The following is a 72,089-nucleotide window of genomic DNA, read 5'->3' as shown; positions in this document are numbered from 1 at the left end:
CCTTCAGTCTACAATTAATGGGCAATGTGACTTAGAATTTGGTAGGTATTTATCCCACAAGCTTTTGGATAAGCTTGCTAGGTTGGTTACGCAGATTGTAAATGCCCCTTTTATATGAGCATGTAGGAGGTGGTGGTAGCAGTGATGATATCTCCTTTTGCAAGTCAGTCCCAGAAGATGTCAGTAAGTCATTTCCCTAAGTTTTCATATGTCTTTTACTCTCTGGTCCTTGCCTTCCAGTTCCAGATTTCTTCCATTTCCTTCCCTTATTCAGTGTGTATAAGGTACAACTGAGCAGCAAGACAACAAGATTTGGTGAGATCTCTATATGCTGTTGCCATCCCAATTTATCTTTCTTCCTCATCCAATCCAGAAGCTGCATAAGATCCCACATGGATTCTAACATGCCTAGAACTTGGATGTAAGTGAACTGGCAAACTAAATCCAGAAAATACTGAACTGATATTCTGAGCATGTGTTGTGATCTGTCAGTTTTACAATCTGAAATCAATGCATTTGACTACTTAGCTAGCCTCCAAGCCAATTCTGAAGTATTCTTAATTGCATATAAAGACCTGAACAACTCTGGACCAGTATGCTTGAAAAACCAAAATCCTCTCCATTGCATTAAGATCAGCCAGCAGTCTTGCCACAGCCTAATGATGATCAGCTTGTGGTAACAAGGAAGCAGGCTTTTTCATTGGTGGCACCAGTGTTAGGAAATGCATCCCTTACTTAAATATAGGAGGTCCCACCTGTATTGGTATTCCACTGGTTTTTGAAACATGCTTGTTTACACAAGCATTCCCTTGATCTCTCGAGAGTCTCCTATTTTAATTACTGTGGTTTTTTAATTGAATATTTTAATTGCGGATTCTTTTAACTGGATTGTTTCATTGTGTGTTTTAATTATGGATATTTCTATTTGATTGATTGCACAGTTGGTTTTCATACTTATAAACCACTAAGAATGCTCTTTTGGCATTAATCCATATAGAAACGAATGAATAACAATTTATTACTGTATTCATAATAATATAACGTTGTGATGCATTTCTTAACTCCTGTTTGCCCCCACCTTTACCTGTGAGCACTAAGATCCACTGAGAATACCCTCTTAAATATATTAGCAGGATATATCATATCTTATCTTTCATTAGCAAGGGAATATGAAAGGACCCCTCAGCGGTTACTCACAACTACAAAACTTCCCAGTATGCAGTATTTGATGGTCAAGGTAGCAAGAGAGAGAGAGAGAGAGTAATCCATTTTAAAACCTGCTGAGGCCAACCTCCCGAGGCAAATAAAGCAGTCCCACATGTCGAGCAAAACAACCGGTCCCTGGGATGAAAGGCTTAGCGAAGCAGATGTAAAACGTTAGCGCTGTCAAGTGCCAGGAACAGCGTGGATGGCAAATGCACCAAGTCCTTCGGGGCGGGGGTGCAAAATGTGTTTTTGTGTGGTGTCAAAACACTCCTGGCTCCATAGCAACCCTCCTGTTATGCGGCGGGGGGGGGGCGGGGAAGGGCTGAGCACAGAACCAGATGTGGGCAAATTAGCAGCCAAGCACCAACCCGAAGCGGGGAGGGGTGGGTGGGTGGGGAAGGGATCTTAGCGCTGCCTCTCTTCAAAATCACCCTGCCTCCCCCCCCCCACCGCCCCTTTCAGGCTGGAAAGCAGACAACTGCTGGTCCCACCACCCTCCTCAACCCCACGTCACGTGGGGCTCATCTCCCCGCCAGCATATGGGGCGGCGAACGGAGGCGTGTGGCGCCTTTTGGCTGGGGAGGAAGAGCCCTCGTCGCCCACATTTGGGCACCGGGGAGCCTCCCTGCGTCTCCTCCAGCCGCCACCGTTTCGCGCTCTCTTTCAATAGGGAGCGAGGGAGAGGGAAGGAAGGAAGGAAGGAAGTTCGCCGGGAAACGGGGAGGGTTTCAAAGCGCCCGCCTCCGGCTGAGGGGACGCTTGTGCAACTTTCTCGCCGGCAGCTCGTGCTGCTGCTGCTCCCCCCCCCCCCTTTCTCTCTCGTCAACCATATCTATCTATCTTTCTATCTATCTATCTAATCTATAACGTGCATATATGCTCAACGTCCCCCCCTCCCCCGGGGACCTGTGTAAACGAAGGCGACAAAATGGTCTCTCCCCGGAGCTGAGGAGAAAGGTGCGGGTTTCAGCCCTGCGACCCTGGAGCTCCCTCGTCAGCACCGCGGCCGAGAGCGGTAACCTCACGGACACACATACGACGCACGAGGCTGCGCCACGCGCGTCTCCCGCCACGGCGAGACGGTCCGGGGGGGAATAGTTCGGAATAAAAGCCTTGACCAAAGTCTCGCGCTCAGACATTTCCGACCGCAACACCTCCTTTTCACGTTCTTTTCAGTCCCCTCAGAGCATCTGCCACAAACAAACAAAAAACCACCTCAGAAGTCACGCTTCAGACTTCAAAACTATTTAAATACAGCTAGTTATATTTTCTGCCACCTATTTTCTGACTTGTGGGTAAAGTTATCAGACTATATATATATATATATATATATATATATATATGAACGACACACACACCCCTACAAACTCTCTAGGTTGTATCTGCAACCCGATATTTTACAAAAGGGTTCATCATATACTCCTGGAAAACAAAGCAAAGGCTACGTCTTGGGGAAATAACACAAAACTGATTTCATTTTCTGAATGGGGGGGGGGCACACACACAGCTGCCCTCCTTGCTTCACAATCAGACGACAAGGGAGCCCTGCGAGGGGAGAGAAATGCGTGTGAAATCTTCCTGTCCCGCCACCGTGATTTACTCGCTCTTTTGTTGCCCAATTTCGTCGACCGTCTCCTGCCACGGATCCCCTTCCGCTCAATGGTACCTGGATCTCGTGAATGCGGCTAAAGCCATCCTTCCAGAAAAACTCGACCAGATTGGAGAAGGTCTTAGGTCCGGGCATTTCCCTCAGGCTCCTCACTCTCTGGTGGCTGGGGTGCTGGCAGGCGTCGAGGAGGAGCCCCCGGGCTCCACGGTCCGAAGCTGCCCCCATCTCCTCGTCGTCGTCGTCGTCTTTGTCCTCCGCTCTCGCAGCTGCCTCCTTCTGCCCCTCCAGGGACGGGCTGCCTGAAAGTTTGGGCAGCTGGTGAAGCCTGCTGACAAAAGCCACGCCGCCAACGCAGCTCCTGCGAGGCTCCAGCACCTGCCTGCAGTCCCTTCTCAAGACCTTGGCGAGGAGAGACATTTTCTCTGTCTGCTGCCCTTCAGGGGCTGCCGCCTTTCATTGAGTCGCGGCTCCTCTGTGGGATTTCTCGTCCAGCAGTGCTTCTTCCCCAAACTCTTCGCTGCCTGAGCATCAGTTTACACAGACCATTATTAAAGGCTCCCTCCCCTGAGGCTGGGAAAAGGCGGAGTGGCCTGCCATGAGGGGAAGGAGGCGGCATGTATTCTGTTTCATTTAGGTCAGATGAAATGCCCCACATGAGTGTCTGATCTGAAACTGGTCAACATGCAGGTTTTTCTACTCTCCTCCCCACTGTTTTGGCAAAAAAAAAGGAGGGGAGGATTTGGCTGTGAGGCGCCTCTTTCTCTTGGTCGGCTTGGTTTCCATGTGTCAGCTAATGTTCAGCCAGATTCCTAAACTGCACAAAGAAGGGCACTCAGTGTGCAGCAGAATAACCAAAGGGGGAACCCTGAGTTATTCTGTACACAGAATGCTGAAAATGTATTCAAAACTGCATAAATGACACATCTTTGCCATGATGTCCTCCACTGATCCTGATAAGTGTGTGCATGCATGCCTTTTGCTTCTTACATATTGCTGGAGTACTATAATAGTATCTTGTAGCTGTCTAACATTTTCCAGTTCAACAGATTTGCTTTACGTCAGACCTGCCGGACATTGCATAACACTCTCGTGCAACAGTATCCATGCCTACCATTCTGGTTTTGTTTACACAGAGAATCATCTAAGTTTCAAACTATATTGTAATCTCTCTTTGAACTTTTCAAAAGTTAAAACCAATGAAAACCGATCAACATCAGTGAGCTCGCAGCTCTGAGAGAACCCGAACAGATTCTTCCCCTCACTTCTCACTGCGTAAGTTTTCTTCTGACTTGCCCAAACGTAGCGCTGTTCTTGGCTGAGTTTCTGTCTTGGCTTTTCCTCTACTCCCGCTCTGCATTGCTGCTATGTAAATTTTAACTAACAATAAAACATAATTTTCTATAGGATTATCAATATGCCAGCATCAATATTTTCTCCATAACTAGAAACAGTCCTGCTAACACATTCCACAAGGGATACTGATGTTATTTTTAGTCAACAGAGTGCAATATATGTGCTAATGTAGGACATAAAGCAATAGAAAGCCAATTTTAAATTAATTTTATTTGCTTGTCAGTGTTTGGTTTTCCACTTATGTTGCAGACCAGGAGTGGTATCTAAGTCATGCTCAGAGAAAACCCACTGAATGGAAGAAATTCAACATTTTCCTGTTATGAGTTTTCCTATCAGTGCATGCATTTCTGCTTGCCAGGTGGAACAATGTCCCCCTCTTTCCCTCACATGCTGTTCTGAGGGTTCTCCCAACTCCGCAGACCTAACTGAGGGAGTGGGAACACGCAGGCAGAAAGCCCTGGAACGCCTTGTGCTGTTTAGTTGAATCTAGCCCAATGGGTGGTATTAAAGTAAATTTTACTGAGAACAGAGTCAACAAACTGAAGCTCAATCCAGATAAGACTGAGGCATTGTTAGTGGGCCTAGATCCATCCTAGACCAGATGGAGAGGAAGTTACTTGCACTTGATGGGGTTACACTTCCTCTGAAGGTGCAAGTGCTTCTGGATCCATTGCTGTTGCTTGTGGGTGGCCTTGGTGGTGCAGAGTACCTGCCTTCAGCTTCAGCTGGTTGCCCAGCAGTGCCCCTATCTAGACAGCAGTAGCCTAACTTCTGCCATCTATGCTCTGATAACCTCTAGATAAGATTACTGCTATGCACAGGGCTGAAGATAGTTTGTAAACTTCAGGCGGTGCAGAATTCAGCAGCCAGGTTGCTCATCAGGGCAAGATGGTTTGAGCATATAACTGGCTTGACTGCACTAGCTGCCAATTAGTTTCCAGGCCCAATTCTGGAAGTGGGTTTTGACCTATAAAGCCTTAAATGGCTCAGGACTACAATACCTCAAGGACCACCTCTCCCCATATGAACCAACCTAGGCCCTGCAATCATCATTGGAGGCCCTTCTTCGTGTGCCTCCTCCATGAGAGGTCCAGAAGGTGGCAACACAAGAACAGGCCTTTTCTGCAGTGGCTCCCCATTTCTGGAATGCTCTCCTAAGGGAAGCACGCCTGGTGCCTTCATTACATATTTTAAGGCACTGTGTGAAAACATTTCTCTGTAACTATGCCTTTGGCTGATTAACATTCTATGTCCTTTTAAATAATAATAATAATAATAATAATAAAGCCTTCACTTAATGCATATGTATGCTTATATCTCACCAAATATTTTGTTCATCCAGCTCACATTTCCTTTTCTCATTCTCACACTATAACTAAAATTAACTTAGATGATGAGAAAAAGTTTAGATCAACAGCACATTTCCTGGTACTGGCGGTAGGAAACTGCCAACATCTATTGCCTGGGAGACAGAACATGATGGTTTAGCTAAGGAGGAAGAGAAAAATAGTGACACTAGGTGGAATTTTTAAGACTATTGAGAAAGGAGAAACAGCTGTTGGAACATGGTGTTGGGAAAGGCAAGGGATGAAGAAACTTGTTTATCTCAAGCCTTTTGACTGTATGTACATATCAGCTTAGGACATTTGGCCACTTTTGCAGACATGACTTTGTAAAAGTCTTCCCACCTCTTGCACTGAGCTTCAAATAGCCTCACTGAGGTTGCAACTTATAATTCTTTTCTTTTAACACAGCACAATACATTGAAAGTTACACCATACTCTATGCTATACACTGCACTTTATTACACACAATATAAATTTCAGGCACACAGTCCTACTTTTAACAATTTAAATGCCTACACCAAGTAGTTCCCATGATCTCATATTAAAATTGTGCACTTTTCTCCTTTAATTAAAAGAGAAGTCAAAGGACCAGATGTCATTTTGACTTGACTGCTGAGTTCATTTGACATCTTCTCTCTAGGTGGTGGTTGATAAATCTGTATACAGCCGATCTAATTAAACTGAAAGTTACACAGCAGTCAGAAAAAGGCACAAAGACAAACATGAAGAATGACTGTCACTATGAGTCAGGCTAACATTTTCAAGTAAAACAAAGCAAACTTTCCCCCTCTTTTACTTTGGCCAATAGTGAGAGACTGCTTGGAACATAATCAGTCTTCACAAATTAAAAGCTTGTAATAACAGATGCCAAACTTTTCTTTAAAAAATATTTTGGTAAGTGGCAAGTTCAAAGAGTGAGAAAACAATCGCCAGAGCCATCCAGCAATCATTACTCAGTCTCAACTTCTATTGATTTCAAAGAGTTCTGCTTGAGTAGTGACTGAAGGAGTGAGACCTAAAACGAGATACTGTTGTGTGTTTGAAGAGAAAGAAGATACCTTTCTTCCAGGAATTATCCTTAATAATAAATCCTTTTACTTCCCATGGATTTTTTAGCTAGTATGGCATGCTTATTGTTGTTCTTTAATTAGGTCCTAGTCACAGTTGAAAATGCGCTCTGATTCTTCTTTGGGAATGACTGTACAGGCAGGAGACTTGTGGTGGTTTATAAATACACACACCCCCATCTTGAAACATCTAACTGCTGACAATAAACCTGCTATAGAACATATACCACCCATTATTTCTACAATCATTCATCAACGTATTTTCGTCAGCTGACAATACTGTTACAGGAGGATCATATATTGCTAGTTGAACCCTCAAAAGGTTGCATATATAATTGTCAACAGTGTTTCACCAGCCCATAGAGCAGACTGGACTCAGACTTGCTGCATGATCCTATCTTTGTACATGCTAGACAGAACAGAAATCACGCCAAATTCCCTTGTACTTGCAGAGCACTAACCACATCACTGGAAAAAGTTACACCACATAGCAATATATTTGGGCTGGTGGAATTGGTGGAACTCTGTTAATGCAAGAGTTGGGTGTGTGGAAGTGGAAAAGTTGAAGGTAGTTGGGATTTTATGCTTGCTTGGGTATCAGTCCCATGATAGTGTAATATTATGTCTCCAAAAAAGATTGCATAAGTTAAAACACTACCACTGGAAAGCAATAGATGATTGCCCCTCCCTTTATTCAAAGCAGCAGACTATAAGATTGCAATCAAGACACAATTCTGGTTATATATAAGCTCACACAAAGGAACACAGTTCTGATATATCAAGATATGCAACATGGCTCTTTGCCCAAGTCTTCACAAGTAGAGACTGGTGATGAGGCACTTTGATGCTGAGGAACCATGTACAAACAACAAGCACCCAACAGCTAAGGGGAACAGATGAAACCTTCTTATTCTCAGATAACTTACAAGTCCCCTACTTTAGGCTCCAGATAACAACATCTAGCAGACATAGCAATTGTGATAACTATTAATGAGAAAGCAGGGAATTAGCCTGAGATGTGCAGAATGTTAAAAGCATCTCGGTGGTAGCATGTTGTTGTCACTAATTCACCAGCCTAGGTGAGCACCTGCTTACAGGAATCATTTGTTGCAGCCACATTCTTTCATTCATCTATTACCTTTCCTCCAAGGAGCTCCAAGCAATGTGCATGGGTCTTACCATATTAGACTGAGATGGAAATGACTAGCCTTAGGCTACCAAGTGAGCTTCATGGCTGTGTTGAACAGTCTCTCACCACAGGTAGGCTTTCAACAAATAAAGAATATTTTTATTTGGTAAATTAGTGCTGCTAAACCATATTTTAAAATGATGTAGATTATTTAATTTAAAGATTATGTTTCAGTTTGCTAAGTTTTTGAAGCCTAATGAAACTGGCTGCTGTTGTATGTAATATTTTATGTTGGTTCTATTGCTTTTCCTTTTTTGGTTATGTGCACACTAATAAATAAATAAATAAATAAATAAATAAATTCTTATAAAGAAGCAAAAATTAAAAATACAATTCTTAATAGAATAATTGTGGCTAGGTTGTGATAGCACCACCTTTAACAACAGCTGCAGCAGGGGGCGGGGGCGATAATTATGAATTATTATTGCACTGAAGGCACCAGCAAGGGGGAGGGGAGAGGTCCCAGCAGCTTAATGTGCTCCCAGCCTGCTCTGTTCCAATTAAGTGATAATGAATGATAATGAATCTAGCAGTTGGGCTGCATTAAAGGGAAAAGGGGAAATCACAAGGTATGCTAGGAAAATTGCCAGAATCTTCTAGTAATCAAACCAATTAACAGAGGTGGCATGGATGTGTGAAATGAAGGATGGGCAAATCCTGGGGCACAAGTACCATAATTCCTTCAATGGGTTTGTTCTTAGAATTTTAGGGTTGGAAGGGATCCCAAGGGTCATCTAGTCCAACCCCCTGCAATGCAGGAATCTCAACTAAAGCACCCAAGACAGATGGTCATCCAACTTCTGCTTAGAAACCTCCAAGGAAGGAGAGTCCACAATCTCCTGAGGGAGTCCCTTCCACTGTCGAACAGCTCCTCCTGTCAGAAAGTTCTCCCTGATGTTTAGTCGGAATCTCCTTTCTTGTAACACGAAGCCATTGGTTCGAGTCCAACCCTCCAGAGCAGGAGAAAACAAGCCTGTTCTCTCTTCCATGTGATAGCCATTAAGATATAATTATATTGATCAATTCATATATATTTGAATCCCCGTGACGGAGTGACCTCCCGTTGCTCAGTCCCTGCTCCTGCCTACCTAGCAGTTCGAAAGCACGCCCAAGTGCAAGTAGATAAATAGGTACCGCTCTGGCGGGAAGGTAAACGACGTTTCCGGGCGCTGCTCTGGTTCGCCAGAAGCGGCTTAGTCATGCTGGCCACATGACCCAGAAGCTGTACGCCAGCTCCCTCGGCCAATAAAGCAAGATGAGCGCCACAACCCCAGAGTCGGCCATGACTGGACCTAATGGTCAAGGGTCCTTTATATTGACCAAAAGCAATCAGCATTTCTTTAGTGTACTGTAATCATAGCATTTCAAATATAAACCACCACATTAAAATGGACGCTTCCACCATCATGCTTGTTATTCACTATTTGAGATCGAAACTGAACTGCATCCACTGTGAGCAAAGCTATTTTGTAACTCACCAGCCCAGTGTTTGCATCACATTAAACTCTGATTTAAAACAAACTATGGTTTAATGTGAACAAGCATTGTGCTAGTGAATGCTGCTCAAAAAAATACTGTAGCACTTCTGCTATGCCAGAGATTAAACGAGCCAGAATTTGGCTTGTTAGGTCATCCAAACCTGGGCTTGACTTGAACCTTGATTACTGCTCAGTTTGTTTGGACAGAATCAAATGATGAGCCTGGATTTAGACAATATGACATGTCAAGCTCTGGCTTGTGTTGTCTGTGGCATGGCAGCGACAGGAGATGAGCACTGGTTCAACACTTGTTCAGATGAAGCCATAGTATGCTTTAAACTAGGGCCTAATGCAACATGCAAACTAGATCACTGTATTATTACAGTCCCATTTGAATGTCTGCTGCCTCCTCCTCCGATGTTCCATCTTAAGATTGACTGAAACGCAGACTTGATCCATGGCTTTAACATCAGCCAAAATTTTTCACCACCATCCTTTGCTTTTTAAAAACCAATTAACATAATGAGTTCTGGAAAAATTGAAAGCTTGTGTGCCATTTAAGAAGGGTTTGGTTGGCTAAATAAAAGTATCACCCTAATGTGGTTTCAGGAATTTTTCATATGGGCAAACACCACCTCGTTTGCTTTCTGTATTTTTAGGCGTCTTCACCCAAAAGATCAGTTTGCAACTTGTCTGCCATCCAACTATTTTTGCCAAATACATACCCCAAAGTGCTGCTTATTTTGTACAATGCAACAGGCAAGAAGAAACATGCAAAATCTTCCATTTTCTTTCCTTCGCTGCAATATTGGTCACTTAAAAACAACACACAAACATGGAAACACAATTTCTTCTCGCTCTCCAATATCAAACACTCACTGCAACCTTCAGGACTGCCTTGTTTCAGTAAACCTTGGCCTGGTAAGAACTCTTTGGTCAAACTACATGTGGCCTAAACACTTACGAATCTGTGACAACTGTTTTCATGAGGTGTCATTTATTTTGTATACAGATTAGGGAAGTACTCATTGCATGCTAAGATAGAACATAGCCATTATGCCCAGGAATTATTTGGAGGCAGTATGGGGAATCACAAGTGGATAGACTACTGCTGTACCCAGTTCCTGCATGCAGAATTATCATAGACATCTGGTTGTCCAGTGTGAGAACAGGAATCTGGACTCAATGGGCCTTTGACCTGATGCATCAGAACTTCTTAACCTAAACCTGGTCCTCAGATATGTCAATTTTAGTAGACACCTAAGTATATGCCCGACCTGAAGAATTTGCAATGCCCAACCTGAAGAATTTGGAGCAAATGATTCAGCAAAGGAAACACAGCCCAGAATAACTAAGGAGATAGTACAAGAATTCTTGGCTAGTTTAGATGTATTCAAGTCTCCAGGGCCAGATGAACTGCATCCAAGAGTATTAAAAGAACTGGCAGATGTGATCTCAGAACCACTGGCAGTCATCTTTGAGAATTCCTGGAGAACAGGCGAAGTCCCGGCAGACTGGAGGAGGGCAAATGTTGTCCCTATTTTCAAAAAGGGGAAAAGAGAGGACCCAAATAATTACCGCCCAGTCAGTCTGACATCAATACCAGGGAAGACTCTGGAGCAGATCATTAAGCAAACAGTCTGTGAGCACCTAGAAAGGAATGTTGTGATCACCAATAGTCAGCATGGATTTCTGAAAAATAAGTCATGTCAGACTAACCTGATCTCGTTTTTTTACAGAATTACAAGCCTGGTAGATGAAGGGAACGCAGTGGATGTAGCCTATCTTGATTTCAGCAAGGCATTCGACAAGGTGCCCCATGATATTCTTGTAAAGAAGCTGGTAAAATGCGGTCTTGACTATGCTACCACTCAGTGGATTTGTAACTGGCTGACTGACCGAACCCAAAGGGTGCTCATCAATGGTTCCTCTTCATCCTGGAGAAGAGTGACTAGTGGGGTGCCACAGGGTTCTGTCTTGGGCCCGGTCTTATTCAACATCTTTATCAACGACTTGGATGATGGACTCAAGGGCATCCTGATCAAATTTGCAGATGACACCAAAGTGGGAGGGGTGGCTAATACCCCAGAGGACAGGATCACACTTCAAAACGACCTTGACAGATTAGAGAACTGGGCAAAAACAAACAAGATGAATTTTAACAGGGAGAAATGTAAAGTATTGCACTTGGGCAAAAAAAATGAGAGGCACAAATACAATATGGGGGACACCTGGCTTGAGAGCAGTACATGTGAAAAGAATCTAGGAGTCTTGGTTGACCACAAACTTGACATGAGCCAACAGTGTGACGCGGCAGCTAAAAAAGCCAATGCAATTCTGGGCTGCATCAATAGGAGTATAGCATCTAGATCAAGGGAAGTAATAGTGCCACTGTATTCTGCTCTGGTCAGACCTCACCTGGAGTACTGTGTCCAGTTCTGGGCACCACAGTTCAAGGACACTGACAAACTGGAATGTGTCCAGAGGAGGGCAACCAAAATGGTCAAAGGCCTGGAAACGATGCCTTATGAGGAACGGCTAAGGGAGCTGGGCATGTTTAGCCTGGAGAAGAGGAGGTTAAGGGGTGATATGATAGCCATGTTCAAATATATAAAAGGATGTCACATAGAGGAGGGAGAAATGTTGTTTTCTGCTGCTCCAGAGAAGCGGACACGGAGCAATGGATCCAAACTACAAGAAAGAAGATTCCACCTAAACATTAGGAAGAACTTCCTGACAGTAAGAGCTGTTTGACAGTGGAATTTGCTGCCAAGAAGTGTGGTGGAGTCTCCTTTTTGGAGGTCTTTAAGCAGAGGCTTGACAACCATATGTCAGGAGTGCTCTGATGGTGTTTCCTGCTTGGCAGGGGGTTGGACTCGATGGCCCTTGTGGTCTCTTCCAACTCTATGATTCTATATTTCCAGTTTAATTGTTATAACAGCCATGTTCTTAGGACTAGGGCCACTGTAGAAACTGAGCTTGAGGTTTTGTAAAAACCCTATACAGTGGTACCTCGGGTTAAGAACTTAATTCGTTCTAGAGGTCAGTTCTTAACCTGAAATTGTTCTTAACCTGAAGCACCACTTTAGCTAATGGGGTCTCCTGCTGCCAGTGCGGCAGAGCCGCACAATTTCTGTTCTCATCCTGAAACAAAGTTCTTAACCTGAGGTACTATTTCTGGGTTAGCGGAGTCTGTAACCTGAAGCGTCTGTAACCTGAGTTACCACTGTATCTGTTAAGTTTGAACTGATCCACAAGGTTTTTGGGAAGTACCCCCATTTCAAAAAGATGCAATGCAGTATGGTATATCTATACAGTGCCTATATCCCTGGTTTATTAGATCTGGTAACACCAGCCTTTATTTGTACAAAACATAGCAGGGGAAAAATTGCTTCAACAGATGATTGTCCATGGTATATTTAAATCAAGGAGGATTATACTCAAAGACCATCTCAATTTTCGTGTAACCTGTCAGTTTTTATTACTACATCTCCTGACTAAAACACCCATCTCAAATGCTTCTCTGGCATAAAAGGACCATATCATTGGCATAACACAGAACTGAAAATTGTTGGCTGTTGAGCTTGAAAAGGAAATATAAGCATCATGGTTAAGAACCAAAACTGCATATGTAATATGGCTCAACACTTCCCAGTCTTAGGTATGTGCAACTCCTCTCATCACTTTTTCTTGGAAGCCTATGGCTAGGGGAAAAACTAGATCAGAAGCATTACATAAGGGTCTGAAATCAATAGGACCACTGTTCTTAGCATGGCTGAGTCTTCACTGAAGGCATCCAATTTGAGGCACCAAGAGGAGTCAGAGGAAAAAGAGACAATGAGATGATTTACGGGTGGTTTTTGTACAGAATATTTTTATTCAGTGCTTTCAGATATCCGAACCTTTACCATGTACTTGTTACAAACATATACAAAAAATAGTTTCCTCAGCTGAGAATTATTCTGAAGTCATCTTTAAACTGTTAAATAAAAACTGAAAGCATTACCTATGAAATACCACACATAAATAATAAAGGTAAAGTCCATTTGTGAAATACGAGTTTGCTTCACTCATCTATCTCCTCTTCTTACAGGAAGACAGAGATGCATAATGCACTCTCCTTGTACTATTTCCTAAAGCGTTTGAAAAGGGGATGGACGTGTTTATTTGAGGAGGCCCTGCTTCGTGAGGCTTGGTATTCCATGTAAACTGTATCATCTGCTCCAGACATAGAGCTCATTGTGCCATAGTGCCGGGAAACCTAGAAAGAGAGAGGATAAGAATTTAGTAAAATCTACCGTCTAAGGCAGAGCCTGCAACCCTTTTTCACACAGGCGTCTCAACTGAGCGGAGTGTGCCTACACTTGAACAGCTGCTCCCATGTGGAAGTGGAGAGGCTAGGACCAGCAGAAAGTGAGATGTCAGGGCAGCAATGTCTGTTCTACATATGAAACCCCTACATTCATATGATGTGTGAACAAGATTTGTGATGGTTACACACACACACACACGTTTTATTTTCAGAGCTAGGTTGTGTCCCCTCATAATCATTCACCACCTGTATCATGAAAGAAACTCCCTCCTTTTATTCTTTCTTGCAGGATGGACAGGAATGGAGGAAATAACGTTCTACTTCCTTTCCTCTCATTCAACATGGAAGCCACTGAAGCAGGTAGAGGCGGTGGGTGTGGTGAGCGGCATTGAACATTAAATTCCTCTTTGCTCCACATCAAACTTGACAGGCTACCATGATATCCACTTGCCTGAGATGACTTTGAGCCGTACTCTCCTGCAACCACCTCTTCCTCAGCATCCATATCTGATGCTTGCAAAACCTTTTGGAGGAGCTGCTGCTGATCTTCCTTGGATGAAAACATAAGCTCTTCCTCCTCCATACCTGCAAGTTTAGTGATCACCTGAGACACAGGAAGGAAGAGAGATGTTACATACAGAAATTAACTACGCCTCTCATAGTGAAGCTTATGGATGCGGCATTGTACTGTCATTTGTAGGATGCCTATTTCACAATCTGAGGAAATAATGGGCCGGGGTGATACAGTGTTTAGCAGAAGAATCCCTGACTGGGCTGGCTGAGGCTGCTGGAAGTTGTGGTACAACATCTGAAGGGCACTATTTTTGCTACCCCTGCGTTACGGAATTGGACTAAGACTGGGGAGTGCCAGAGTTCAGATTCCCACATAGACATGAAGCCCACTGGGTGATCTAAGGCCTAACCCCCTCCACCCCACTCTCTATTATCCAGCCTATTTGGTAGGATAATAGAGGAGAGCTGTACATGTTGCCTTGAGCTAATTCAAGAAAAGAGCAGGCCGTGTGTGTAATAAATAAATTCTAGTTTGTATCAGTAACAGTGCAACTTCTAAACAATTAACTATTAAATAACCAAGGTGAAGCAACATACTTGATGTGATTGTTGTCCCACCTTTATCTCTTTATGAGCAACACAGAACCAGAGGTAATAAAGTTAGTGCAGTGTTACTGTGTTTCTAAGTTGCGGCGTTGTTGATCCACAGAACCCTCAGGTGCCAGTCACTGTAAAAAATATTGCAAGTTAATGGGGGACAACATTACCTTAAAGCTGTAGCCTTGATCTACTAGAAACCGTTGACGTTTGGTTGAGTATGCCATTTCTTGAGTGTCCTGGGAGACCAGGGAATAAAAGAAGGCATTGTACTCCTCTGCAACCATTCCTAGAGAAGTAGTAGCACATAAAAGCACGTCAGGATGTCAAGAAACAAACATTTTGTAGTTATCTTATTGCCATGTCAGCAGCCTACGATCACTGATAATCAAGTAAACCACCAGCTGCCAATTCAAAAGCTGCAGTTAGACAAAGGAAGAGCTCCCCTTAGATGGGCAAAAGTCCCAAGTGGTTATTTCAGCTCAAAGCACCCTGGTCTCTCTAAGTCAACTGGGCAGGAGCCAGGTTTCCTTCTGCCACCCTCCATTCAGCGTTTGCAGTAATTGCAGAATCATACCCTTCTGGTGTGTAGTGCACAAAGAATATTTCACATCAACCAACCTATACATGTCATATATGAAATCAGTGGTTTTTTGTTTGTATGTTCTGCATACCCAATATTTCACTTGAGTGGCTAGGATTATATTAGGATATGAGGTACACCAAAGCTATAAACCAAAGACACAACGCCGTTAGAATTCACTCCATAAGATCATGTAAAGCAAGTTAAAATACAACCCTCTACTATAAGCAGTAAAATTCAGCTATTTGGTATTAGCAACTATTCTTATGTTTCATATTTATTCTGATGTTTCCTTTCCCCCTAACAATGCCTTCATTTGAAAGAAACACACACACATCAATATAGGCAGGAATTCTTTATTCCATGCAATTACTTCCCATTATCCCTATGCTTAAACACTGGATAATTCTAATCTCCCCCAATCCAATGATATCTGTCGGGAAAAGCATGAGATTCTTAATCTCAGGGAAGTGGGTTTGAGCCCCATGTCGGGTGACAGATTCTTGCACTGCAGGGGGCTGTACTAGATGACCCTTGGGGTCCCTTCCAAACCTACGATTCTAAGAGCTGGGTGCCATTACTGCCAGCAGCACACTGCCACATGCATAGAGCCCTTTGCTGGTCAAGGTGTTAAAAATGATCAGCAAAGCAGCAGGAAGCATGTTCATCCAAGCCTCAAATCCTATGCCAAGATCCTAGTACTATGCAACAGACACACCTTAGAACTCTAACACTGCCGCCTTGGAAGTTCAGTAAGAACAATTAGAACAGAGCCCCTTGAGAACAAGGCCTGCAAAAGTGTGTCTTTACAAGACATACAAAATGCTAATGCTCAGTGTCATGTGAGGAGCGATTAGGCAAGAAAGACAAAGGGAAAGATGGCCCCCTACTGCAGCACGTTTTAGAACTACCCTTGAATTTTGTTTTAACCTGTGACCTGGAGCTGACAGTGACAAACTAGCACAATGGCAAATTGTACATGCTTAGCCGGCTACATGCGTTGACTTATGTTACTTTCATGCTTGAGTGTCCCATTAAAACAGAAGACTTTCAGGGGCACAGGCCTTGAGTTACCTTTTTTGGCTCTCAGCACTCGACCCAATCGTTGAGCCTCCTGCCTTCGAGACCCGCCGTGGGACGAAATCTGAATGAGGACATTGGCTTCTGGCAAATCAAAGGACGTGTCTCCTACCTACAATACAGAAACAACCTCTTAACAAATGTGTTGTTTCCGGCATTGAAAATAAAAGCAAACAACTCTTTAACAAGCAACGCGGATTTGTGGGCTACAGTAAATAAATAATTCTGTCAACATTATAGCCGTTTCACAGGCTGCTCAAAATAAGCTGTGTAACATCCCAAGCCAATTTGGTAACTAAAAGATCGCTTTCCATTACCTTTGAAATAAAGATGGTGTTGATTTTGGGGTTGTGTTTGAAATTCTGTAGGATCTGCATTCTTTCCCCCTGTGCTGTAGGCCCATATATATAGGGTCTAAATAGAAAAAAAGGACACAAAAAAATGTGATGAACTGGTGTCGCCTTCTGTCCCATGGACTCAGGTATGTGGAACAGGCATTACGAAGACTCGAAAACCATGGGAATTTTAAAATAAATCTGTTTCGTATATTTTCCACATTCCATTCAAAATACAAAAACACTTTGCTTTCCTTGCAGCATTCTTTGCTGACTGCACTGAGGACCCACCCGCCTGAAGATAAACCCATTCTTCCCGACACCCCTTCCAAAGAAATAAATCCAGACAGTTGTAAATGTTATCCGCTTGATGTGTGCCTCCTGACTCAACAGATCAGTGGGCTGAATTTATCTGCTAATCCTACATGAAAGGATAGCAGCAGCTGTTAAAATAAAAAAAAGGTGTTTTCTTTTGTTAAATTCACTGAGTTAGCACATTAACAGCTGTGTCCTCCCTTCCCCCTTCCCACTCGTGTCCTTGCATAACAAGCTGCCCCTGTGGATTAATTTTTTTCTGGGAGCGTCCCTGCACCCTTTGGGACAGAGTATCCAGGTTGCTGAGCCTAAAGAGCTTGGTCAAGAACAGCAACAAAAGAGACTGTTTAGGCTTTACAGAAGTAAAACCATCTAGGGAGGAAGAAATGTCTTGTTTACTTGGCCAAAAAGAAAAAGAAGAAGAAGAAACCACACAAAAGAGCAGCCGTATCTTTTTACAAAACCAAAGGAAGAGAGAGAAAAAGGGAAATATACAACACATCTGAGAGAATATATGGATTTCAGTTTCTTGGTAGATTCAGATTCACACAGGCCAGGTTCACATGCAGTGCCAAACAATGCTTAAGACTATGCAGATTTGTTGTCTAGCTCTCTCCAGACAATGTATGAGTTGCAAACCATAGAGCTGACCTTGGTTCCTGGTCGTGGTTTGTCTGGAAGAGAGCTAAACCACAAACCATAGTTCAAACAACACACTAAGTGAAACCATGGCCTGACATAGTAACCAGATGGCTGGTGAAGGGAGGGAGAATGGCGGCTTCAACCTCTGCTCTTTTGCTCGTTCATGCTAAACCATAGCTCGGCTTAGCATGACTTGAGAGTGAGGGCACAGTATCTCCCAGCTACCATGAGCAATTTCCCAGTTTTGTGCAGTAACGAGCACCACTCGACACAGTACTTCTATGGTTCCTTAGACAGCATTTTTGTACCTGTACATTAAACAGTATACCCTGTCCTGAGGCAAAGAGGAAAGGTGATTTGTAACTATAGAAACAAAAAAGCATGTGGTAAAACTTGCTCCCGCACTGCTGTTATGCTTATATTCATCAGCAAATATTGGCAAAGCAACCATCGCTGGGTTGGAAATAATGAACTGGTAAGTTTCAGAATGTAGGTCAATTCAAAACAAACAACTGTAAGCAGCTGCTCTACCAGGTCAGACACTGGTTGTGTTTGGATTTAATGATAGTTTATCATTAAAGGAATCAGCTGAAGTGAAGCTGGGGCTCTTGTGCTTTTGCTCTCCCTCTCCTCTTCCAGCACAATGACAGGCAGGTGGGAAGCTCTCCCTTCCATTTTTTATTAACTGCATCTTGTCATTACGTCCGAACTTGAGCACGCTGTGGTTAATCTTAACTACGGTTTGTGGAATCAAGTCAGCTTCAAATGATGGGTTAGGACCCAAGTTGTCTTGGTCTCCGCCTGTCCATATGCAAAAGCTTCCGTCTCCTCCTCACAGCTGTGCCAGAAGAGTACGCAATCCAGAGCCTCACCATAACTCACTCCAATAATAATAATAATAAAACCAGTTTTTCTTTACATCTTAATGAAACCAGTTGTACACCTAGCCTAGTATTGTCTGCTTTGATGGTGGCTCTCCAAGGACTTGATTTCTTCTGCATCATCTGGTCCCTGATATTTTTAAGTGGTGATGTCAGTGACTGAATCTGAACTTTCCAAATGTAAAGCATGTTACTATGACTGAACTACGGCCTACACGTATCTAATGTGACTTATTTGAATAAGTTTCCAACTGTCCTCACAATTCTCCACAAAAGATAAACCCCTTTTTAGAAGTCTAGAACAGGAATTTCAACCCGGGAGTAGTTAAAGCAACATTAAACAAGTTCTGTTGCTTTCTCTGAGCAACAGCACTTTTGTCTAGTCAAGCCCCACACCGTTGAACATTTCTTAATAAAAATCTCATTTTGTTCAGTTTAAAGTTTATGTAGGTATCCAGTTCTGCTCCTGCATAAGAGCCCACAGGGTATGGGGGGGGGGGTCAGTGTCACAGTTCTGCCAAGAGCTCCAAACGGAAAACTTCCTCTGACAGGGAGCAGAAGTGAGCGGAGGCCTTCGAAGTCTTGGCCTCCAGTCCACTACTCTTAGGCTCCATTGCTTTTGGGGAACAAAAGGCCAACACTTGGCCTGAAATCAGGTATTTATCCCACACTTCATGGCCTCCTGGTGCGCTTCTTGTGCTGTTGAATTGGTGAAGTACTTTGTGAGGCCCTCAGTTCCTCCAGCCCAGGGGAAGGCACCTTTAAAGGTCCGGACTCTGGCTCTATAGGCCCTGGTACTGTGGGAACTGGCTCAGTGTGCTCCACTCACAAATGGTGTTGGATACAATCTCTTAATTAGAATACAATTTTACATATGATCCAAGATTTGAACCCTTCCTCCAAATATTGCTTCTGCAAATTGTATAGATGTTTATAACACTCTCTTGCTCCCCATCACTATAGTTTGTTTTTTAAGAGGAAGGAGAATTAGCAGAAAAACCAAATGCCATTTTTGACAGCACTGGGAAAAGACTAAGTGAGTCAATGCTGTTCACCATGCCATTTTACTGTGGATATGAAACACATGGGCAACCATAACACATATATTCATGTTTACCCTTCATTCAATACTTACTTGCCCAGCCTAACTGCATACTCCTTCAAAGCAAACACATTGTCGGCAAAGACTATGATTTTGTCATTCCTTCGCTCATGAAACTTAATCAGGAACTGGCAAGCCCTGAATTTGTTTGGGTTCATTGTATAGAGCAATATCCTCTTCTTTGTTTTAATAGCCACATACTCTCTGTAGAACTCAGGAGACATTGGGCACCATACCTATGTTTAAGCCAAATAAAACTAAGTTAGATTCCAGTCAGAATATTTCTGTAAGATATTTCTCAGAAGAGAACTATGATAAAAGTCTATAAGGTTATGCTGTATGATAAAAAGGATGAAGGAACTACACAGCACCTCAACAAGAGCAGACATTTACAACATAAAAAGGATGTTTGTGAATTTTTTAAAGGACAGCTAAAAAGAGGAAGAAAAATTATTCACTGCATCCCCTGGACAACATAACACAATGCACTGTGTCTAATGCAGCACTTGTAAAAGGGAAATATGCTCTCTGCTTCACACTGCAGCCCCCCGCACCCCACCCCAAGTCCTTTAGTGAGGGTCAAGAATAGAGAGAGGGAAAATCGGAGAAAATTGGTAGAGGCAGCTTGTTGGGATGGGAGCCAAACCTAGCGTGAGCTGAGGATGGATGACTCACCTGTGCATCCTCTCACACTGCTACCTTTCAGCACGTGAAGCAATGCTTAATAAAAATAAGAGAAATGTGTGATGTCACACTCCCACCCCCCAATATGGGGTGGACTACTTTTAGTGATATTTCTGGGTTTGGGTACTTTAAGGCCTCTGGGTCACCCTGCCAGATTATCCAGTATTCTCTTTTTAAAATAAATGTTATTTTCCGTTTTTCAAAAGTTGACAAATACACACCTTACAAACACATACCTCTGATACAATTGCATATTTGACTTCCCTCACCCAGTCTTTTGTGGTTCCTTCTCTAATTTAGATTGTATAACACTGCATTTTCCACTTTACTCCATTTTTTTGGTTATTCTTCCATTTATCTTAGTACAATTTTAATTGTTTGGTTTAAATTAATCCTACTAATGAACGCGCTTGTATGCCAGAATTTTAAAAATATTCTATAACCCCCCCCCATTCTTTAAGATCCCCACCCCACCCCGGTTTCTTATTACACCTGCCAGTTTTGCCATTTCAGCATAATCCATCAATTTAATCAGCCGCTCTTCCTTAGTTGGTACAGCAAATTCTTCCCACTTCTGGGCAAATACCATTCTGGCTGCAGCTCATCCAGTATTCCCACCCTTATGAGCAGTAAACCTTGTGCAGCAGTTCCTGCCATCCATCTCTCTAGTTTCAAGTTAACAAGAAATAGTTCAGCTCACATGCCCCAAACACAGCGTTGCCTGATCATGCAATGGGGCGCTGCCCTCTGCTGTTGCTGAGGAGAACTGAGTGTTTCAAAGCAGACTGGTTATTTCACATGGTAAAAATGGGTTAACTCAAAATGCAACTTTCTGAGAGAGGATTTTTATATACTGTCTATTTGCAAGACGAAAGCTCTCTTCAGGCATTCTTCTTCTGAACTAAGCAAACGCTTGGGGGTGGGGAGAGAGGCACAGAGATGAATGTATTAGTTTTCCCCCTCCAGCAAATTAAGTAGGAACAGTAGCATACTCATCACTGCTGCCACCCTCCATGGTGCTTTTTTAACTCAGAAGATGAATACCAGAAAAGGGCTTTAGTAAGGCGGATATATATAAAAATCCACTGTAAGCAAACAATCGCTCAAGAGTGCTTAAGACTGTAGTATTTGTAGCATCTTCATTTTTCAGCTGTGTGGCAATAGCTGAAAAGCTAACAGATTTAATACTGGGAAAACTTGCCATGATTTGTGTTAGTCCTATTTCCTGATTTTAAATTCCATGATAGGGGAAAACTCATTGCAGAATAGGAGAATGGCCATATACCCAATGATAGACATTTCAGAGTTTTAGGTTAGAAAAAAGAAATTGATCTACAGAAAAAGCAATTCTGTGGCTACTCTGAATGTTTAAGAACATAATCAGGAGTCCAGGGAAGAACAACAGCTTTAAGGAACAAGGTATAATTTACCTCAGCACACTGGACTTTTGCAATATAGCCATTGTTCTGCAGCTCCATCCAATTGGCTTCATACAGTTTAGGCCCAATGAGGAAATTCAAGTCTACGATTTTGTCGTCTTCTCTGACAAGAGTAGCTGTCAGCCCAAGCTTGCAATGGGCTTGAACAATGGTCAGAACACGCCTGAACATTTTTGCTGAAGAATCACAGAAGAACAGATTATGCTTTGATTTCAAAAAGGGATATTTAGAAAGGCATTCAAGCTGGAGCGCCACATTTATTTTTAGAACTGTCAGTAACATGAAAAGGCTTAGGCAAAAATATGCCTATTTCAAAGAGCCACATTAGATTAGAATTTTTTTTTAACCAGGTGGGTTTAGTTTTACTCTAGTCTTATTTTTATGCTCTACAAGCATTAATCAAATCAAAAGTAAGCAGCCTCTTTATAATTTTTGAAGTTGAGAAAACTAGGGACAACCTACAAGATGGGAATTAAATCTCTATGCTTAGAATTCCAGGCTGCAATTCTATATATACTTCCCTGTAAGTCTGTTAAACTTAGTATGATATACTTCCAAGTAAATATACACAGACCACATCCTTAGTATATTAGTTGTTTAATAAAAGAAGAATTCCCAGTTGCAAAATCATATCATATTTCGGGGGAGGAGGGAGTCCATCCTAGTATGGAAAGGCGAGCACATTATTATAATTTTTAAAATAAACAGAACAATATTAAATTTCGTAAGAAAAAGTATGCTTTTTAAATTGTATTTTTCAGGGGGGTTTGAAGACCCAATATTTTTGGTGAGATGGTTTGTGATTCCACCCACCCCTAGTCCCGCATTTTAGAGATGAAATCTCCAAGTTTTGCAATACGTTTAGCCCCTGTCTAAATCTAAATGTCATATAGTGAACCATACTGGGTTTTCACTCCCTCTCCGCTTAAGAATAATGAAAAGAGAGGCTACAAAGCAATCACAGTCAAGTAGTAGGTATTACAAAAAATGCAGCTCCTACTTGTTTTGAGAAAGCTCACAAAGCAGTTTTAAGGGCAACTAGCAGCACTGCAATATGCTCCACCCATGTTAGGGTTCCGAAACATGTATTAATTTTTGAAGCCAGATGACAGCCGTACCTTGGACCCCGAAAGCCCTGGAACTTGGATGTTTTGGCTCTGGAACACCAAAAAACTGGAAGTGAGTGTTCTGGATTGGTAACGTTCTTTTGGCACCCAAACATCCGGCAGGGCTTCTGCAGCTTCTGATTGGCTGCAGGAGTTTCCTGCAGCCAATCGGAAGCCACACTTTGGCTTCCAAACGTTTTAGAAGTCAAATGGACTTCTGGAACGGATTCCATTCGACTTCCAAAGTACGACTGTAGTGCTGGATTTAAGACCTGGTGCAAATGAGATTGTTCACAGACATGGGCACGGTTCGTTTACCAGGGATGGTGTGCACTTCGTCGAGGATCATAAGGCCCCACTCTTGACTCTTCAGCCATTCCATTACTTTTTCTGCCTCCCACGACCTCTTTGTTGTGTGCCCCAACATGGAGTAAGTGCTGATAGCGATGGAGCAGCCAATTGGCTTGTCTTTGGCATCAGAAGTAAATCGGCAGATCTGGCTGTCGTCTATGGTGGACCACATTTTGAACTGGGCTTTCCACTGCTCTACAGAGACGGCGGAATTGCCCAGAATCAGGCACCGCTTGCGGACTGTGGAGGCAGCTGTGACTCCTACAAGTGACTTGCCAGCACCTGCAGTGGACAAAAAGACGGGAAGTTGTCAAAAATGTGCCTAAAATGCACCACAGCTCAAGGTGCGGAAGGATCCAGAATAGAAAGCGCACAAGACCCCAGAGAGCTGCATTCTATCGAGAGAACATCTAATAAAGTGGTCATATGAAAAAAGCACTTGTGATGCATGTCCTGCCTGTCACACAAATATGGAAAAGTTTAACTGGCACATCTGACCCAGGTAACACTCTCAAGACAAATGTAGATGCAAGCTGAGTAAGTCAGATAAGCTGTTCCAAGAGGAATGAAAAGAGACATTACAAGCACAAGAAATATATATCCATAAAAGTTCAGATTAGTGATTGCTCTCCGGCAAAATAAACACTCTCATATGTGTGACGAAGCCTAAGCCAAAATCAGAGAATTTGAGAAAGCTTTTTAACTTAAACCCAGCCAACTCACCGCAAGGCAGGACAATAACACCGGATCTAGCACGGCCATTCCCAAACATTTTTCTCAAACTCTTCTCCTGGTATGGTCGGAGGACAGCTGTTGGCTTCAAGTCTATATTAATATCAGGATTCACCGAATCATTTCTGAAATCATATTCAGCCAGTAGAGGGTATTCCAGATGGATACATCGCTTCTGAAGCTCTTCAATCATTTCCTTAAAAAAGAAGCAGGGGCAAAATCTTTTTTCTCATTTTGCTACTCTGCTATTCGCTGGGAGCTTCAGCTACAATCTTCCTGTAAGGCTTGAAAGAAGAATCTCAGGTTGCTATATCTGAAGCTTTTAATGTTTGACTATGTGTTTGGTGGCTAGGGTGGCCCATCAAGATGGAGGGGAATTATTATTATTATTATTATTATTATTATTATTATTATTATTATTATTATTATTATTAGCTAGCACACAAACACACATACATGCTGCAACACTTTGGGTATCATGGACAAATCTGAAAATGTTTCTCACATTTTATGAGCCACAACAAGAAAATCAACTCTCTCTTTTTAAAAATCACTCCTATGCTTTAATTTTCTAGCATATGTTTACATTTATATACTTGATTGATGTTTAGAGCTCCAGCTGATGGGGATGCAGAAAGCACTTACTACAGTTTTAATATCTAACCTTCATCCTGATCAACTTCTCAGGCTGAGTGCACATGAACATAAGGTAACATGTACTCTACGCTACTCAGGTTATTCAGGAGAAAATTCCTAATTTGCCTTTGAAACCAGAAGAGTGAACAGTATGGCCAATGGTTAGGGATCATGGAAGTTGTAGTCCAGCAACACCTGGAGGGCCTATCAGGTTCCCTACCCCTGCTTGTGAAGGAGCACACTCACTGAAGCCATGAGCTCAATCCAGAACTATTCTCAGCTCTGGTTTCCCTATGGTACAGACAGCCATACAATTTCTATTCTATTTCTGTGGAAGGGAAGAGCAGCCACTATTAATGTTCACAGACCAAACTAAGCATGAATTAGGATATTCTCTTTGGAACAGAATGTGTAGCCTTGGTTCTTCCTCTGTATACCTGTTGAAAGACCATTCAATATACTTTGCCGTGCTAAACTTAAGTTAACAGTTTGCATTAACATAGCCAAGATCCACTTCACCTTATCAGCTGCAGACAAATCATCATACAATAGAAATCAGTTTCTAAGGAACATTTGGTCTTACTGGTTTAAAGGACATTGTTCTGCGGTCACACAAAACTGCCAAGGCAGTTGGCTGAAGTATGGCATGCAAAACTGAAGATCACTGAAGGACCCACAGATACAACTGAGCCTGGGAGGAAGGAAAATGGCTCTTCAAACTAAGCAGCAAAGGGCTGACAACAACCATGGAGAACCATGTCCTGCCAAGTCATGCTGTTACTGCAAAACTGAATTAATCCATATTCAATATGATGTGGCTAGGGTACTCCTCAATGGGGGTGCCATCAAATTTATGGGGTTTTTTTTTTACCTGTTTCACTTCAAAAGACACAGTCTGGGTTTCCTCCTCCTCCTCTTCATCCTTATCCATTTGTTCGTAAAACTCAAATAAGTCAGCAGGAACACCTGGTTTACCCTGAGCATCTGTCCCTTGCGATGTCGAAGGGCCACTGCCCCCTTCACTAGACTTGGCAATCTAGAACAGAAATTCATCAGGCTAGAAAGAGGCTTAAGTTCTATCAATTACGGTAGCTGCTGAGGACCTTGTAAAAGACAACTAAGTAGACAAGTTGTACTCCAATACAGGCTGCAAATAAGCAGGAGCCCCACATCACTGCCATACAGCAGTGAGGACAGCTGGCAGAAGAAGAGAAGTAGAGTGTCCCAGCGAAACATGTAACCAACATGCCTCATGGCCATCTCTGATACCTCCAATGGAGTGGGAAACTCAATGGGATGAGTACAGCAGGAAGGTAAGCTTTTCTACAGCTTCTAGTCAAGAAAGAAGGGGACATATTACATAAAAAGGTGGTCCAGAATCTCAACGTACAGCTGATTTACTCGTGAATGTTTCAGTGATGAGTTCAGTTTCTTCCCCTTCTGCATTCCTTAGTCGGCAGTCTCTAATAACTGGGTCCTGGAGAAGCTGCTGAATGACTTCAGGGTGGGTGCTTTCTACAAAATACCTAGGAAGTAGAGAAAAGGAGAGGGAATTCTATAGATTTCACAAATGTTAGCAACATCTACCACCATTTTACAGAAGGTCTGCCTCCATGGGGCATGTTGCTCCTCTGTATGACACACTTTGCTAGGATGCTATGTCATATAACTGTGAAGTAATGGCACAGTTAATACTTGACGACAGTTTTTAAAGAGGCAGTGTGTTAAGAACATTGCTTCTCCAATCACACCGCTTTCTGCAATGGCATTCTATAACAGAACATAATTCACTCAAGCAGCACCCCAGCCGAAACTCAGTAATCAGCTCTTATTTGGGATTTGGGAATGGGTTGGGAAATAATCCCCTGCAACTCAAAAAGCAAACACCTGCTTACCTGTTGTGCTTCAGGACCAGCTTGACCTTCCCATAGCTGACTGTACAAAGCTGCAAAACAATAATATGCGAAACAACTTCTGAAGAAATTCAATTTGCATTATACACATGGTGAGAGTAATGTTGCAACTTATTTCACAAGATCACCAACAAGGCAGGCTACATGGTCAAGTTGCCTGAAACATGAAAGAGAACAAAGGCCTCACATTTTCAAAAAGTTAGTTTAGACCAGGGTTTCCCAAACTTGGGTCTCCTGCTGCTGTTGGGCTACAACTCCCATCATCCCTAGCTAGCAGGACCAATGGTCAGGGATGATGAGAACTGTAGTCTAAAAACAGCAGGGAACTGGAAACCCTGGCTTAGACCATGGGCAGCCAGGCCCTCTCATCCTCAACCATCGGCCATACTGGCAGCAGCTAAAGGGAGTTGTTGAACAACATCTGGAGGGCACCATATTGGCTACCGGAGATTTAGACAACTCCCACGGCCACATGAATCCTGCGCATCACACAGTAGGTTGCCCCACCTTCATTCCATGCCATGGCACCTACTGAAACGAGGCAGTGCTCACTATGTGAAGGATAGAATGCACATGAGAAGTTCTCCTAAATGTTATGCCCAGGGGTGGAAGACAGACACCATGGCTTAGCCCCATGATAACCTGATAGCAAAGATCCGCTCTCAGCTTTGACCAGAACTAGCTTGCAAAATCCTGGCCGAGATTCGCAGCAGCAAGTGGCTGTGCTTTTGCAGCATCCATAGAACATTGCTCCACTGAGCTACCTATCCACTTCTTCATGATGCCCGATCCTCAGTGTTTAGCTTCCTCCTTCTTTTCGCTGCTGTACTCCACTTAAATGAGTGACTTTGGGACTGGCAAGTCTCCACCACTCATCTATTGAAGATCATGTTAAGTTGTGCACCGATTTTTTGGGCAGCTCCAAGCACAGCAACGACTGCTGTTGTGTTGTTGTTGTTATATTATTAGTTTTAAAGTAAAACAAGCTGATAATGATTAACTGCTTACCTTGATAAACTGAACGATCCCATCTGGCACTCCAGTCTTACTTAGCTTCTGCAAATATTCGGTGATATCACTCGTTTGCAAGCCCACACTGACAGCAGCATAGAGGGAGTAAGCCGTCAACTTGTATTCATGGACATGGGTGGGTCGGCAAACAGGCTCAGCGATGGCGACTAGAAAATCCTGGGCATACTTGTAAACAGGTGAAAAGGCCTCGAGGAAAATATGGCCATCAGGGGCCTACAAAAAAGGCAAGCATCAATGGTAATAATACTTTTTATTATCTGCATGCTCATCATTATTAAAAGAATTTATTTCCCGCCCTCTTTTTTGAGAATACCAAGGCAGTTCACCAACAAATAAACCCAATGGCAACGTAAGAAGTATAAATTTGAATATTAAAAAAACTATACATAATTAAAATTCATAATAAAACAATTTCACCCAAAGCCAATTGTGTAGTGCAGTGTTTCCCAACCTTTTTTGGGCAAAGGCACACTTGTTTGATGAAAAAAATCTCGAGGCACACCACCATTACAGCCCCGTGACGTCAGCGCGCAGCGTCACGCCGGGAGGGACGCACGAAAGTGTAACTTTCAATTTTTTTCCCTCCCCCTTGCCGGGGAACCTCCAAGCTTTGGGGGTGGGGGGGGGAGGAGGCAGCAAAGCGAGGGACTGAGGGACCCTAACCCTAACCCTAACCCTCACCGATCACCCGGGAAAGCATGCGAACGAGGAGCCCCCGTGTCCTGCTCCCGGCAGCGGACGGCACAAAGCGAGGAGGCCTGGACAAGGCAGCACGCTCCCCGCTCTCGCTGCATCGGGGCTTTTCTCCTCCAGGCCGCTTTCGAAGTCCCCTTCTCCGCTCCCAAGAGCCGGAGCCGCTGCTTCCAGGCCCTGTCCGAGCCCCGACTTGTGGCCTCACTTCGAGGAGCGCCTGTTGCTGGGGACGGGGCTGCATCCCCCTCAGCCGCCGCCTCGCTTCCTTCCAGGAGACCCGACGGCTCCCCCTTTCCCGCTCGCCCTCCTGCGCCCGCAGCAGACCGAGACCTCCCCGCCCCCGCCCGGCTCGGCCCTACCTGGGCGCCTCCAAGCCCGGCCGGCTCCGCGTCGCGCTCCACGCCGGGCAGCTGCAGCAGGGGCTGCGCGGGGACGCGCGGCGGCCCGGCTGAGCACGCCCCGGAGCCGCCGCGCCGTCGCTCGCGAGTCCCTCTGAGAGCCCTCGGGACTGACTCCGGAGTCGCGAGGCGGCGCGTCGCCCAGGGAAGGGGCGGCTTCCCACAAGTCCTCCGGGAAGCAAACGCCCTCGCCCGCCTCCCTCCAGGCAACATCTCGCGGCACACCAGGCAACATCTCACGGCACACTAGTGTGCCGCGGAACACCGGTTGGGAAACACTGGTGTAGTGGTTGGAGCAGGAATGGAAAGACCCAGGTTCAAATGCCATGAAGCTTCACTTTGGGTGATTTGGGGCCACTATATACTGATGGCCTAGCCCACCTCACATGGTTGTTGTAAGGGCAAATGCGTGTTGTAAGCATCCATGCATGCTACCCAGAGCTGTGAGCTCCTTGGAAGAAGGGGGGGGGGAATGCATCACTTAAAAAGAACTTAAAGGGTAACGTTTAAAGGCACATATATTATTCCAGTCCATGAGTATAGGTTGGGACAGTTCAAGTCAGTGCAAGAGCATAATAGAAGAAGCACACGGGCTGCAATCTCCTCTCTGGGAACCTCTGGGTTCACACTAAGCCATAGTTTGGCTCAACATCACATGCAAACCAGCTCAATATATCCAAATACTTTGATACATTTCCTTTGCCGAAACATGAGCATTCCAAGTTCATGGAACTTACCACCCACAAGGGGCGTGAGGAATGATCAGCCTTTAAGAGCATCTGGTTCCTGTAGTCTTTCGCTCCATATTCATCTATTTTGTTTGAGGAATCTTCCACTTGCTTCCCTGCTGCCGAGGGAACTGCTTCCTGGGAATCTTTGCCTGAGATATCATATTCTTCTTCGTCTTCTTCCTCATAGTGTCGTTTCTTAGATTTCTTCTTATCTGAAAACCAAGGCCCAAGAGGTTTAAAACACACCCGCAACTCAGAAAACGTTTTCCTGCTAAACAAATCACAGGCGCTGAATTTTACAATACTATACTGTCTGTAGAGAAACCCATATGGAACCTCTCTGCCCTTTCTCTATGGTCCTCAGATCTAACCAGGCCTGACAGGGGTCCTAATTTGACTGGGAAGGCTTTCCCACAAACTATGCCCAGCTACTGGCCCCCACCTGACAGAATACGTGGAGCAGATTTAGCTGTTCCAGGGCAACTATTAGGACCAGACTTCCCTCACTCTGCATTCGCTTTTCTGTCTCATTGAGAAGGCTATAGGATACAATCAGCCTTTCCTGTTATTAGGGCAAAATTAGATTCCCTACAATGAAAATATTTGTAGCAAATGAATGTATAGCAAATAGTATCACATTCACATACTGAACGTGACTGTATAGCCTTAATGTGTTTCATGCTATTATTTTCTACATTCCAAGTAATGTCCACAGTGGCGTAGCGTGGGTTGTCAGCACCCGGGGCAAGGCAAGTAATTTGCGCCCCCTAACCCTAACCCCCAGATGTTGCGCCCGGTGCGGCCGGCCCCCCCTGCACCCCCCACGCTACGCCACTGAATGTCCATGTAAAAAAACCCAGAGCAAGAGATAAGACCCAAAACAGAGTGACGTACCCGATCGACAACCGGACACTCATTTGCTTTAAAAATGGAAGTAAAATGTGCTTGCATGCTAAGCACTGAGAATGTGTTTTCCTTCAAATGCATATCTGTCTGCTTACAACTTCCATGGACTAATACGTCTCTGAAAGTCATGCCAGACAAGAGTTTTTAAAAAAATAATTAGCAAGAGGCACAGACCGGGTTGTTTACACCGCCAACGCACAGTATGGAGAGAGAGGTATTCATTGGGCAGCAAGAGGAGTACCAGGTCAAATAAACCAAGACAAATTGGCCCTCTAAAGCAGGAGTGTCAAACTCAAACACATCACTGAAGGACCAAGCTTCCAATCCGGCCAATTCTAAGGAGTCACACTCCAAACATTCCACCACTGTTGCTCCAAAGATCTGTTCTCTCCATGCTCCTTGACGCCTATATTACTAATTTAAATGAACCCTAGAAGAGGCTAATGTTGAGACATTCAGTCAGCCCATTCACCCTGCTAAGCTTCCAAATTCTTTAGACATGAGGCTCTCTGGAGCCTTAGAAAGGCTCTCCAGTCTTCTTAACTGTAAGGGGTTGATGATAAAAACCTGGGAACTCCCTGCTGGAAGGGCCTGCATGTTATCACTGAACTCTAACTGCCAGTTCCAATCTTCGATTTGGGCCCCTAGCACATAGGTGCATGGAGAGATTCTTTTTATTCACTGTTTTGAAAAGCAGTAGGCAACACGTGACTAAGGAGAGCTGAATTTTCAAACCGATAAGCTATGCTTAAAAACACAAAGTGAATAAAAGAGGGCTCGGGAGCAAGTATAGCTAATCGGCGTGCCTAACTGTAGATACCGATTTTGTAGCTGCCAGAAAAAAGACGCCTTTTTACAGCTGCGTTCCCCAAAAGAGGAATGTGTTGAAAAAGACAGAGGCGCCTAAAAGCTCTCTTTTATTTATCCCGTCATGCATCCTACAGTTCAAAAGCGGTAAGGTAATCAAACCCTCCCCAACGAAAGAAAACAGTAGGGACCCCCGAGGGCTTCCAGGATTTGGAAATCTCCCTTGCTAGGGATGGGTGGGGAATGAGATCCCTGAGGACCACTCGGTCGGGACGATCTCCCTGGGCTCCGCTCCCCTTGCAAAGGAAAGGGCTGCCTCTCCGGCTCCTCACCTCGCTCCTTCTTGCCCATCGGGACGCGGCTTCGGCAGAGTGCGCAACGCTGCTTTCACGCCTCCCTTCCGCGTCCCTTCCCATTCGCCCCGCCGCTTCCGGAGCAGGACAGGGAGCGAATCCGGTTCCTCTCCGCCTCCATAACATGGCCGATCTGCGGGGGGGGGGGGGGGAGAGAGACGACAGGAACGGGGGTTTGAGCGGGAGGGAAAGAGGCGTGCGTCCCCAGGACTAAAGTTGCCGCGATGGGGCCTCTTTCAGCCTGGAGCCGCTTTCCCAAGTGCCCAGGAAAGAGGCGGATGTGCCGGGGAGCGCAGCAGGGCCGGCCGTTTGGCAGAAAGGAGGTCGCTGACCGTCGGGTGTCGTAGAATCGTAGAGTTGGAAAGGTACCCCGAGGGTCATTAGTCCAGCCCTCTTGCAATGCAGGAATCTCAGCTGAAGCATCCACGACAGATGCAGCAAAGAGCAGCCCAGAGACTTGTGGCACCTCGCAGGCTAACAGATTTATTAGGCAGCCTAAGCATCCGTGGGCTAGCCAGTGCCGGATTTACGTATAAGCTAAACAAGCTATAGCTTAGGGCCCCACTCTCTTGGGGCCCCCAAAAAAATTAAAGGAAAAGAGCACCTGGATGTACATTTCCAAAATATAAGATAAAAAACAAATAAAATAAAACCTACATACAGCAACAGTGTTTTGTGTAGTCTCCTATGGTGTAAGTAATGGGCCCCGCCTGCTAGTCTGCTCCCTAAAATATCACTGGTTTGCTCATTTCTGTATATAGGGTGCCTACATTCTGTATGTCCAAATGGCTTTAGATACCTTATTAGGTCCATAAATTACCATATAGCATATATTCAACACAAAAAACACGGACAATTTGTTGTTGACAAAGGACAGCTGGACATATAAAGGGCCCCATTACCTTCAGTAGCTTAGGGCCTCATCAAACCTAAATCCGGCCCTGGATAGTCCACTTGATCAGGTACCTGCCATGTGTGCATGGCTCTCATAAAGAAAGGGGCCAGGAAGGAACTAAGTGCAGGGACAATTAGCTGATTGGCAATGGTTGTTCGAGAAACAAACAATAAAACACACCAAATGTGAGTTGTTAAATTCAGGCATGCAGGCTCTGAGTGCATGAGCCCTGCTGGATCTAGTGCGGCATCCTGCTCACAATAGCTGCCTGGATGCCTTTGGGAAGTCCGCCAACGGGACCTGCGTAAAACAGCCCTCTCCCCCCACTTGATTCCCAGCAACTGGCATACAGAGGTTCAACATAAGCCTTCACTTCCACGAGTTTGTCCAATCCTCCTTTAAATCCATCCAAGTTGGTGAACTTGGCTTTCGTACCATCTTTACCACCTAACACTTCTCAGTTGAGGCGGCTTACATAGTTTAGCTGCAAGACTTCAAAGCAATGTACTCACATGCATGAAGATGCATGTTCAGACCCTATGTAAGCTGCATGGGGGCTGGAGTGTGTGTCCACATTTATAGGCTTGTGCATGTTAATAATATATGGTGGTGCCATTGGCCTGAGCTGTTTGACTATAGGTAATAAGTCTAAAACATTGGTTTTATTTGTATAAACATTTGTCTGCTTTGGATTGTTTAACATGTTTTGCCCTGCGTAAGAAGTACACAAAGCGTAATAGATGTTCTGCATCGTTACATTTTTCATGTTTTTGTAAGTAAACCTAGACAAGGAGGATGATTTTTTGGTGGTGGCACCCTCCATTTGGAATGCCCTCTCCTGGGTGGCTCAAAAGGTTGAGACAGTAACCACCTTTAAACAACTGTTACCAAGACATGCTTACCCAAGCTTTCGCTCATTTCTAATTCTTAAACTTTTTCTTTCTTGTGCACTACTCAAGTTATACCTATGATATAGTTCTACAGTGCTCAGTTTTGACTTCTAAAAATTTATTTGATGGTGTTGTATTTTTATATGATTTTATATTCACCTTCCCCCTACTCCCTTAATTATATTTCATGTAAATGTATAGATTTCTTTTTATATTGAGAGGTATACCAATTTTACCAATCAATAATCAGTTAGGTACTATGAACACTGGGATGGGGAAAGCAATATAGAAATTATATATGAACACCCAACACTACCTGCAAGTTGTATAGTGCTGCATAGTAGATACAATAATGAAGCTACAGTGTTAAACACATTAAGGAGTAAGCCCCAGAGGACACAGAGTGGTTTACTTCTAGGTAAAGCATGCACTGGATTTCACCAAACTACCCTGCAGTGTTGTAATAATTATTGAAATGCTGTACATGAAACCCTGTCAGTACATTAAGGATAATTTCCAGCTATGTCATAGCTCAATTGAAATCTGAAATAAACTGAAACTGAATTGTCCATTTAATTCCACTGGGTCTACTCCAAGCATGACTTGTTGGGTATCACTCCGAAGCATTATGTAAATACCAAGTATTAATGCACTTAGAAAAGACAAAAAACAAAGTGGAAATAAATATTTGTTTTATTAACACTTAGAAGTGCCATTCTCTATAGTCATTCCATAAGCTCATAAGGTTACATCCAGTAAACCTTTGCACCATAACCTTTCCAGAATTAACTTGGAAGAAAAAAAACAACCTCCAATCTTTCATCGTATTAATTCTTGCAGGTCCTCATGCACAATCATCCTACACGAAGATGTGTACCACCAATATACAAATTTCATAAAACAGAAGTAATTTGGTCAAACACAGAATATAAACATGGCTTCTTTTTATAATCGATAAAAAACCCAAATAAAATAAAAGCCATTTACCAGCAAAAAAATGACAGGTAAATACATAGTTGTTGTTTTAAAAAAATCAAAATGCTTTTATACATTTTGTACAAGCACACTTTTGAGACTATGACAAGGTCAAAATGTGCATGAACAATGGAACATACCACACCATACCAGGCTATTAGTAGGCTCTTTAAAAAAAGAAAGAGAGAATACCACTTTTCCTAACTGTTGGTTTTTGATATCCACCAGTGTGCTATTTACCCAACGTGAGAATTTTTTTGTTGGCAAGTCTTAAGAATCATACAAATAATCTTTCAAGCCATGAACTAGGCTGGCAAATTTATGTATTACTTGGTATTCTGCTAGTACCTTCAACATGCTTTATTTTTTCCCAGTACCAGAAAATAAGGAAAGCGTTAAGATCAAGAGGGAAACATTACATTCAATGTAACAAAAAAGAACAGGCAATAAAAACATCTGACTTTTCTAAGATTGGTTTTGTGTCTCAATTTTCTCAAGCAGCTCTAAATTGAAAGATTGCCTTCAGCTTTTCAGAACAGTACTATTATTCTCTGTATCACAGAAACATTTTTAGCTCTTAAAAAAGAGAGAGAGAAACCTTATAAGACAAACCATACCATTATCCAGCCAGAGTGTTTTAATATACAATTCATGTCTAATTTTGGAAATACAAATACATTTTGAATGGTTAAAAACAAAAAATAAAATATTTTCTGAACATCAGCCAGCTGAAAATATATTTATCTAGTAAATTATCTCTCAAAGCTTTTATATATTCATCAAACTAAATGCAGTACCTTTAAAAAACAATTTTTTAAAAAACATGTAGAAATAAAACTGGAATAGGTCTGTGGGAAACAGGACAGACAGTACATAGAAGGCATTTTTATGTACCCTATATTTGGAAAGTTCTTAGACACATTTACCACAATCCAAACTCCGCAGAGGATCTGACACATATTTGAAGCTCTATTAAGCAGTGGCTTCCCTGTTCCTGTTCACGCCATGCTTCTGAGAAGTTGGGTGTATGCACTCTGCACATCAGTGAAAAAGCATTTGGAATCTGGCTAGCCTTCCAGCAAAAAAAATGGGCAAGCAATCAGAAATGCACTAGCTACAAAACAGAACCAAGTTAACTGTTACATTGAATTCATGATGTTGGATGGTGGTCAACTTGACCATATTTGACTAGTCAACTGGCAGGTGCCCCAAATAGCATGGAGTGAACTGGGAAGTCCCTATTCACACAGAGTTCAGTATCTGTGTCAAAGCTCTGCAGGTACAACCAAGTTGCTGGATTTGGACTATTGTGGGGGAACTAGTAAGCAAAGCTAATGTCCTGAGTTCCTCAACCAAGGTAAAGCCAGAAGTGGACACGCATTTATACGGAATCTAAAAATCCTCATTCAAAACAGTAGTACATTGCACACATACATAATCCGCATACACTCCATAACAGTTGGTCAGAGTATTAAAACAGTGTACAAATTAAACAATTTCAAAAAATGTGCAAAAAAGTTAACATTGATAGAAAAAAACACCGTTGTGTACATACATTACAAACTGTGCCCAGCATTCAAACAGAGAGTAAAAACATTTACAGAGAAACCAAGGGATTAAATAGAGAATTTGACAGCTGCATAAAAAAATCTACATTAGATCCAAAGGGTAGATATACATCATCATCATTATTATCATTATTATTATTAGCTTTTTTAAAAGCAAAAGTCTGCTTTAACCAACATCTCTTCCCCATAACTTACAGTGACATTTTCTTAAGAAAATGGTGCAAGGTACAGATGGCAGGCTGAGCACGTTTGGGTTGCAATTAATAAAGTTTCCACTTTTGGACAAACATTATCAAGCTTTAAAATTGTGATACTAACAAATAGCAAGCCACGTGAAATTTAGACAGATTACATACCCTGTTCCAAAAAGAAAGCACAAACCTTTTATTTTAGGTCATGATCATGTGCCCATTGTGTGTGTGGGTCTGTGGTGGTATTCAAAACTGGGACAATCCTTTTTAAAAACAGAGTTTGCGAGTAGTTCAACCTCAGATATTAAACTAGTCTGTGAATTTGTTCAGTGTCTGACAGCCTAGGAGGGGTCTCAGGAGGGAGACAACCTTTACCAACAGGGTTTGAACGCATTACAGTCAAATAGCCAGAGAGAATTTCAGTAACCTTTTGTAGTTATTCCTTTCTTATTAAGGAGAGAGGAGGTCAAATCCATTAAAATATATGTATATTAAAATAACCCTTCTTCCTATACAAGACCCCTTTCACCTGACTCCAACTACTTCCAATAGCATTAGTTGTGTCAAGTACTCTTATTTTAGAAATGCAGAAAAAGTTGGCATACGCAAGATAAATGAATAAAATGCTTTTGATGCTAAGTTTCTCAGTAACCAGCAGTTTAGAAATCTTAAGTCCTGCTCACTTGGATGCATGTCTGACTTACACCGAACCAAGATAGCCAAGGGAGAAGTATTGTTCTAAATTATTTGGAATAAAATGGACTACTTCTCCCGTAAACTCTGCAATGTTCTGGTTTGCTATGGCACAAGAAATACTTTGGCCTATTATACTGACCTAAAGATTCACCTCCTTCCCTTCAGCTGCAAACTTTGAAGCCACAGAAATACAACTTTTGGTGGTTTAGACCAGGGGTGGTGGAGGGGGAGTACAGAAGTACTTAAATGAAAGGTGAAGATATATATATAAAATCTATCCAAAACTCCAGTACTAATATGTGGTGATCATAGTTTAAACAAAGGGCAAATTTTGACATGAAATACATATTTCATTCCAAGTATTTATGAAATCTCCATAAAATTCACTCTACAAAATTAACAAACTGGTGATACTTTATTATGATGCACAATCTGGTGTCAGGTTTCATCACATCAACCAACCATGGCTTTGATCCAGAGAACTACAAGTAGTTTTCCTTCACAGAGCAAGAATCGTCTGCTCCCTTTTCTGCGCCGCAGTGCTCAGCGGCCCCCCAAACACCAACTCTGGTTTCGGGGGGCAGGGTTATTGGGAATAGTTCAGGATATGATCTTCCCCTGCTTGATGCAGATTGAAGTATTATTTATTTATTTGCTTAAGCAAGGCACCTTTGGATCCCACATCCGTTGCCCTGGCAATCACTGCATGATGTTATGTGTGCCAAGCCACATTTATAGCATAGGCAAGCTGTACTACATGCAAGCCTTGATACCATCTTGTACTTACACCCAGCAGCATTTAAGGATATCATCAAAAGCCTTATCATAAGAATGAACTTTTCAAGTTTCCAGGCCCTACTTTCAGATCTAGCATGTAGACCTCACAAATCTGCCATGAAAATGGCTGGAGGTAGTGTCTTGGGAAATGTGCTGCTCCCTGTGGAGGTTTTTGCATCCATAGCTGCCATCCACATGTTCTGTGAAGCAGAGCAATGTTAAAGAATCGCTGACATTTCAAGGGCACAATTTGACAAAGAATCTGGGTCCAGCTCCAATTTCAGCCTGCGATTTCACAATCACTTTTATTTTTCTTTAGCAAGCTGGCCTCTTGTGAAGCAGAAAACTTCTTTATCCTTGAGAATGAGGACACAAGAACAATTCCTAGATTCATTCCATCAAAGCCAAACTGTGTCCTAATTTTACTGCTTAAGGCTCAATCAATTCTTCTAGCATTGTAGTGAGAGACCAAACCTCCGTGGACAGAGGGGTTTTTTGCACAGCAGTCTTTACATATGAACTCGTTGCTGTATTTAAAGTTTGTATTTGAGGTAGTCACAATGTTTCCATTTCTTTCTGTAATTGTAATCTCCAGAATAGAATGGTTATGCCCACATGAATAATCACGACTGACAGATATTATTCCGCACTGAAGCAGCCCACCATAACTGATGCACCATACCCACCGATGTTGCCCATCTTTTGTACGCATTCTAGATTCCATTTCTTCTGCTTTAATTGTACAATTTAATTGTACAATTGCAAAGCACAGCACACAAAAGACTAGTCAGGCTTGAGGCTTATCAAACCATTCTATCAGATGATGCAGGTCCACATTGTCAAGCTTCTTCCTAAAAGTTCCCATATCAATGTGCAGGACACAGTGTGAAGGTCAGTGTGGTCACTGCCTTGTGAATGCTGCACCATTTCAGGCGTAGCTTTTTCTTGTGACAGATTCCTCCAAGTTTTCATGAGTATTTGCTCTATACTTCGCCTAAAGGCCAATTCTGGTCAGTTCAATGGATAGTTTGAATGTTTTTCCATTAAGAATGTTTTTCCATTAAGAGATTAAGCCAGGGATGGGTTGAGGGCGTGCCTCCACCATCTACAAAGTAGAATCTAACACATTTAGCATTATTAAGTATATGCTGAGAAGAAATGAAATATGTGGCACTGCAATGTAAAAGCCAATTCCAGTTTCCAACACACTATGCATAAACACACATTTCTTTTTTAAGTAGGAACATTTCTTCCAATGGCTTTCATTTCTGAAAGTTTCAGATGAATTTATGTAAGTGTGTAATAGAGTATTTTCCATACCAAATGATCTTTCTCCTAGCTCCTGCATAAAGTCGGATTTTGGATCAGTTGTTATATACACCTCCACCTTTCATTTAAAACCTGTAAGATTTTCCCTGAGGAATGGATCACTTTTCAAATTTTGCTGCCGTACTAGAATCTCCTTGCTACGTCAACAGGGCTAAGTCTTTACATCAACACTGAACACAAGTCAGGCAATGCCCAATAAAGCACTCATTAGCCCCTGCAGTTATGGTAGTTATCAGGACCTGCGCATTTTGCTGCCCCCCCCCACCACCACTACAAGGACTGGTGTACCTTGCAAACCCAGGAGTGAGCCCTTGAAATTCCACAGAGGCTACTAAGCATAACTCTTACATCACACAGTTTCATTGGCACCCTTAAAAATATTTCTGCTCACACAGCCTCTTGGGTTGCACATGGAAGTCGTTATGTCCAGCAAAGCTTAAAAATTGGACAACAATTAACAGTCTCTAAGCTAGATAAATATCACTTTGGGCTGTGTACAGGGGTAGAAAAGCTTTGGTTTGCAGTGATTTGCAAATGCACACATGCCAATAATACATAAAAGGAACCAACCAGCAATTAAGTACTGGTATGCTGGTGGTAGTACCTTTGCTAACTTCAATACCACCACAAGGACTTACATTCAAACAAATAAAGTCTGTCCCCAGCCCGCATAGGCGTGATATATTCCAAAGATCACATATTTTAAAGAAGGAAAAAAAGGAACTATATTGTGAATGCTGACAGGCTCTCTTAAATACCTGCAGCAGTCATCAGACACTGCTGCAGAGATGATTGAAAGGATTGCTAGTGCAACTGACTCATTGATGCAGCATTAAATCTGGACAATGGCAGGAACAAGGTTTGTCTCATATATATGTGTGTGTTCTTTGAAACGGCATCTGATTTGTCTATACAAAAGCAATACTGTCACATGCTTTAAGCCAAGGGCTGGGAACCTGTGATCTTCCAGAGGTCCTATCATCCCCTAACCAGTGGCCATGCTGACTGGGATTTAACACCTTCCTTCAGAATAAGTACCATCATAGCCTATATAGGGCAGCTGTTAGCAGCTCACTGAACTACTGGACATTAGGGCAGCTGCAGCATTAACAATGCATTCTGGAACAGAGTGCAAGAGTCAAAGCCTGGGTTATTTTTTAAAAACAAGAACAATGTGGTGGTAGAACTTCCTACTTCCCACTTAGCTTAAGAATAAAGGACACTGTCAAACCAAATTAAGTGCTATTGATTTCCAGTGGCGAGAGTTAAGTGTTTCTTCAACAAGCTTAACATTGGCTGCATTCTGAGTATTTGTATAGAACTTGGCTGGCAGGGGTGGTGGAAACTAGGTAGTTAAATCTGAAATTTCTGCAGACGAACAAGTAACTTGTAACAACTGGGAATTTGCCATTTTCTACATTTCAAAGACTGATCTTGCTGGTCCTGCATCACTTGTCCACTATTGTAATTAATATACAAACAAACAAAATTAAGGCATACAGATAAAGGCACTCTGCTTGATTTTTGTTGTTTGTATAACTAAATAGGTTAAGTTACACTCCGTGGGGTGTGCATCTGAAAAATGAGTGCAACAAACTACAAAAAATAAAACGCTTTAGAAATCTAAGGACTAAAGCGTAAAGCTTATGTTGCAGATTCAAATTGCTTCCAATAGACTGTACATGATTTTCGTGAAACTTCATTTTACTTTTAACTTCAACAAATCATGTTAGGGTTGTTTCCTGATTTTCAAAAACTTATTTTAGGTATCAAAAATCTACAGACAATGGCTGGATTCCATGTCAATGTTTTGTTCATCCAAACAAAAGATGACAACTTTCAAGATATACCAAATACAAGACGTTATGACACTAATGCATTATTGCATTACGTCATTTCTGACTGGCTAAAATGTGCCATCAGTGTGCCATCTAAATTCTGCTAAAAACAGTAACAAAAGCCAACTAGCATGGCTGACAATTGTTGCTGCCAGATCTGCAACTTATGTTTGGAGAGATGAATCTTTATTTTGCTTTGACGGTCCTTTCACCAGCTTTTTGTTGTTTCTAGTTTCACCCTAGAATGATCATTTGATCACAGTCTGTTCCCAGACCAATTTCTCATAATTGTCCTTAAGAAACATGAAGAATATTCATGATTTAAAATTTCTCTGCAAATAGCCTATACATGATAGCAGTTGTACGCAAGGTTATTGGCTTCATGGCCTCATTCTCCCTGCATCTTTGGAATTCTAGAAACACAAGAATTTTAGAATACACACCTAGAAAGGGGGGATTTAATGAACTGACAATGTCACTAGGATTCATTATGCACCCCAGTGCATGGGGGAGGATATATGCAACTTATTGGGAGATCGGTACTTTTCTTCTAAATAAAAGTGTATACTTCTTGTAGATGTTGTTAAAAGGCTCTAAGCGGTTTTGTCAGTTAGACAGCAACCCACAAAGTAATCATGTAAACACTCGGCTGTCCCATTTGGCAAAGTCTTAATTGTAAACAAAATTGTAACTTTTGGGCTCCTTAACATCAGAGCTGCTGCCATTCACTAAAATTCCTCACTGCATTTTTTGGTTTGGTGACCTCGGTAACCAATTCATGTGAGGCAAAGGGCTTATATCCAAAACTTGCACTACATTAAGTACAAAATTGCTAAGGATTAAGAATCAGACACCTTTGATCCACTCCCCATGCTGCTTAGGGGGCAAATCACAAGTGTTTTTCATAATAACTAGCAACAATGTTAAAGAACCACTGGGACTCCTATATAAGCATGTGTTTGTGATAGTATTTATGCCATCTAAATGGTATTAAAGACAGTAGTTCAGATTTTTGAAATCTCCAGAGCTACTTATCTCTCTGCAGCACTTTTACATTGCCATTGTCAAGACAAAATGCAGTACTGGGGGGGAAAGGCACAGAAAGCAGGCACCTTATTCTGCTAGGTTCCCCCAAACCCTTGTCTAGCCACAATAAGGAAAAGGACCTGCAGCTGAGAGAAACAAGCTGTGCACCGCAAGCTGGTGGGTTAATATAGAATCTGAATGCTGCCAAGCTTCAAATAGTTCCTTTTAAAACAATTCAAGAAGAGTTTAAAATTCATATGCTGCAATTCATACATTCTTTTTGAAGTCCATTCTCATACTTTTTGGTAACAGAAGTAACCTTGTTAAAATAGCGCAAACTTTTGAACTGCATGCTTCAGCACAGGTATTCAGAGACCAAAATAAACAGAGATGCAATTTGAACCCTCTAGCCCTCTGTCAAGGCTCTGGTTCTTTAGAACAAAGGAAATGGGAGGATGAAACAGCATACTACTTCAGATCATAAAGCGGCTTTAAAACAGATTTTGGGTTACTGTAAGCTGCTCTGTTTAGGAACAAAAAAGTGTGGGAAAATATGCAGATAGTAAGCAATATAACCAAAACCCATAAGGCCCCCCCCCAATCTAGTAAGATTTAGGTTGCAAAGAACTCTAGAAAAGCAGAACTCATATCTGTGTAGCCTGCTAGTAGCATCTACTTGCTTTGTCCTAGAAAACTGCACCCAGATAAATAACCAAAAAGCCTGACTTACAAAGCAAATTCTGTTTGGATTTTATTTGAACTCTGAATGCCTGAAGCTCTGAAACGACTCTAAACGTTTGCATATTCCCCCTAAATGACCAGTAAGAGGTATTGTCCTACTTGCTCTATGTTGTACCTACACAACTAATACTCTAATAACATTGTCACCCTTCACATAATCAATGAGTACTATCATACCTGTACACTATAAAGTAATGTTAACATTTTTAGGCCCCTTTTAACTGCTCAAAATTTAGAGTTTCAGAGATTCACATTCTCCCTTCAGGTTCCACAAGTGAGTGGTGTGTAATAAGAAGCCAAAAAAAGCTGAGTTTATTTCCTTCCACAAGGATCTCTCCTAAGATTATACTGCTACTCACCCTGAACAGTGGGGAAGAAAAGAAAACCGAAACCATCACTACCACTCCTCTGCCTCAGACACTAAAACAGCAACTATGGTATAGGTGGCTGAGCTAAAGATAAACAGGTTAAGGCAGATCCAGACTCCTAAAAGCAAGCCTCATTTCTAGATTTTAGCACATTTTTCCATCCTCACATTTTAAGATTAAGTCTTGGTAACTTTCCTAGGTGCTTTTTTTTAAAAAAAGTTCACTCTTCCATCCTCTCCTCAATCATGGCTTACACATATCTGAGACTTCTAAAGGCAAGAGGTGATACGACAAATCCCAAATGATTAGCAATCCAATAATAAAAAGCACCAAGAGACACTGTTCTTGACACAGCTAAACAGCAAGGGTAGGCAGCCAGTGACTTTAGCACCAAATTTATATTCTGCAGCTCAAAACAGATATTCAAAGAATCATGTTAAAAAGTGTACACTACTGAATGGCATCCAAGCTAGAAACCTCTTTCAGCTGTTAAAAACTAGGAGGAGATACGAGAGCCATTTTCAATTATCTAAAGGGCTGTCACATGAAGATGGAGCAAGCTTGTTTTCTCTGCTCCAGAGGCTACAAGTTACAAGAAACAAGATTCTGACTAAACATCAGGAATACTTTCTGACAGGAAGAGCTGTTCAACAGTGGAACAGACTTCCATTAGAGGTGGTGGACTCTCTTTCCTTGGAGGTTTTTAAGCTGAGATTGGATGGCGACCTGTCATGTATGATCTAGTTGAGATCCCTGCATTGCAGAGGGTTGGGATAGAAGATGATCCTTGGAATCCCTTCCAACTCTACAATTCTATGACCACTCAGCCAAAAAGCAGGTGAGATTTTGATGAAAATTGGAGGGGCAAATCCAATGGCCCAGTCCTATGCGTATTTACTCAAAAGTAACTATTGTCTTGTTTAATGGTGCTTATTCTCCAGTGAGTGTGCTCAGGATTGCAACCCTAGTTACTGTTTTCTGTAGAGGGGAAGGTTCATTAAACATGCTCCTCAAATCACTGCACTGGAGGAAGACTTCAACAAGTCTTTAGCTGGTGCAGCAACACTTTATAAGAGGTCACTTACAGGCTGCAATGATTGTCTGCTAGATATTAAACAATTCTAAACAGTGACAACGGAGTAGAGCAAGGAACAAATATGCTCAACATAGTTTGGTACACTTTGGAGACTGGGGAGTCAATACTTCCATCTTAGCCTCATCCCACATTCTATTAATGGACCAAACAATGCACATTTGTATATGTTTACTTGATTTGCATGTTTTACACAATTTGCATAGTTACAGTTTGATGAGAGTTTAGAAATCTGAACCTTAGGGATCTTCCTACGAGGAACTGGAAAAAGAGTGTATAAGAAAGATGAGCACACGTCTGTAGGAGAAGACAACAGATAGTAGGCCACCGAGAGGGATCAATACCTATGGTATAGAAGGAAAGTCAATCACTGGAATCACACCAGACTATTATACTTCTTTCTTTCTTTTTTGGTAGCAAAAAATTGACCATTTCTTTTTTATTCACAATTAAAAGGATATGCTTCTTTAAGAACTAAAGAAATTATTATTCTTAGAAGTCCACTCAGTATGATAGTTTCTACATTAGGTACTATATTTCATAGAAAACTGCAAGAGTCTCTTAGTGTGACCTAGAGTAAATTTTGTTCAATAAACTTTCAGTTCCCAAACTTTGAGTGCTCTCATATTGCTCTGCATCCTTTAACCATAGCTAAAGGATCAGATATTATCTCTAAGCCTCTTGTGCCCCTGCTCCCAACTGCAAATTTCCCTTGTTGGCTTTAACCACTTACAACTGTAAACAGGAGTTAGGGCTTGCAACTCTTATTTCTAACCTGTGGCTAAAGTATTGGGAGCGTTATATACATGCATGCAACGTATCACATGCATAGCATTACATTGTTCCAGATCTGATTGCTGTTGAGACTTATGACATTTTTTTAGCTTATTAATGGAAGATAGTGTCACTGACTATGCACTGTCCATGTAATAGCTGCACACCTGCAGTATGTTTGGTTTGCCAAGGATGCTTTTATACAGGCTGCACTGAATTTCCCTAGGAAACGTTTAATAGCAGCATTAAGAAACATCACCTCTGGAAAACAGACACTGTGGCACTGGAAACTAGAATTATTTCCTTTCAGGAACTTTTCCCAATTTCTTGAAGGGACAGAAAGTATTAAAGCATTCTAAAGGGGTTTCTTTTCTTTTCAAGACTATATTCAGGTGTACAAATATGAATGTACACATTTGGGATACTAATGTCAAATCTGAAATTATTTTAATTACTAACAGTCAGATAAGGTATAAAATGCACTTTAGAAAAAGGACAGTAAAAATGGTACCTCATTCTTTGTGCCTCCATCAGGGTCAGTGTGCCGGAACTTAATTATATTGTTGCGATGAACATGGAAACCTCCATATCTATTTCTACTCAGCTTGCTTTCTCTTTTTGCTTAAAAAAAGGAGGGATCGTCTACACTCCATATAAAAAACCTGGAAAGCCAAATTCTGCAGGCTCAACATGATGCAAATTCTGCAAATACTATTTGATTATTAAATCAAATGTACTTAACACAAAGACTTCTGTTTAGCATCAACATAAATGGTAACGGCTTAATTTTGTCACTGATACCTATTCAAGTACTTAAAAATTTCATCGTAAGCATGATAATAAAGGAAGGAAGGAAGGAAGACTGGGTCTCATTAAGTATTTTATGCAACAGACAGACCAGTTGGGACAGCATGAAGGATGCAGAACAGAAAATTATCAAGAGAGAAACTAGCCTTCACCCTGGCCACCAGAGGCCCTGTCCAGCACAACTCATTGCGGTTCTTAGCAGATTAAGCAAACTAACTTGTGGCACGTTATGTGAAGCCTGTTCTTCAACTGTAAAGGTTTATGGATCTACAGTAATCTGTTTATCTACGATTCCTGGTCTAGAACATTCACACATCAGAACTACTTGACTCAAAAGACTCTTGAACTACTTCAGCTAGGGAACCCTCCTGTATATTCTTTTAAAATTATAAATATACATTTGGTTGCAGGCGATGCACTAGTCAGATTTCTTTTCCAGAATCAACTTGGTCGGCAGTTTGAGTTTGCAGCTTTTAAACCTGTTTCCAATACTGTGGATGAGCCTCATGTCAAAGCTGAAACACAACCAAAACCTCCCAGGGCATCTATCTACATATTACAAAGAACAATTGGACACATTTTCCTTTTCTATATCTGCTAACAACATGTATATTTTTCCTGCATCCTGAGTTAATCAGTAGTGCTAGGAAAAAAAACCTTAACACACAATTCCTGGCAGTCCCAATAACTTGCCTTTCCCCCCTTAAATAAGGAATGAATATGTACTAAAGTGCTTTATGCGAACCACATCAGTACATTACCAAAACAAAAAGATCTTAAGTCCTAAATGGGGAACGAAATCTGCAGTGTAAATATGCAGAGATTATTAACAATCTATATGAAATAAAGAATCAAGAGAAACAACTTCTCCCTTGTCTTTTCTCAACCTTGTGTAAAAAAAAAGTGCAGTCAGAAAATAAACGCAGTAGGTGACAGCTGGGTTGAAGCAGGCCATCAGTGATAATGTGCAAACGTGTGTCTTAGCAGTTCATCTGCGGATGGTCGCAATTTGGCCTCAATAAATATTCGCTTCAGAAAATCCCGACCGTGGTCCGAGACATGAGGTGGCAGCTGGGGATTGGTTGGCTGTGTGGCAATTTTAAAGATGGCAGCCATTGCTTCAAACTCTGCCCAAGGTGGTTTCTCCGTGAGCATTTCTACCACAGTACAGCCTACACTCCTGTAACAGTCAAGAATGAAAAGCAAGTTGAAGTCACATAAACTAGTAAGTATCTCTACTATCTGCAGTAAGCAGACAGGGATATCTAAAGAGCACAACTTACATTCAGTTCAAAAGACTGCATTTCTTTCACATGTTGGAGTAGTGTGTATTATACCAATAATCAGAACATAATAATTTTGTTGCTAGATCTAATGATCAATCTATAATAACTTAATTACCCAACAGCACCACAAAGGGTTTGTACACTTGTAGACACATTTACCTAAAAACCATAGGCCAGCAAAAGTGCTTTGTGTTACAATTAAATTAATGATTAATCTCTAAAATGGTGGGAGACTGAAATTGTACTGAAGAAAATTAGAATAAGAAGTTTGGAGCTACATTAATTCAATATTTAAAGTTGCCCCTCAATTTTAGAACTGGCTGTTCCAGTTTGTGCATTTTGGTTTCCTCTGAAATTTCAGACTGAGCCAGACAACTCTACCAACTCTCACTCACAGGGACTTCAGAAGAGAGCCACATTGCCTTTGTCGAGAAAAAGGGCATACAGCATTTTCAAAACAAACAACTGCATTTTTTTATGTGGAAAGGTTTTCGATGCTTATTGTTGTAATAATCTTATGCAAACGCTTTGTGAGATACTTCTGAAAAATGACATAAAATACCTTGGAAAGCAAGGAAATAGCTGCAACCACTGCAAGAAAAGAACTTACAAATCTTCTTACAAAGAAAACTCACACACAGCAGTCTCTGAAGCTAGAATAATCTATTAGAAGCACATCGTTAATTCTCCTTTCAGAAACATAATCCAAACTAAATGCAAGTGATGCCAACAATGGTATGGGCCATGGGATGGTGGCTTGAGATAAGGCGTTCTCAGTAGTTGCATCCTGAGATAAGGCCTTCTCAGTAGTTGCATCCTGGGACTCCCTTTCTGTAGAATGCATTTGTTTATCACACTGATGACACTTGGCTGTAAACTGAAGACACTTTTGCTTGCCCAAGCTTTTAGGACATGAACATTGTCTGGGGATTCAGCAGTTCTTTATTACTGCTTATGTTTTTCTATATTATAGAGAATTTCAGATGTTTTAATCATTGTAACTATGATCATGTTGTGTGAGTGCCTGGGCTCCTGCAGGACAAAGGGCAGGATGATGATGATAATAATAATAATAATTAATAATAATAATAATAATAATAAACAATAATAATAAAATGTCAGAGTGAAGAGTTAAAACTAAGCTTTCTCCATGATATGCTAGCTTTTTTAAAAGAAAAAAATCTGGAATACATTTGTTTGTAGGGAAGAATACTATCTGAGACCCCACCTGTAACATGAAGTAGTCTAGACCCAAGCCATACCAGAGCATCAGTTCAAAAAATGGGAGCCCGTGAGCTGTATCAAAAAGGCAATGGATCATCCCAGGCTCCTCCAGAGATCATTTTCTCACATGTATTACCTGAATTCTTTCACAGATCTGTACACAACTGACCAGTCATATTGCCCTGCTTACTAATGCCATATCATTATGCCACTTCTTCATAACTTTCTAATCCAGATTTGTGAACAGTGTGTCCTAAGTAGATGAAAACACACACACACACACACACACACACACACACACACACGTGTCAAGCATACCATTTAATGTTAAGACCCCTGTACAACTGATTTTCATTGGAACAGCATAGACATACCAGATATCTGCTTTCCTCCCATACCCTTCTCCACTAATGACTTCTGGACTCATCCAGTATGGCGTTCCTGTGGCAGACTTCATACCTGTACCAGACAAGCAAATTGTTTGAAGCCGCTTGCTGGCACCAAAATCGCCCAGCTTAACATTCCCTGCAGAGTCTCTGAGAATATTTGCACCTGCAAAACACAGAAAGATAAGGTTTGATGTATATCTGGTAGCAGGCTAGCAGAATCTTCCATGACATTACACATACATCTGCTCAACGTAGAATTCAATGTTTGATTCAGTGGCCCTTGCATACAAGTTAATACATTTGTGTACACAGATCACTTCCTGGGAAATGATCCAGGGTGTCTTGGCACTTCACTCACATAAGTAGGCCAAGGTAGAGGAGACAGGATGAGGAAGTAGAAATAAAATTACTATGTGTCATGAGGTGTGTGAGCCTGGGGCATTTGCCATGCTGTTTTCCCTGGGCTTTGGAACTGTATACAGTGGTGCCCCGCAAGACGAATGCCTCGCAAGACGAAAAACCCGCTAGACGAAAGGGTTTTCCGTTTTTCGATGCGCTTCGCAAGACAAATTTCCCTATGGGCTTGCTTCGCAAGACGAAAACGTCTTGCGAGTCTTGCGATTTTTTTTGCTTTCCCCCCTTTTTCTAAGCCGCTAATAGCCTTTTAGCCGCTAAGCCGCTAAGCCTTTAATAGCCGCTAAACCGCTAATAGCGCTAATCCGCTAATAGGGTTGCTTCGCAAGACGAAAAAACCGCTAGACGAAGAGACTCGCGGAACGGATTATTTTCGTCTTGCGAGGCACCACTGTATGGCTGTTTTGAGAATTTGGTGCAGTGTCCATTTCAGGACTATGAGCCAGACTCAAACTGCAACTAAGCCATGAACTCCCTCGTTGGTGATCTTAGGCAAGCTGTTATTCTTTCAGCAATATGGGGATAATACTGGCATACGAGGAACATTTTACACATTGGCATCGTAGTATATGTGAAGCTCTTTAGGCACTGAGAAAAGCACTGTGTAAACACTAAATATTGCCAACCTTTGTGGTTGAAATTCCAAATACAGTGGTACCTCGGGTTACAAACGCTTTGGGTTACAAATGTTTTGGGTTACAAACTCTGCTAACCCGAAAGTAGTTGCTCCAGGTTGCAAACATTGCCCCAGGATGAGAAGAGAAATTGAGGAATGGCGGCACGGCAGCAGCAGGAGGCCCCATTAGCAAAAGCGCGCCTCAGGTTAAGAACGGTTTCAGGTTAAGAACGGACTTCCGGAATGAATTAAGTTCATAACCCAAGGTATCACTGTACTGGAAAAGCATTCACAATGAATAAATGGAAAAGATTCACCTATTGGTACCATGATAGAGTTGTTTCATGTTCTGACTGCTTTGGAGATGTTTTGAGAATTTTTTGACAAAGCAATATGAATGAGAGTGTCTGTTAGAATTTTCTAGCAGTCTTACTTGAAATGATGTCTTAAATTGAAACATTGTAAACTACCAACAGATATATTTATATTTTAATTGCAAGAAGAACATTGAATAAAACATTGTCTTGTTTTCATCATAAAGATTTGGCTCATCACTGGTTAATAGTTAATAGTTGTTATTTTTTTCTAACCACATTACTTATCTACTGTTTGGTAAGTGCACACCTTCAACAATTCTCCCATTCTTACCTTTAATATCTCTATGTACAATCATGTTACTGTGCAAATAATGAACTCCTTCCAAAATCTGCCGGGTATATTTCCGAGTCACATTCTCCGTGAGTGCGCCATATGCCTTCAACTGATCTTTAATTGAGCCCTACAGACAAAGGAAGAATAAGAATACTGTAGCGCCTCTTTTAAGAGTAGAGTCACTCTTGCATGAAAAATGGCTGCATTTAAAAATGTTTCACAAGTTTGTAGAAGCAATCCTCTAAGAACCCTTCCCCTATCTGGCATTAACTCTAACTAGCCCACATTAAATTACTATCTATATCCAGATCTCTGGCTTACCCCAGGCATATATTCCATAAATATAGAGAGTGTTCTTTCGGGAGGGTCCCTCAAGCAGCCATAATACTGAACAATTCTCTCATGTAGAAGGTTTTTCAGAAGCTGAATCTCACATTCAAGTGCATTTACCTCCTGGAACGCAAGAGCACAGCATTAGCCTTAACAGAATCTGACAAGCAGGTTTGATTCAAACAACAATAAACGCATCATTTAACTTGCACTTGGAACTGAAGACTTCCAAAGGCCACATTGGGGCTCATCCTTTAGCTCACTATTAGAAATCCTTGAACTTGGGGAATTAGCAAACCCACCATCCCCAACTATTAAATAAGGTTGCCTACACTGGATAGTACTTATTATTTTATCTAGTACACCACATAAAATTACCATTTTCTTATATAAAGACTGGACTTTTCCAAGTCCCTTTGAAATGAACCTGAGCAATTTAAGAGTCCTTATTCTGTTATTTTCACTGCACAGTGGCCTGGGTTTCAACCTCTTCTTAATGTCCACATGGCAAAGTTACCTTGTAGCAGCAAAAATAAAACTACAGGAAATTTTCAGAATATTATTGACTGATGATTGATTGCATTCATAGCCTACCTTTTTTCTACATGGAGCTCAAGGTGGATTGTACATGGTTCTCCCCCCTCCTCATTCAATCCCCACAACAACCCTACGAGGTAGGGAAAGACAGTGACTGACCCAAGGTCACATCCAGTAAGCTTCATGACTGAGTGGGGATTCGAACCCTAGTCTCCCAGGTCCCAGCCCAGCACTCTAACTACTATGCCTCACTGGCTCTGGAAGTAGTTGGGTAACAGATACAAGAGGCACCTCTCCATATATGAAGCTACCTGGACACTGCATTCCTGGTCCTGTTCTGCCTCCTCCAAGGAATGTGCAGAGGGAGGCAACATAGAAACAGGCCTTTGCAGTGGTGGCTGCCCATTTGTGGAATACTCTCCCCCAGGAAGTAAGCCTGGTGCAATCATTGTTTGCTTGTAGGTGCCAGGCCAAAGCATTTGCCCTCAAACATCGGGAAAGAGAATTAGTTTTTTTTAAACTTTTAATGCTCATCCTGTTATTGAGGTAAGTAAGATTTGTCCTACTATTACACATATTACTGGATGAGCATGTTCAAGTTTTTTTTAATGTTTTATACTAAGTTTTAATGTATTTTATGCTATACGTTGCTTTGGGACACTCCTCTGTGTGAAAAGTGGTTAACAACAACAACAACCAACCAACCAACCATAACCAGTACTCTTACCTTGCTGGTCTCCGGGCTGTCAGGATCAAACTGAACTTGCTTAACAGCTAGCTCACGTCCTGTATCTGCATCATAGCATAGATAAACTCTGCCAAATGCACCCTGTCCCAGGAGTTTACCTAGTCTCCAGTTAGTTGGAGCTCTTGGGGCTGAAAACAGAATATGAAAAAAATAAATTTCTATTACTCAAAGAAAAAGGATCAGAAGATCAAAACTTCAAGGAATGTTTCAGCAAGGATTCATACATACACACATTGCATTTTGCAACGTAAGTATTTAAAGAGAACCTTTAAGACAACAATCTGTAGTAATGATCAAGAATGCAAGCCACAAACTACTCTTGCATTCCTCACTTTAATGCAACTAAATTAACTTAAAATAAAAAGTGGCACTTTATCTGGCAGAAAAATCATTAAGCTATTAATATTATTTATTAAAAGTGAATGTGCATCAATAAATATCCCCTGAGCAGTTTGCAACATAGCATGTTGTAAAAATGCTAAACATTTTCCATCTGTCAAAAACTCAAAGAAAATACTCATTAAGCACAGCAGTGTAACTAATAGGCAGGCTGCTGATGTCTCTTGAAAACTTATCCATGCATCTAAGGATAGAACATTAGTTAATAGTTAAGTAACTATTTAGTTTCAGTCTGTACCAGATGCCTTTTCAGTCCAAAGTATCTCACACAAAAGATTACTTTGGACTGAGGAGGCACCTAGTACAGACTGAAACTAAATAGTTGCTTATGATAGCAATGTACTCAATTAGGGCAACAAACCATTACAGTTGCTCGGTCACATTCAACTTAGTAACTTTACCCTGTCAGGTGTGAGGAAAGTTTTTTGTTAAATATGACACAGTTTTTGTGAGGGACAATGTATTGAAACATTTCCTCCTAATGTCCCAGGTGTGCCCATGGTGTATCTATTTAGAATTACCAATTTCCCCTCAAAAGTGCTAGAAGCTAGTAATGCAAGATGCCTGTGTGTATTTGACTTTTAGGGAGATGTCTGTGCCAGCCGTTCTTCCAAAGAAATAGGCACATGCAATACATAGGCCCTCTGCAGGCATTCAGTAGGAATGCAGAAAGGGACATGCAGGAATACACAGGCTGAGCACCATTGTCTCAGTGTCACTGTGCATGTCGGGCACAAACTCCAGCTGATGCGTGATCAGGGTGAGTCTGAAGGGGACTGCTTTACATGTGGGTTTTTCAGCAAGGACAGTCCTGGGGGCTCTACCCACGAGCACCACTGACTGCTGCTTCACAAGGGCCAGGAGGCTTATATGAAAGTCATTCTTGTCCTACTTTTCTGTAGGTGTAAACGGCTAACACGCAAATAGCAGCACAGGAACTCACCGGGACAAAGAGACTCAAAGTAATTGAAAAGAAAAAAAGGCACGCAGGCAGTCCAGTAGAGATTGGGGAAAGTACATGCAAACTTTAAAATAATAGCAAAAAAAATTATTTGAGACAATCATCAGACAAGCAAAAAAATGAAGATCCGAAAAGCTGCCTTGTTCAGATCAATGAAAATGTTGCCATGGCTGGTCTTAGTACAGGGTGGATGGAGTGACCACTCCAGGCACCATAGGCCATTCTCCTGAAGCATTTCCAAATGAGAACAAGAGGGCCATGTTCAAGCCAAGCAGGTTCAATCCACTGACAATGTCAAGAACTGACACCTTGGGGACGTTAATAACCAGTGGATATAGGGATAGAGAAGGGACGTGGGTGGCGCTGTGGGTTAAACCACAGAGCCTAGGACTTGCCGATCAGAAGGTCGGCGGTTCGAATCCCCACGACGGGGTGAGCTCCCGTTGCTCGGTCCCTGCTCCTGCCAACCTAGCAGTTCGAAAGCACGTCAAAGTGCAAGTAGATAAATAGGTACTGCTCTGACAGGAAGGAAACGGCGTTTCCGTGCGCTGCTCTGGTTCACCAGAAGCGGCTTAGTCAGGCTGGCCACATGACCCGGAAGCTGTGCGCTGGCTTCCTCGGCCAATAAAGTGAGATGAGCACCGCAACCCCAGAGTTGGCCATGACTGGACCTAATGGTCAGGGGTCCCTTTACCTATAGGGATAGAGAACTGAATAAGCTAAGCTTGGGTTCACCCCAAATCAGACATCACCACCTCTAGGAGAGTATCCTCTATGCGATGGCACAAAATTGTGTACAGTCCAGCACTTCTACGGGGTAGAAAATCTGTCAAGCATTTGGGGTACCTTATTCATTTCCACCCACACTGGCTGTTATTAGCATGGAGGAACCATACTGGATTGAGTCTTATGCTGAAACAAAGTGTTGGCCCAGATGCCAGAAGATCGTGACAGCGACTGCCATCAACGGATTTTACTGATGATTTGGCAAAGAAAATTTACAAAGTAAGTTCCAGAGGTTTTTGTTTTTCAAGATTTGGTGTTAATAGGTTTTAATAACAAAATTTAATTTACAAAAAAGGGACCCATCTGACCCCAAAGATTCCAAAATATTACATTGTCAAGTGTCTATTACTTTTCAGCCATGTCCAGCAACTGGGAATGGAAAAGGAAATCTGTTTTGTATTGCACTATATATATTTTGGTATGGGGTTGTTGTTTTGCTAGTCTGATTGTTCTCTCAAAAACAATTCCTTTTGCAATCATTTTAAAGTTACCTTATTTTTACTGGACTTGTCTGTCACATGGCATTATATGCAGCTTTTTTCCTTACAGCGGCTAGGCGGACTGATATCCATGACTGTCAAAGTAGGATTGTCTATGTCACTTCCTCTTCTTCGCATCCGCCCATCTTCATATTCTGGAGTGAAAACACTGCTCCCGCTGCTTGTACTCAATGAGTGATCAGTTGGGCTGAAGCTAACTGGGGATCGTAAGCTGTTTCCTTGGGTTCTCCTAGCTCGTGGAAAAGTTTTACGGCCTGCAGAAATGAACAAAGAAACCTACAATACAGGACCATGAAACATTATTTCCATTTGTACATTCCACTGGAAGCAAAGGACAGTAACTGAATGCTGGATAGACTAGAGCCACGCTTTTCTACCTCAATGGCAATCACAAATGAACAGAGCATGCTACCTCTAGATTAAAAAAGAAATAAAGAAAAGTGCATAGGATGAATGAGGAATAAGGAAATACCTTCCAAAGGAAATGGATCTAGCACCATCTCTTGGAAGATTGTACACATTCAGCAGACTTGGATCCAACTCTTAACACAACTTTTTCTGTGTGGAAGGAGGAACTTAACTTGGGGAAAGGCCACAGCTCAGTGGCAGGCAGTCCCAGAGTCAATCTCTGATGGCATGTACAGGAAAATGTCTCCTATCTAAAACCCTGGTGATTCCCTGCCTGTCAGCAGGCAAGTGTTTCTCAGCCAGTGGGTTCCAACCTGCAAGTGGGGCACAAGGCTTGTACAAGTTGGCCAAGGCCGTTATAAGTAAGCCCAAAATACTTACTGCTTATAATCCTTCATTGGTAGGATGAATACCTCTTACAACTTTTATTATAATGCTGTGTTGAAACTTGTAACTGAACATGGGAAAGAGTAAATTTTGCATTACAGCACTTGCAAACCGCCTTCTGGTGGCTCAAGTGTTACGGAAATTTTTGCCTGGATACCTCAAGTAACGGCTATAAAACTGGCAAACTTGTAGTTAAAATGCATGAGGACCTAAGGTCCTAAATTTATGTGATAATAAATCAATGGGCACCATACCAAGTCAATTTTGATGTGGGTTGCCATATCAAAAAAGACTGGGAACCACTGGGGTAAACATCCCTGCGCTAGATGGACCAAAGGTCTGACTTGGGATAAGACAGCGCCCTATGCTCCTCTGTGACAACGAGGAAATAGATCTCTCCTCATGAGACACTCCTGCCAGATGAAGGTAGTTTCCACTCATTCCTTCCCCTTGCAGCCCCCTGAAAAGATGTTTCGAAGGGTTCAGGGCCATTCTGGAATAGAACTTGGGGTGGTGCTGGGGGCTGCAGTGGAAAATTTGCAAATACTGCCTTCCCCTCTCTCCCTTCTTTCCTCCAGGGCGAGACTCTGCAGGATCTCAGCCCTTTCTGCAAATAGAGAACTTCTTTTGTGGAAAGACAACTATGGCTTTAAAAATATAGTACAATGCAGTAAAATATAGTACACTGTTATCTTTATTAAAACTGGGAGTAATTGTAATGAGATTCAGATACGATAATGCCCGTGGGTAACAAGAAACAACGGAAAATTTCCCATAGTTATTTAAAAAGCAGAATCCACAATTAAGTTGTCGGCAGAAACACGGCTCAGATGCCTCTGTGTAATATTTGTATTTGTTATGCTGGAAGCCAATGGAAGTTAATTTGGGATTAAATTCCACCTAATTCAAAGGGGTTTACTAACACGCACATAATATGAAAGTGGCGACGTTGTAGAGCATTTGCTTTGTATGCAGAAGGACATCATGTTCAATCCCCGGCATCTTCACGCAAGGCTGAGAGAGAGCTTAGTCTGAAACCCTGGAGAACAGTGCACAGTCAGGGTAGACAACACTGAGATAGCTGCACCAAGGGTTTGACTTGGTACAAGGCAGCTTCCTATGTTCCTAAAGCAGCAATCCTACATTTAGGTTCCTTTTTCTTTTTCTTTCAAACAGTGATTTCCGCCTCTAGGCCATCCAGAAAACTCATGAAAATTAATTATGTTCCTAAATTCATCACACACTGTTATGGTTGCATACAACAGATCAAGAATTAAGGAACATTCCAAACTTGGAAAGGAGACCAAGAAATACCTTTTTGTATTGCAGAGCACACACAACTTAATATTAAAATTTCCTCCCTTCTGGATAGGAAAGTGCATTATGGTTTTTTTTGGGGGGGGAAGCTTTCACGAAAGTGTTAAGGGGCCCACAAACTTACCATCATTGTAGTCTTGATGGTGGTATGAAATATGATACCTTCGAGGGTAAGTTCCACCTTTGCCAAACTTCTCAAATATAGGAAGATCATAATCTAAAGGAAAAAAACAATTAAGTTCCTGTTCTCAATTAGGCTATTTTGGGTTTGGATGAAAAAGTTAAGTGAGTTAGTCAAATGATCAACCAAAATAATCAAGGGGACAGAGTAATTCCCCTGTTAGGAAAGGCTGCATTATTTGGAGTTTTTTGGTTTAGAGAAAAGACGAGTAGGAGGTGACAAAACAGAAGTTTGTAAAATTATGCATGTCATAGCAAAAATGGACAGAACAAAGTTTTTCTCCTGCTATCATAGCACAAGGACACCCAACAAAGCTGAATGTTGAAAGATCAAGGACAGATAAAAGAAAGTACTTCTTTACACAGCACAGTTAACCTATGGAACTCACTCCCACAGGATGACTACCAACTTGGATGGTTTTAAAAGAGATTTAGACAAATTCATAGAAGTTAAGGCTATTAATAGTTATTAGCCATGATAGTTCTGCTCTGCCTCCACTGATTTTTTGCAGCTTATAAGTGCATGCTTCATCTCCACTGATATACTGATTTACTAGCGTTTAAAAAAATAGTAATGAACATATGGTTGTTCCTACTTTTCATACTTTTGTCATTGTTACAACAGCCTCAAAGACAAATAAAACATTATTAGGTTAAACTTTATGCATACATCCAGACACACAATGAAGTTACAGTAGAAGATTTTGTAAGGATAGCATCGGAAACTGTACGCATTTGTTTTACCTACCAGAAAACTCTTGGTGATTATCTGGGTAGCTCTGGGCTCTTGGCATCCGGGACTTCGGGTAGTTCTCCCTATAAGTAGAAACACTGAACTATTACATCCTTGTGTAAAGCACTACCTGAATTCTGTTACCTCATTGTTTTAAAGATCACAGCAGAAAGAAGCGCAGATTATGTGGTTCTTACCCATCTAAAGGGCTGTCAAGCGAAGGGCAGCTTCCTGAGCCAGAGTTTTCAGGACTGCTCAGTGATAACGGATCCAGCATCTGGAAACAAAAATACAAGAAAGTTTGAAGAACTATCACTACAGGGATGTAACATACATAGACAACATGCAACAAGCTAGGGAAACACAGACTACGGTTGTCCAGGCTCTGCTAACATTCTGGATTGCTTACTGTAACACATTATGCATAGTGCTACCTTTGAAGATGTCTCAGAAACTTCTGTTAGTAACCCAGTAGCTGCATGATGAGCTAAGTAGACACTAGCCAAGCACAAATTTGGATACTGGGAACACCTTAATCCAGTGTTTAAGGAGATACACTGGCTACCAGTTCATTTTCGGGCATAATTAAGTGTTGGTGTTAGAGATGAGCACATTTTCTCAAGCTCACCTCAGATTTATTGGTAAATTATCAGAGATCTTCAGGGGATGGGAATGAGAAAAATCTCATTCCATTTTTCTGAATAAATCTGGTAATTCAGAAAAATGTCCCTGTGTAAATATTCACCAACCCACATCGCTCCCTGAAACCCTCCCAAGAAACATATCCCCCCCCCCCATTCACTTACCTTGCAAGCAGTAACAACAGCAGCATCAGGGGCATGAAGGAAGAAAAGGAGGGAGGTTTTTCCTTCCCTTTCTGCCACTTGCAACACTGCTTAGCTAAGCCTGAAGGATCATAGCATATATAGTTGTACCAAGAGTTGCCTTTGGGAGAGCTGCATCTCCCCTGGCCTTTACACCATGGTCCATTGTTAGCCGTTAGGTCAAGATAACAAAGAAGGTAACAAAGGATCTTAAACAGCAAAACCTTAATGCAGTAGCCCCTTTTAAAGGAAATGCAGCAGCCCCTTAATGCAGTAGCCCCTAAAGGGAAAATGAAAGAAAACACTCACCTGATCCATGCTTTCTGGAATGAACTCGCCCTCACTGTTTATACTGGTGAATGAGCCATTCCGGGCCACCTGGTGCAGCTCATCTGGAATGTATCCTGGAGGGGGAGAGCTTCTGTCGCGACTATAATAACCTGTGGATTTTTTGAAATATGTGAGTAAATTATAAAAATCCTTTTACCAGCAAGAATCATCTACTTATATGATTTTAGTATCAAAGCATGTGACATTTATTTGAACACCCACAGATGCTGCAAGGCACACAAAAGAAATAAGGTTTGACTATCTCTTGGTAGAAAGATAAATTCAAAGGGGTGGGGTTCAATGCCGCACTTAAGTGATTGTTCTGTCAGCACAAGTACTTCGGCTTGCCAGACAGAATGATTTCCTCTGTCCTCTGCCTGCTGCCGTTCTGGGGGTTCTCCTGACCCTCCCAACCAGGATTTGGGGAGGGAATAGGGGCTACAGAGGGAGAAGAGGGGTGCAAAAGTCACATTGCGCTAGGACTCAATGCGTTGGTCTCCTCTCTCTCACCCACACACAGTGCTTACCTTTTTATTTATTACATTTGTATCTCCAAATTTGACCTCAATTTAATTCTCACATCAATTCTGCGAAGTATATTAGACTGAGAGATATTGATTCCCTCCACTCACCACCCAACCAACTCAAAACTGTAGGAATATGAAGTTTGCTTACCTATTACAGAAAGCCTGTTTTTCCTCTCAGTCACTCTGAAAACTGTATTATCCAAATCTTCCAGCGATGGCAGAGGCTCAGTATTACTCTGAAGGTGAAAGCATGGAGCAGTTTATTTATCCCTTTAAAAAAAATAAGAAATCCTCCCACTCTTGTACTTTTCGGTGAATGGACTGTTAAGGAGGACAGGTGCTATTTGCTGCCATGCCTACACAACCTTAGCAGCTCTTTCCGGATCACAAATTCAAAAAGCCAGTTACAAAAACAAAGGAATTCAAAGATTAAAAATATGTAAAAAAAAAGAGTATTTTAAAACTGGGAAGAAATATTCTATTTCTGTCAGTAATATTCTACTTTTATCATCATTCTAGCCCAGGCATAGGCAAACTCGTCCCTCCAGATGTTTTGGGACTACAACTCCCATCATCCCTGACCACTGGGCCAGATAGCTAGGGATGATGGGAGTTGTAGTCCCAAAACATCTGGATAGCCGAGTTTGCCAATGCCTGTTCTAGCCCATGAAAAAATACTTTTTCATCCATCTTTCACACAATGGCAGCTATCAGCACTAACAGATAAAAAAAATACAGTCGCTAGCAGTCTTTGAATTGACGTAGGTCATGTCTACATCACCCCTTCCCACTACTTTGGCGAGGCAAGTAGTAAGAAGCAAAAGTCTGCAACTTATAAAAGCACCAGTGTGCTGCCTAATCCAGTGTTGCCACAGCAATTCATGCCCTCCATAGACTCTCGTCCCTGTTCAGGCATTCAAATGTGAGGAGGGAAGCATCCATGAAAGAGCACACTAGCTCTGCATCTTCCCTGCTGCCCTCTGTGGGTTCAAATGCAACTATCTGCATTAATGAAGCCTCCTTTACTCATGGAGGCTTTCACATATTTTGGAACGCTAGGACCTCAGGGAACCTTCTTGAGTGTGACCTAAGAGGGTGGAGCTCGGGTGGTGCTCTCTAATCCCCATGTGTTAAGTTAATCCTCATAATGAACACCTGAACAGAGATTCAGAAAACCAGCCATCTGGATTTCTTCACCTGAGCAGATAACACACAAACAACCAAACAAAGCTAGTTCAAAACAGACCAATGGATTTGGATTCATGTGGACATGCCCCAAACACAGAAAGTTCACTTGTGTCATATGATATCTGAATACACACACACACATCCATATAAATAACATGTACACACCTGTGTGTTTCCATGGGCAACAAGCAATATCTTGAGACTCTTCATATGAACACTTCGATCAAGAAGCTGTACCGCTTTGTCCAGGTCATCCTGTGTAGCTAATGGGATCACCAGCTACAGGCAGAAAAATATACACACAGAACAAGGTCACAATGCAACCTACTCACAGCTGATGTGATTAAGGAATAACACAAACAACTACTATTCAAGAACCATTCTTTTACCTCATTATTGCTGTAATGCAAATTCATTGACTGTCCAAAGGCAACTTTAGCTTTTGATGCAATATCTTCTAGCTTGACAGGTCTAGGAAACTGTAGAATTCTGTAATATAAGGTATAGGTATATGGGGAGGAAATCCACCAACATGAAAACAAGTAGCTATTGATGACAATGATGAAAGTTAAATTTTTGTTCGTGGAATAGTGACATACCGGGGGTGGGGATAAAAGCATGTTTTCATAAGGTGTCACACTCTCTCTTAAAAATCAAATTATTAAAAAGTGCATTTACTGAAAAGTAAAAAACAGCACCCAAATTAATAACCCCACATTCAGTAAAGCGAATCACTGAATGTACATGATTGCTGCTGGGTAAACTATTGCACTATTCCGGAATACTGTTTCAACCCACCTTACACCAAATAATTACTGCAGCTGAAAAAGTAGTAGTCAAATTGCAGCTTGCACAGTGAATTAACGAGCTAATCAGCTTCCGAAGATAGATTTTATCAGCCATTATAAGATTTTCTAAAGTTAGAAAGTCATGCTTAGAAATGATTTATTTAAGATCTGCAGCAGGCTTAAACTATGTGAGTCAATACCTCATTAAAGTAAAACTCTCCTAATTGCGATACATCAACTTGGCCAAGAGTTTCTAGGAAATTAATTCCTATGCCAAAGGCAAACTATCTTAAAGATTTGAAATACGTGCTGTGTAGTCATTTGAGGTGAAATACTAACACAGAATAAATTTGTTCACCAAAATAACCTGAAGTCAGTTTTTAGCACAAGAACAGAAGCTAGATCATTTTCCAGGTTTGATCTCTCTGAACATTAGTAATTTACTCAGCAGAAACAGAAACTAGCTGACCATCACAAACCACGCAGGTGCATGAAGGCTCCCCCATTTTCTTTGGGATTCAGGAGTAGCTGGATGCCATAATTGAGCTTACTTTGCATGTGTAATTAGAATTATAGAATTGTAGAGTTTGAAGGGACCCAAGGGTTATCTAGTCCAACCCCCTGCAATGCAGGAGTATTATAGGGTGTGCATGTGTCAAAATAAATGATTTTATTAAGATATATTGCTCTTTATTCTATTCTAGGAGCAAAAGATAGCAACATATATATTTCACACATATACATGCATTTTTAGCACGTTTCTTAAGTTTCTCTTTTCTAAACATTGACGTTGGATAGGCATCTCTCTATTCTCTATCAAGCTTTGCCAATACTCCATAAAGCTACAAAATATTATGGGTTGCATCCAACTGGTTTTCCTTCACTGACAGAAGACAATTTGATTCAGTGGAATTTTTAGTCAGTGAAACAGGGATCACAGTAATCATTAAAGAGTCATCTTCCTTTTGCACACACACACACCCCATTCTATAGTCCATACTGTTCTGAAGGGTCCAGTAACCCTTTGTAGCAGATGTGGGAGTTCTAGGGGGAATTATTAAATATTGCCTCAATTCCCATTCCACTGGATCAAAGAGCCTTCCATCTGCCGAGGGTCATCAACTGGATGTAACATTCAGAATGGATTCTGGAAACTTGTGGATTATCTTTTTTTACCTTTTCTCTCCTCGGTGTTCAAATTTGACTCGGACATCATTCTGTAAAAGAATTACACACATACTAGAAAACAAAGCTGGGAATAAATATTATTTGTGAATATTCCTCCCTGGATTGCAGACGGCCAACAAATATTCTCACACACTTGAAGCAACATTCTTTGGCAATGGAAGAAAAACTATTGGGAAGTGGGAATTTGGGATATGCATTACTCTAGTACACAGGACACATCTGTTTAAGATCTGTTCTGCAACACTATATCCCTTTCATTTACCTCATAATTTCAAAAATATGTACACCACAAGGTGGAACATTCCCAGCAAGTGGAAATCACTCACATCAAATGCAGAAACACATTCTTCATTGTAAGACAAACACATTACAGGATTACCTGTTTTTTCGGTGAAGATGATTTTGCTTTCCCTGTTTCTTGTAGAGGCAATGGAGGGCGACTTGCCTTATGAAGGACTGCCAGATCCTGCATGATTGACTTCAAAGCTTGCTGCTCATCTGTTTAGAGAGGAAAAAAGAACTATCTGTACCCACTATCCATAAAATGCCTTTGAAAACAAGGTTTATTATTTTTAATACCTCCAATAAAATAAGTAGGATCTGAAGATTGTTCTGATTGTACATTTTATTAACTCATATATATTCAGACTGTCTAATGTCTCAAGAACTACTTTATATTCTAACTTATGTTGTTAACATAGATTTCCAAATTTTAATATACACTTGCAAAAATTTCCTGTTTTCAATGATGGTTTGCATTATGAACACAAGGCTGATGTACTTGAGCTAAATTGAGTTGAACCCAAGAACTCACCCATAGCTGCAGCCAGCCAGCAAACCTTTACTTCAGAAGAATGGTTCTCCCATTAGAACCCTTCTGTTGCCTATATGAAAAACAAACATATAAATTACAGCAATGAAGAGAATAAACAGTTCAGAAAGGACTATGATTACAGGCATAAAAAAAGAAGATTGCTATGTCCCAAATGTTAAATATAATAAGCCACTGGAAATTAGTTACAGGTCAGCCACATCCTTTCCCATCAGCTTCTTCATGAAGAAGTATGGATGAAGACTACTATAGGAATTACTTGACTACTGTTCATGAATAGCCAACAATGCAATGTTGTAGCTTTTGCTGTATTATGATAGCTCTGCAAACCACAGTCCCTTTCTCAGACCTCCAAATTACCATGCAGCAGAGAAGCATTATGTTGGCTGTACTGACACAATAAAGCTGTTGTTGTTTTAACCTCTTCTTGATCTTAAATCATATACTAAAATAATAAAAGAAACCTGTCTGGACAGATATGACTGTAGGGATCACAAGGTGGGGGGGCCAACAGAGGTGGTAAACTTTAATAAAGATGAAATATATTTGTGAAGTAAATGCCACTCTCCTCTAAAGAAGTAAAAAGCTGAATCTCACTTACAACTGTGTTGTCATAATAATTATATATTGTTTATTACATTTTAGTCACCTTTCTCAAAATAACCTGACTATATGTATGAATATTAAAAAAAATGAAGTTTAAAACCATAGGAAAAGTGAGCAAATCCATAGAATACTAAAAGCATGCATCCATAAAAATTAAAACCAGAACCAGCAGAAAAAATAAATTCAAGCAAACTAATCAGTACTAACAGACCATCACATGCCATCAATGCTTGAAATAGACAATTCACAGGATTTGTTGAAAATTCAGTGTCCACCAACATTAGAAGACCAAGTTAAGATTTACCCAAAATCAGATTGATTCAACAATAAAATGAAATGCTATGGAAGACAGGTATCCTCTGGACTTGCTCATTTGTCGAACTTAAATCCGGAAGTGTGCAGTTAACATCGTTGTAGGTTGCTACACTGTTACATGCATATGCTGATTGTGTTTATCTTGGTGTGTCTTATTGATACATTACTATGAATTTTGTTGTTTTATTGACATTGTACACACTTTGGGCCTACTAGTAGTGAAAAGCAGATACATTTTACAAATACAATAAAACATACATTTCCCACCCTAGTGGCGCCTATGCACCATTCAGAACAGCTAACATTTAAAACCCAGAATAAAATACAATTCTTTTTAAAACATTAACACAATATAATTAAAAGAGAGCTAAGTTGTAGCAGCTAAAACAGAGATTAATATAATCTACCCAAATGATAAAACAATACCTGCCCAAACAAAAAGGTTTTTGCCATATAGTGAAACACTGTAAAAAAAGGGGGAAGCATCCAAGTGTTAAAAAATTTAGGTGTAGCTGCAGAGAAGGATGTTTATCTAGACCCTAGCAACCATGCCTGCATCATACTGTAGCTGGGCACCAACTTGGATGGCTTTAGAAGAGAACTGTACAAATTCATGGAAGATAAGTGGCTATTAGCCATAATGGCTATTCTTTACCTCTGTGGTCAGAAGCAATATGCTATGGAATACCAGTGGCCAAAAACCACAAAAGGGGAGAGTGCTCTTGTGCTTGGGTCCTGTTTGTGGGTTTCTCAAAGGCAGCTCACCGTGACAAGGTGCTGGACTAGACGGGCCTTTGGACTGATCTGGCAGGCTTTCCTTCTGTTCTTACAGTTGGGACATAGAGAAGAGCATCTCAGTAATATCTTAAGGTGAGGGCAGGAAGATACAGGAGGGGGCTGTCCACAGTATCCTGGTCTTAAGTCACCAACACTTTGATTTATACTTTGAAACAAATCAGTAGTCAGTGCAGCCTGGCAGGACAGGTGTAACATCATCCCATAAGCCAGCATTCTCGACCAACTAGTTTCAAAAAACTTTGGAAAGGTAGCCCCACGCAGAGCATGCTTCAATAATCCAATCTGGATGCAACTATGTCTACATGGTCACCATGACCAGGTCCGACCTCGTAGAAATGGACACAGTTGTCACACCAGCTAAGCAGGAGAAAGGCACTCCTGGCTACAACTGCTCTTTGAGCACCCAGGTACAAAGCAAGGTTCAGAAGCACACAACCCACCCAAACTGTGAACGTGATTCTTCAAGGAGAGTACTGTCAAATTTGGAACAGGATGAACCCCTATTCCACAACCCCTTTGTCTTGTCTAGATTAAGTTTCAATTTATTAGCCCTTATCCTGCTCAATACTGCCTCCAGACACCAATGCAGAATATCAACAGCTTTCTGTTATAGATGATTGCAATGCAAATGAAAGTCTGGTTTTATATATGTGTTCCTATCCAAACCAACTAAAGCCACAATTCAAAGAAGCTGCTACATGCATGTACAGGAACAGCACCTCCGCATTTTACTTTCTCAGCAGGTTTGCATATGTATGTTTCTGTCTACCTCCATCTCTCTCCCCATCATATCAACTATATTTAAGTACAGTGGTACCTCAGGTTACATACGCTTCAGGTTACAGACTCCGCTAACCCAGAAATAGTATCTCGAGTTAAGAACTTTGCTTCAGGGTGATAACAGAAACCGTGCTCCGGCGGCACAGCAGCAGCAGGAGGCCCCTTTAGCTAAAGTGGTGCTTCAGGTTAAGAAATTTCAGGTTAAGAACGGACCTCTGGAACGAATTAAATACTTAACCCGAGGTACCACTGTATTTTGTACTCACACAAAGTAGCTGAAACACCACTACCCATGCACAAAAAAAAACCAGCTAACCCTGAAGATTGCAGGAGTACTATCTATCTATCTATTTAGATGGGAAACCATTTGTTTTTTGCAAGAGCAACCTGCAACACAATTTTGGAGCTTAATTTCCTACTGGTGGTTTCCCATTTGGAAAACCAAACCAGGTAATTCTGAAACCTATCCATTGGGCACAAAATGCTGACTGACTGTCATGAAAAACAACAACTATAAACTATGTGGGAGCGGGAATGCAATGGCCAGAGAAAGACACAGATATAAAATGGATCGACAAGGCCATTTCACTGTCTTGATAGGTCACTTCCTCGTTCACACACATAAACTACTTTAAAGTGTCCCCAGGGTCAGAATTGGGAGCTGTTCACAGAAATCCAAGATTCTAATGTATCTGGGATTCAGCACAAAGGTGTGTTTGCCACCTCTGCTCAGAATACTGACTGTTAGATGGGGGACCTGTGGGAGGCAGAGAGGAGAATGGGACAGAGTGGCTGGAACCCTGAACAGAAACAGTCCATACTCCACACTGCATTTGTACAGACTAATAGCAATCAAAATTAGCTAAGTGACAGCCCTTCGGAACTATCCATGCAGAGGAGGAGGAGGTCTCACCAGGCTTGAAAGAACCCCAAGGTTTTCATAAATTAAAAACAAATATTTAGAGGGGAAACCATCAGTAGGAAATTAATCTCCAGAACAGCCCAATGGGAGCTGAATATACTTGGTAGCCATAGAATACTGGCACTGCATACGTATATACAGGGGTAGGTAGGGGAGAACAGAGTAGCTGTGATGCTGTACTAAAGCACCCCACACTACAAAATTGTGTTGCAGGTTGCTCTTGCAAAAAACAAATCTTGAAAACTAAAAAAAATGGGCTGAAATGAACAACAGAAACATCTGGATATTTTAAAGTCAGAAAGAACATGTGTGTTGAATTATGAAATTCCTCTGTTCCTAACACTTTTGAAACCCGTCTGCTGCCTAAACAATTAAGACTAAAGATAAGCAGAAACTTTCATGGATTTGGGTAGTCTTCAGCACTGCACACATTAAGTTGAAACTGTTTATTTTATTTTAAGTATTACTCTCTTCGCAAGCCAAGAATTTCATAACACCAACACTATTTAGCTGGCAAGGCTGTATAGAGATTATCACTGAGAGTTGTTCTTGGTACAGGTAAGGAAAAAAATGCCCCATACTATTTATCTTATTTGGGGGGGGAGGGGAATTATAGACTGCTTAACGTTAGAAAAATTTGAAGCAGAGTACACATATACAATAAAAGACAGCATAAAATCAATAAAAACAAACAATAAAACACAAGAACACCATCATAAACATACAGGAAACAGAGATACAAAGAGACAGAGTCCAGCCTTAGGGGACAGGAGAGGCCTGAACAAGGTGTGGCTTCAAGCAGATAACTGATAGATTGCACAGGGAAGGGCCTTCCAAGCGTACAAAATGCCCCCTTCCAATTCATCACTCAACAATGGTGAGGAACCTTTTTGGCCGAATGGGCCATATCTTTATCACCCTCCACTCCTGCAAGTCAACTCTGACAGAAGGGAGGGACAATCCATCTATAAATCATCTGACTTCATAATGACAGCAGATGACTGTCAAGTGCCAAAACCGGAAGCTTAGCCCAAAGTCTTTGCAAGCTCTAGGCTTGACACCTGAGCACCAAACACAGGGCTGGCAAAGCCCCCTGTACAGCAGCTACCAAGCACCCAACAACTAGTTGATAGCTGGGCACTTGGGAACTATTGTAAAATAGGGGTGTTGCTGGCATTGCCAACTGGCAGTGTATGCCAAGGTGCTTTTGGCCAAACCGTTCCCTTACATACCCCACACCTGACATCAAAATGGCATTATGTGTAGGACAGTTGGGCAGAGTTCACTTGAAATGGCCTCAAAGACCAAACTGAGTGGCTTGGTGGCCCAGAATAGGTCCATGGACTGCAGATTCTCCACCCCTGCCATAAAATAATCTTTAGGATCCACTACCACCAATAGGGTTTCAGGTTGATTAGCTAAGAGATCAAACAGCTCTTTCGGGTAACCTGGCCCTGAGTAGTTCAAGGCTTTATCTGTCAATTACAATACCTTGAACCTCAGTTCACATACCAACCAATGTAGCAAGTTATGCAGAGTACAAGAGGGTGGGAGCAATAATGTTCAGCTAATACAGTGGTGCCTCGCAAGACGAAATTAATTCGTTCCGCGAGTTTTGTCTTGCGATTTTTTTCGTCTTGCGAAGCACGGTGTCGGGAAAGTTTTGGAAAAGCTTCAAAAATCACCAAAGTCTTTAAAAACCTCAAAAAAGGCTACCACACCGCGTTCTATGAGTTGCTCCTCGAAGTCAAGTCGCAACTGTATTAACGGTGTTAAGAAAAAGGAAACAAACTTGCAAGACATTTCCGTCTTGCAAAGCAAGCCCATAGGGAAAATTGTCTTGCGAAGCAACTCAAAAAACAAAAAACCCTTTCTTCTAGCGAGTTTTTTGTCTTGCGAGGCATTCGTCTTGTGAGGTACCACTGTAAATGGTTTAATGGTTCTGGCTGTACAGACCTCTCTTTTTTTTATATCAAAAAACTTTACAGCTACATTGCTAACCACTTCTTTGCTTTTTGGCATCAAGTTAAATGTGTTCTGTGAGTTATTTTATAAGTGTCATTTTCTACCAAGGTGATAATTAAATCATTTCACAATTTTACAGTTTCTAGAGGAAGTCTGCATCAGCATTTACTTGGGCTGAAAATAGTCTAAATGACAACCCTTTTTGTAATGTTTTAATATTGTAATGTTAACATGGCAAGGAATTGCAAGAATCAAAATACTATTTTTCCTCCTCCAAAAAAACATTGCTAAGTTGTTTATCCTATATGCTTCTGCCCTGACATCAACATCTTTCAGCTTGTTATGATCATGAAACTGAATTTTGTTCCTAAATTAAAATATACAACTGATAGTCACAAATTTGCAGCACTGAAGGGGGGAGTGGCAGTTGAAAATAGAGTTTGAGTAGAGTGAGAAAAGAGTCAGGGAAGGCTCTGTTGTGTTAGCTTTTTGGTATTAGCTTATGTGTTGTACCCACCTCTTGTATTTCTCCTTGTTTAAATTGGTTTAGACAACAACAACAACCCTCAGTGTTCTTACATCCCTGCTTTACTGAAGCTTCTGCCATTGTTTGAGTACAGGAAAAAGGGGAGAAAACTGAAAGGAGAAAATTGGTTGTTTTAAGCATCTCCCTCAGGTCTGCCTCATGTGAAAGAGATAAAAATGTGGAGCCCTCAGATATTCAATAGTACCTTCACAGAATGCATTTCTGTTCTCATGTGTTGTCTGGTCCCATGTATTTCTGGTCCCATGGAGTTACAGATTCAATGTAGTAATTTAGAAGATATGTTTTATTAACAAGCAAACACCCATATATGTACAACATCCATCAACACAAGCTAACTAGCATACTTGCTCTTAAAATTCTATTCCTCTTAAAAATGTATAGCATATCAGCATGGGGTATATGTGCAAAAGAGGCTACAGAATAGGAGAGAAGAGAAGGCATGGAATTGGTGGGTGGTCTGTGTGCAAGGCAGAGTTAGAAAAAAATAGGAAGGAGGTAAGAAAAAGGGATGAAGTTGAAAATGGGTGCAGAGGAAGTTGCAAAGAAGGAGGGAGTGGAAGGCATGGGAGTTGGGATGAAGATGAAAGCAGAGGCTTCATCATAACTGGATGGAAGGTGAAAAGGATGGTTAGTGGATGCAATGTATTTGGAGGAAGATACAGGAGGTTACTATGGGGGTGGTCTGTGTGCAGGGGTTGCACAAAAAGAGAGAGGGAGGCATGGATATGGGGATGAAGGTGAAAACATGCATTCAAAGCAAGATTGCAGAATAGGAGCGGTGGCTTCTGAAATGAGGTTGGGAAAATGAAAAGTGAGCTTAACAGTTGCGTAGAGTGGGAATGAAAAGGGTTAATGTGGGGGAATTCCAGGGGGATTTGTGAGTGGAGAGAGCACAGATGCAGTATTCTATGAAAATTCATTATTCCAAAAGTGAACTTCCACTAGCCTTTTTAGCCATTCAACAGAAAATAAGCATGAAACACAAATATCACTAAGTTGGGTCAGCATCTTTCAGCTTTGATCTTCTAACCAACAATGTTGTGGCAAACCCTGAAGAATTTGTTTGCAAAGTAAGAACGGAAGCTAGATAAATTCCTTGCATGTATTTCCACACTTCACAACTCAGGGCAAAAGGAGCTCTTTGTTCACTTTCCCTCTTGAAAATACCTGATAGGCAATTCTCATAAATTCACAACATCAAGAACTCAAGTAAAATGACATTAATAGGGTAGTACAAGTTACAAGCCGCAACACATAAAAAACAGCACATTCACCCAATATTCCTTGTCAGTAGAAGTCACTCAACTTGACCATAACCTCTAACTACACTCCACAACTACACACTGAAAATTGTCACTAGCCAACATGGCCACCAAAACTGCACCAACTCCTCCATAAAATCCCAAATCAGGATTAAAACCCCGTTTTATACTTCTAGTAAATCAATATCTCATTTTAACATCAAGCCTAATCTGTGCTGACATCCTGTTTTTTGAACCACAGTGTTAAACTGTGGCCTACTTCTTACCTGATGCTCTTTTGCAAGTATCTTGTGGATTCTTTCTTATTTCCTCTCTCTCCATACCTCATCTCTGCAGTTGAAACCAGATTCCTCTGCTGGAGATGTGTCTTTGTGTGCACGTGTGGTAGCAGAGCAAAAAGATGCTATATAAAAACCTTTTTTCCATTCTCAGATAAATGTACACACAGTGTGACTTATTCCCAAATAAGTATGCTTATGCCAAGCCTTATGGTTTAGAGAACTCACAAACCTCACCTCCTTTCCAAAGACACACACACATGCCAAAATCCTAGCCACACTCTTGATAGCGGGACTTACATTTGAGTAGACACACTCGCAGGATGGCATAGAAAGAAACCACAATTTACTCCTCCCCTTTCTTCCTCAATGACAATTCAAGGGTCCTCCCAAACCCCGAATCCCCAGAGACTTTCGGTACTTGGCTTTTCCCAATTACAACCGCAACCAGGAAAAGTGACCCACTAGAAATAAAGATAATATATCATATATAATAAATATAGGTTACATGCATGGCTATGAGCTGCAAAGGGGGGTGGGGTCTCCTACACCAAGAGCAAGAGGCTCCTTTCCCCCATCTCCTCAGACACCAGAGCAGGCGACATGAACGCGCGCGCGTGCACACTACCTACCTGTGGGGCAGAGACGAGGAAGTGGGGGGGGGGGGAGGCAGAGGGTTTCCTCCCCCCCAGAAGCCGGCAGCTCCAGGCCTCGAACACCGGAGGGGTCCAGGATCCTGGCTTTCAGCTGAGGCCAGACCCACTCTCACCCCTCACCGGGTACCGGTGAGGAGCGCGGGGGGGGAGGAGAACAGCAGGCCCAGCAACACCCCCTCCGCAGGGAGGGGGGCAAGCACCACGTCGATGCGGGGGTAGGGGGACAGACCCACAGAAAGAGCCGGGGGGGAGGTGGAAGTGGCCAATGAGGCAGCGGCCCCCCCTCACTCTCCCCTGCGCTACCCGGGGGCCGGAGGGGGAAGGGAAAGAAGCGCGCAAGGAGCCCCCACCACCCCAACCCGGTGCCCGTCTCCTATTCGAGCAGACCTTTCCCCCACCGCCACCCCTCACAAGCAACCCCTGTTCTTTTTCCTCCTCAAGATCTCCTCAGGCTCCGCCTCCCCCCACGCAGGAGCCCGTGACTCCCGTACACACACAAGACGGGAACGTCGCAACGTCACGACGCACGTCGCGCCAAAATAAATAAATAAATAAAAGGCACGAAGGAGGGAAAGAGCCGCGTCCCCCTACGGAGACTTTATTCGGAAAGGGGCTCGCGGGTGGCCTGAAGAAGCGCGCTCGGAGAAAGAGTCTCCCGAAAGGATAGCTTTTGTAACCCGGTGAAGTCGCAGGACTACAACTCCCAGCAAGCCCCATGACAGCGTAGCCAATAATGAAGGATCATGGGAGTTGTAGTTCCGGTGACGTCTGAGGACACCCACCCCGTCTTCCCATAGCGTCCAACTGCCTGTCGGGGGGAAAAAATAAAAAGGAAACCCGGCATCTATGATCTCCTCTGAGCGCAGAGCGACTGGGCTGGAGGTCTTGAGGATTCTAAGATGTAAAAAAATAAAATAAAATAAATCCACCGCCGAAATAAATATGCTTTGTGTCAGAGAACTACCAACTGAGGATAAACGCAACTCTTATACAGTATAGAAGCAGAACTTCCTTGATTGGGACTCACAAGTCTGCAAGTTGCAGGATCCAAAGAAATTAA

At 41.9% G+C, this 72,089-nt stretch overlaps 3 protein-coding genes across 8 annotated transcripts in view; all 3 read right to left on the bottom strand.

Annotated features, from left to right (window-relative positions):
- Positions 1–3,813, bottom strand: part of CYP27C1 (cytochrome P450 family 27 subfamily C member 1) — a 25,832-nt gene extending 22,019 nt beyond the window's left edge. The window contains exon 1 of one of the 3 annotated variants that reach the window (XM_083490236.1): positions 2,873–3,813. In XM_083490236.1, the coding sequence (XP_083346362.1) occupies positions 2,873–3,232 (360 nt within the window). In that variant the 5' untranslated portion in view covers positions 3,233–3,813. The remainder of the gene's footprint in view (positions 1–2,872) is intronic. The other 2 variants (XM_083490238.1, XM_083490237.1) reach the window with 2 other exon arrangements.
- Positions 3,814–13,104: 9,291 nt separating this feature from the next.
- Positions 13,105–31,516, bottom strand: ERCC3 (ERCC excision repair 3, TFIIH core complex helicase subunit). The gene is made up of 15 exons (XM_083489438.1): positions 31,369–31,516; positions 29,330–29,535; positions 27,478–27,714; positions 26,452–26,501; positions 25,947–26,082; positions 25,428–25,592; positions 23,912–24,116; positions 23,156–23,470; positions 21,723–21,907; positions 19,642–19,844; positions 16,651–16,747; positions 16,328–16,445; positions 14,841–14,959; positions 14,012–14,164; positions 13,105–13,509 (listed from the first exon to the last, which is right to left on the bottom strand). Exons 1-15 carry the CDS (start codon positions 31,385–31,387, stop codon positions 13,375–13,377), a joined length of 2,343 nt encoding a protein of 780 aa, XP_083345564.1. The 5' UTR covers positions 31,388–31,516; the 3' UTR covers positions 13,105–13,374.
- Positions 31,517–33,849: 2,333 nt separating this feature from the next.
- On the bottom strand, positions 33,850–71,827 carry MAP3K2 (mitogen-activated protein kinase kinase kinase 2). 4 transcript variants are annotated; one of them, XR_014522607.1, is made up of 18 exons: positions 71,006–71,827; positions 62,883–62,952; positions 62,448–62,566; positions 62,057–62,097; positions 60,482–60,581; positions 60,258–60,371; positions 59,053–59,140; positions 58,357–58,487; positions 57,421–57,500; positions 57,239–57,306; positions 56,435–56,527; positions 54,246–54,452; positions 51,532–51,680; positions 50,259–50,390; positions 49,935–50,064; positions 48,242–48,419; positions 37,165–46,537; positions 33,850–37,128 (listed from the first exon to the last, which is right to left on the bottom strand). XR_014522607.1 is itself a non-coding variant. In XM_083490142.1 (17 exons), the coding sequence occupies exons 2-17, from the start codon at positions 62,884–62,886 to the stop codon at positions 46,312–46,314; spliced, it is 1,860 nt and encodes a 619-aa protein (XP_083346268.1). In that variant the 5' UTR covers positions 62,887–62,952; positions 71,006–71,827; the 3' UTR covers positions 33,850–46,311. The 4 variants fall into 4 exon arrangements, 2 of the variants coding, with proteins under 2 accessions (XP_083346268.1, XP_083346269.1); XR_014522608.1 differs by having other exon boundaries at positions 33,850–42,253; positions 42,301–46,537; XM_083490142.1 differs by having other exon boundaries at positions 33,850–46,537.
- Positions 71,828–72,089: the final 262 nt, after the last annotated feature.

Source organism: Podarcis liolepis, assembly GCF_965112155.1.
Source record: "Podarcis liolepis genome assembly, chromosome: 1".
Lineage (NCBI taxonomy): Eukaryota > Metazoa > Chordata > Lepidosauria > Squamata > Lacertidae > Podarcis > Podarcis liolepis.
The sequence above is the reverse complement of the archived record's forward strand: the minus strand, read 5'-3'. Positions and strand labels throughout refer to the sequence as shown.

Bases quoted from the DNA above. Each gene is read 5' to 3' on its own strand.
- MAP3K2 (XM_083490142.1), bottom strand. The intron at 60,372-60,481 runs GTAAAAGAATGG...TTCTGCCTGTAG, and splicing joins TGCATTACAGCAATAATGAG to CTGGTGATCCCATTAGCTAC. The intron at 59,141-60,257 runs GTGTGTACATGT...TTTCACCTTCAG, and splicing joins TTGCCCATGGAAACACACAG to AGTAATACTGAGCCTCTGCC.
- ERCC3 (XM_083489438.1), bottom strand. The intron at 27,715-29,329 runs GTAAGTTCCATG...CCTTTTTTGTAG, and splicing joins CCTCACGCCCCTTGTGGGTG to GCCCCTGATGGCCATATTTT. The intron at 26,083-26,451 runs GTAAGCAGGTGT...TCTACTTCCTAG, and splicing joins CTGGTCCTGAAGCACAACAG to GTATTTTGTAGAAAGCACCC.